Source organism: Bactrocera neohumeralis, chromosome 6 (genome assembly GCF_024586455.1).
Source record: "Bactrocera neohumeralis isolate Rockhampton chromosome 6, APGP_CSIRO_Bneo_wtdbg2-racon-allhic-juicebox.fasta_v2, whole genome shotgun sequence".
In the NCBI taxonomy this organism is placed as follows: domain Eukaryota; kingdom Metazoa; phylum Arthropoda; class Insecta; order Diptera; family Tephritidae; genus Bactrocera; species Bactrocera neohumeralis.
The window spans coordinates 58442002-58514090 of NC_065923.1; the positions used below are offsets into that span (position 1 = coordinate 58442002).

A 72089-nucleotide genomic window follows, 5' to 3' on the forward strand; every position below is an offset into this window, starting at 1 on the left:
ACACTGCTCTGTACCAACTCACGTCTGAGCTGCAAGATTCGCTGGATAACGGCGAGGTTGCGATCTGCGCCTTCCTAGCTTTAAATGTTTATTGCTTAGTAGAGAAATGTTCGATTGCTTAGTAGAGACTTAGTTTCCTGTCAGAGTACACGCATGTCAATTTGGACATGCTTTACGCTAACGAAGTTCTGAATTTTCGTGTTCTTGATAAACTGCACGGTTTTACGTGCATAAGTCACGTGAGCTAACCTCTCAATCACCGTAGAAAACTCTTGCAGGGACTTATTATTCTAAGGCACCCATTAATGTTACATAACTGCTCAACTCCCAGTTTAAAATGGTCTGTAATATCTCCGCTACATATCCTTTTAATGCAACGAACATCTACTTTATATTCAGCGATCCAATTATTTGGAGATGCTGTCTTTTCTAATTGAAGCTTAAAAACTTGGAACGGAACTTTTACTTCGACATAAGCTGTTGACATAATTGACCAACTTAATTGTAGCTCGCGGATACGATCTTTCAACTCATCCACTTCAGTTTTAATTTTACCCTGCTCTTCCGAAATAAGTAAGAACATTTCTGCTATTTGCGAAGTCACCTGCGTTATTCGTGCTTTCTGCTCTTTTAACTGTAATAACACCTATGCTGATATACGCGCATCTTGCTCTACATGCTGTGTGTTTTAGACTATCTTATTTTCGTTAACATCTGCGACATTCCATGGCCTCTCGCAACCGCGATTGTAATTCAGCTTTTATTTCATAAGTTGCTAAACCATGTTGCTCCAAATCATTTTTCAAATGTGTAATCTTCGGAAAGTTAAATTTAGCCATTTCAAAACAATTCTCACTTGTGGATCGTGAAAATAATAATAATGTACCTTTAAAGTTTCAAGTGGTAGCGTGACATAGTCTCCAAATACCAGCGTCGTCCGATTCGAAAATTAGTTTCGAGAAAAACACGTTTAACCCCGAGTTTTTATTTTTAAGATTCTTCCAATTGAATAACGGTTTTATAACTTTAACTAAACTCAGGATAGCCAATTTAATAGAATTTCAAATATATCAGGCAGGTTATGATGACAGCCATAGCATAGACAACATGTCTACATCCAATGTCTCGACTTTTATTTCCTCCCCTAATTTTAACAAAATATTTGAGAAAAAAATGGTCGAACAACTTGGTTTTATCTAAAATATTTTTTTTATTTACGGGCTGTACTTTGGTAGTCTGCTAAATAAACTAAGGTAGAAAAAACTTATACATAAGTCACTTTTTAAACATTAATAGAGTTACTTTTGTGTTGTGGTTGGGATCGCAAAGTTTTACACAATAAATGAATATGATTATTATGTATTACAAATACTTTTTGTGCTTAAATATACAAATTTATATATATATATACATATATATATATATATTTATATTAATTTAAATGTTTATGACTAATCAGTATGTGTAAGTGTGTGATCCAAACTAATAAAATAATTTTTTAATTAATCTTAATTTATTAACACTCAGAAGACGCGGTGTCTGTCGACAGTTTGTGCAAGTCAGCGTAGTTGGCTATGGCGCGATGTAGGAACTCGTATTGTGCCTAAAAATTAATTAACGTTCAATATGAAATTTCTATTTGAAAATTTGTATTATGGGGTTAGAAGGGGTAAGAATTCTCTCAGTAGATTTCAGGGAAATTTATACAACTTTTTTTAACTGTTGGTTTTACGCCAAAAATTTGGAAAAATGTCCTGTACCCTCGATTTTGTTAATTAAAAAAACCTCGATCAGGCACTAGATTATTAAGTAAATATAATTTTTATTAATTTTAGATGAGTCTCCAAGGATTAGTGACTTCGGTTGGGACTGGATCAACACAAATATTTTTTTTTTTAATTTCTGTCAAGTCTTATTTAATGATGCTATGTTTTAAGTTTATAAAATATTATTTACAAAGAAAAAAATTTTTGAAATTGACATTTTTTCATGTCTTCGCCTACAACTAACCCCTTATATAAAATTATTGATACTTACAAATGAATTTAATAGCCTTGGCCGCTGAGATCTTATTTTTCTGGCCGTTGAACAAATATCAATGCCCTTTTCGGTTCTCAACTGCTGCACTAATATGCACATAGTCACAAATATTGAGCTCCTATCGGTGCCCAGACTGTAAATTTTATATAATAACCAAATTTGATAAAAAAAGTTACTATTTCCAGATATATTTACAATTTACCTGCAATGTACAGTCAATGGCGATTTACAATCCATACTTTTATCCCTGTTGTGATGATTTAACGCTTGGTCGACGAGTTCAATAATACCACGGCATACTTCTGGTACTTCGCCATCAACGGTCGGCCAACCATTGTACTGGAATTGTGTGACTTTTATTGTGTCATCAATTTTACAATTCGTTACGTTAAATTCTCGACGCGTGTAATATGGACAACTTTCGCTTTGCATATATTTTATAAGTATATGATCGTATTGGATTTCATCATCTGCCCAGTAACGTGGACATTTTCTGGGACTATCACCAATCTAAAATCGAAAAGTTATTATGCTTTAAAATAAATATATGTACAATTTTGTTTGTATATGTACCTCGGAAATCATGACGAGCGTAGTTATACTTTGTTCTGAAATCATGCGCCAAAAATCACCAATTGTGTTTTCCAAAGGATCTTGCGTGATTATAAATGCTTCCGAATTATCGTAACCCTCAACGAATGAAGCATTTATGTAGGTAGAGTTGTCTTTCATCGGTATTGGCGTTAGTATAACCTATAAAATACGTTAAACAAAAAAAAAAATTAATAGTGGGGACCGTAAAAGTTATCAGAAAAATGGGCAAAAAATCGAGTTTAAATATTAAAATTTGATTTATATTATTTCCTCGAATAATAATCGTTCCATTTTGATTTTTATTTTTCGCTTACAAAACTTTTCTTTATTGCTCAGATAATAATAGTTATGCGGTAAGTTTTACATAAAACTTTTATTTATTGCTCAGATAATAATAGTTATGCGGTAAGTTTTACATAATTCTTACCCAATAAGTTGAAGAGTTAGCTTTTTGTTTTGCCTTTGCGATGTGAAAGTAATACCATGATAACATTACCCCTTTGTCAAAGCAAGCAGCTTCTTGCGGAGAAAAGGATGTGAACAACATTTTAGAGACATATCTCAAAAACTCAGGGACTATTTCGACTATATACAGATAGACGAAAATGACTAAATCAGTTCAGCTCGTCAGGCTGATCATTTTCCAAACATATATTTTTTATAGCCTCCGACGTTTCTTTCTAGGTGTTACAGACTTCGTGGCAAACCTTCAGGGTAAAAAATATATAATACTCACTCTATTACGATCGTAAGGTATGACCGCTTCGCTACGATTTTTCGGCATATTTTCCTTATTGCTTCCTACTTCCGAGGATTTTGCAGTTTCATCAGTTATGGCAAGAAGCTTCTGCAAAAGAAAACATAATTTTAAATGTATTTGTCAAATCATTTAATAGTTTTGCCGGAATTAACCTCGAATTCAATTTCTAATCTGCTTTTATCCTTTCCATCGTTTAACTTCTGTTTTAGACTATCAATTTGACTGGATAGCGAAATAGCCGAAAGCTCTGTATTGCCAAATTGTGCAATATCAAGTAGCGAACGGTATAGAAATATGTACTGTTTCTAAGAAAAGAAAGAAATAATACAAAAAAAGTTAATAAAAGTAAAATATTTATTTCTTTAGTCAACGACATACCAGTGATTGCACGAGGAAGTTTCTTTGATGTCGCAAATCGCAAACTGTATTAAATATCGATACTTGATCTTCCTCTTCTAGCTGTTGTATCAGCGAATCTAATGCCACGAGTGTGCCGGTACGACCGACACCTGCGCTGCAATGCACCAAAATAGGGCCTCGTTGTACGGAGTAAACAGCGTTGATTTGGCGCACAAATTTGATTATACCATGTGGATGTTCCGGTGCCATGAAATCCTTCCAAACCAAGTAGTGATACTGTGTGATTTGGCGACGTTCCTCATCTTCATCGTTACCAGCGGCGTTACGTCTGGTAACATCTAAATTTCTCACTAAGTAATCACCCATTTTTCGTTCAGCCACAAATTTTACCGTAATTTCGCCAAATTGCTTGGCATCTGATATCTTTTCAGGCCAATATTTTGCACATTTCGACTTATTGTACTCTTCTAAATTGGTCAACATGACTATAATCTCTAAATGTTGCTCCCAAATCATACGCCAAAAATCATTTACCGTACTTTCCATTGGTCCCTGCGCACAAATGAACTTTTTACGTTCCCTATAACCAATAACAAAGTTAGCATTTATATAATCTGAACCCTGTATGCCATTTAATTGTGATAATTTAACGCGCGTCTGGTCGTAGGCCTTAATATCTGGATAACGATTTTTCGATGCATTTTCTTTTATATCGGAATTTTTTGTTGTGCGATCACTAAACCGATTTGGCAACATTTCGTATTCACGCAAAAACCCATAATCGGTGTCTTTGTGACGATTTCGATAGGCTGTGCACAAGTCTGCCTTGTGTATTGGACCAATATCTGATGCTTTACCATTACCCGAACCAATAAAGTGTCTATGATTCGGTGTGCGTCCACGAAATAGCGCGCGACTGTAAAAAAATAAAATGTATATAAAATAAATATAGAAAGATTTAAATTGCTATTTTACACCGCTTACCTTAGTGAGTCTCGTAAACTGATTTCCTCGCCAGGTACCGTGTTTTTTGTATTGTGATGCAAATAGCAAGTGGCGCCAATAAGCAGCAATACTATACCGATGAGTAGGGCAAGCGCTTGTATGAAAATATTTAGCACCATAGAAAAGTTTTGATCCGATTGGAAGTTTTCGGCCACAGTACCAGGTGTCATTATTTCGAAGTAATTGCTGTATTCAGTAAGTACAATATCACCATCGCGTACTATAGAAACATCGGATAAATGCACATATTTTTTTATTGGAACTATATATAAAATAATGACTAGACTTATACAAAATTTCGTTTTTAAGTCAATTAAAATTAAAAAAGTAGAATGGAACTTATCTGACTTTCAACTAGTTACCTATAACTTCTAGAAAGCCCGTGTAGTTGCTATTCATGTCAATCTCGCCATCGATTATATCATTTGACGACAGCTGATAGCTCTGCACTGCATTTGTACGCGATTCATTTTCACCAATCATTAAATTATCAAATGAAATATCACTGTTGACGCCAGCAACAACTTTCGGGTGACGCCTACGTCTGCGACGTCGTTTTTTATCTAAAATTTTTGAAGCAGCTTCGGTGAGATTGCTGGCTTTCAATTGTTCGCGTTGTGATAGTTCCGGTGTAGTTTTCAATACAGCTGACGAAGTTATAAAAGAAAGTAATAATATAACTAATTTTTATTACCATTTCAAATAATGATTTATACTTACTATCCGTATGCTCTACAAGTGGCAATTCAGTTTTCGGTGCTGGTTCATTTGGTTGAATACGCAAAAATGGACGTCCCCTCAAACAATAGCGACAAGCTTTATCTGCTTCGGCGGCACTTACGCCCTGATGTTCAAAAAATCGTTTACCGTCACCCAAAAATATTTCGGAACGAAAATAGTCATCCGAAAACATTTCAGCCAAGTATGCACCACCTTCAGTATTATTTAGTGCATGCACCTCCTGATATGTGGATATGTTGAGCTTCTCGGGTGTGGGTAATTCATTTTTATTATTGCCCATACGTACTAGATACAAACGATAACAACAAATCGGTCCGTTGCGTTCGCTAATACGTGGCACAAACAATTTAAAAACACACTTCTCATCGTTCGTCTTCACCTTTGTCCACATAATACGACTGATCGCATCAGGCACAGCGATAGGCATAATACATTGAGCGCTGGCCGGTTCTCCAATTTTGCGATGGCGTGTAATGGCCGATACTGTGACTGTGTAATTTGTATTTGGATTTACGCCATTGTAGATTGTGCTGTGGTGCGGATCATCTACACGTCTTATCTTTGGACCCCATGTTTCGTTACGCAATTTTCCATCCAACTTATATGTAGCTAGGCCATCCAACTGTATGTGATATGAGACCACTTTGCCATTCGGCACTTTTGGCACATTCCAACGTACCCCGACCGAGTGACGTGTATTATTTCTGTGTTCGCAAGTAATATAGAGGTCTGTGGGTTCACTGGCAACACCATCCATTGTTGTACCATTTACAACTTCTGACCAGGGACCGCATTGTTTGGTGATATTACTGCAGGCACGTACCTTAAATTCATATTCAGTCGCCGTTTTGAGATTATCAAACATATATGGCAGATTTCGAGAATTCTGTGAGTATAGGGTATTTTCAACAATACGTCGCGTTTCACCAGCTTCGACAACAACCAACTCATAATATTGTATGTATGGCAATATTTCAGGTGGTGGAGGATCCCAACCGATGGTAATTGTTGACGGTGTACTACCGGTTGTGCCTACTTTTGGTATAAAAATGGGGTCTCTTTCCAATGTTCGCACGGGTAATGGATATTGATACGGTTGACCACTGCCAATGCTATTTTTAGCACTGATGCGTAAATTATAGCTGGTATTTGGTTGAAATTTTTCCAAAACATAGGAATTATTACGTCCACCGATTTGATGATTATAATATTTAAGTTCGGATGAACCTTCCTCTTTATATTGTATGAAGTAGTTTTGCACTGGATCGTTACCATCATTCACAGTCCAATTTAAGTATATCTTATCCGCACCCACAACCATCACATAGTCTATGCTCACTTGTGGTTTCTCCATAACTAATACTGCCATATCCTTTTTAGTGATAATTGCACCAAATACATCGTATACTGCACAGCTGTATGTACCATTTTCTTTCTTGTAAACTTCAGTTAAACTAAGCGTGTGATTAATATGTGTGGCATTCACAAAACTGAGATTCGAGGCTTTGTCTAAAAAGTCAACAGCTGAGTTTTCATCCTTCAGCCATTTCAATTGCTTGTAAAATGTATCGTTGTGTGGAAACACTTCTATCAGGCAATATAGTTCCACAGCATGACCGCTTTTCTGTTTGACCTTTTCGTCACTGCTTGCAACGATCAGCGGTGTTTGCCACACTTGCACGGTAAAACTAGACACGCTCTCATTTCGTATTAGTTCGCACGTATATATGCCCGCATCTGCAAACTGTGCATCAGTTACCAGTAATGTACTTTCGTAATTCCTTTTTGTTTCTTCTTCGATTTCATTGATGCTTTCAATGGCAGACGGTTTGCTATATGATGTGGTTATTCTGTAAGAGAAATATATACAATGAATGAGGTTTTATAAAAGAATGATATAAGACGTCATAAGGGAAGCAACAGTATCTGAATGGACTCTAATAGATTAATGAATTAATTAACGTTCGGTCACTTCACTTAATTATTATTAAATAAAATGTATGCTCTTTGTAGGTACATATTATGTGAAAAATAATATCAAAAATGTCTTTCTTTTTATGCTGGGATCTTTTATAAAAATATATAATTTATTATTTACAATATAGAAATTTATTAAATGAAACCTTTGTCAATTGGTTTAACAGAGAGCTGGATGAAGTAACAATCTTTACGGCCTAGATTTGACAGCAGCATACCACGACAAAGTGAGCAGGATTTTTATGATTTTATGCAACAAAACAATGATTGTGGTTTATAAACTTGTTTTTGTCATTCTTGCAGTTTATACAAATGAGGTATATGGATTAAATTTTCAAAAATACTTATAATAAAAATGTAACAAAAAAACTTAAATAGTATCGAATCGATCTTATTTTACCTTTTATTATTATTTGGAATAACTTGTTCGTTGTGCTTCCATGTTACATTGCTTACAAATTGTAGAGTTGTGTTGCAGATTATCGTAAAATTGTGACCAATCTCAACGGCTATCAGTTCTGAAAACCAAAGTTGGTATTTTATGATGTAAATAAGTCTTTAAAATAAAAAATGCTCGCGAATCAAAATATTATTTCTTAGTATGCATATAGAGAGATGGTTATAAATGTATACCTTATTTTGGGTGGAAATTTATGATCTAATCTAAACTGTATGAGGTAGCTAATTTTGGTAAAATTGCTTTTATTCTGGGTTAAAGTATAGACACAATTTGTTGCAGCTATGATATTTACAGGTGTTTCCACCTACAAGCATCACACCTTCGTCTTTACATTTTATCACAAGTTTTACTTTCCATAAATTGAGTCGGTTTGGTTATTTGGAAACAAAGATTCGTGCCTACTTCCATTACTTAGGTCGAAACACAAATTTTGCATCTGTGGTATTTACAAAGATTAAACAATTTCATCATTTAATACGTTTTATCTTTCAGAAAAAATATTTGGGTACATATGAAAGGGTTGTCGGTTATGTGTGTATGTAGTTATTTTCCGGCTATTCCCGTTTCTCATACCCCTCAAAATGACCAACTTATTGGGCGTCGTCAGTGTACACTCATACCAGAATATGCTCTTACTTTCGTCTGTCTTATCTATGCAGTTGCTGAAGAAATTGGTAATTCTTTGCACAATATTTTTTGTCATAAATTTCATTTTTGCTGAATTACTAATGCAAATATTTTGTTTTTAGTTTTCTCATATACACAACAAACAAAAATATTGCCTAGCATAACACACACAAACACAACTTATGTATACTACACCCTGTTTACTGTATTTCGGAGAATTTATATCCATTTTATTTATTTTAAATTTATAACTAAAGCTAAAGCTTGCATACCTTGAGATTGTACTCCTTTTATGTGTTCATTCATAAATAAAACAATGGAAATGAGTATTTTTAAAATTGAAAACAAAAAGAACCGCTTCCGGCATAAACTGTATGGAGAATTTTTCGAATTTATGTGATTCATTTTTCGTATCAGTTTATGTTTTCCGTGGGCAGTGGTTACACTTAATTGATAAAAACTAATTCCTATTTTAATATAAAAAACACTATAGAAAAATATTCTAAGCGCAACATCACAACTGTAAAATATTTGATATACGCCGGATCCACAAACAAAATTTTACTTCCTAATACAGCAGGCAGGGTTTTATGCTGGTATTCACAAAATTATCTATTTGTTGCTTACATATCGTTTGGTAAAAAAGACCGGTTTGGGTATGAAACACAGAGACTCACATAAGAATGAATTATCTTGTGACGAAATAACTGGCGTATCCAAGTAAATAAAGATGCAACTTTACATCATATTCTCGCTTAAATTCTAAAATTAGTACAAAAGGAATGAGATGCGTTACCGCCACTCTTATTTAGGTATTCGCCACATAAAATCTATGGGTGTGAGAAAGTTTTGACAGTAATTTGTCACTGCTGTATTTATTTAGGGACGGAAGTAAGATATTTGGTATTCGCCACATAAAATCTATGGGTGTGAGAAAGTTTTGACAGTAATTTGTCACTGCTGTATTTATTTAGGGACGGAAGTAAGATATTTGGAGATTGAAGTCATGTGTAGAAGTTCATGTAGGTAGGTAGGTAGGAGTGCAGCCCTATCGGGCTCAATTAGCACTTGATGTGCCATTTTGATAAGTTCATGTAAGTGAGGAAAGTTCTCTAAGCTCCTTTCACTTGGGAGCTCCCAGAAATAATTCTTTTACATACGACTCAACCAACTCGTCGTTTTTCTCACTTCCGTTGTTAGACCAAGTATTCTCTGGGTAGAAAAACAATATCCGATTAAACACGAGCTAAAGTGAGAAGGCGAACTATCCCTCCCTAGGGTTGTGGTCTGGCTTTGGGATCTTCTTCTTCTTCTTAATTAGCGAAGACACCGCTTACGCGATTATAGCCGAGTTAACAACAGCGCGCCAGTCGTTTCTTCTTTTCGCTACGTGGCGCCAATTGGATATTCCAAGAGTAGCCACGTCCCTCTCCACCTGGTCCTTCCAACGGAGTGGAGGTCTTCCTTTTCCTCTGCTTCCCCCGGCGGGTATAGCGTCGATTGCTTTCAGAGCTGGAGTGTTTTCGTCCATCCAGACAACATGAACTAGCCAGCGTAGCCGCGGTCTTTTAATTCGCTGAACTATGTCCGATGTCGTCGTATATCTCCTACAGCTCATCGTTCCATCGAATGCGATATTCGCCGTGGCCAATGCGCAAAGGACCATAAATCTTTCGCAGAACATTTCTCTCGAAAACTCGCAACGTCGACTCATCAGTTGTTGTCATCGTCCAAGCCTCTGCACCATATAGCAGGATGGGAATTATGAGTGACTTATAGAGTAGCACCTGTTGACAAGAGTAATCCTGCGTTGGATTTCCAGGCTGACATTGTTGGTGGTGTTAATACTGGTTCCTAAATTGACGAAATTATCTACAACTTCAAAGTTATGACTGTCAACAGTGACGTGAGTGCCAAGTCGCGAGTGCGACGACTGTTTGTTTGATGACAGGAGATATTTCGTCCATTTTATGTGCTTCCTTGTCCAGCCTGGAGAAAGCAGACTAACGGCGCGGGTGTTGAGGCCGATGATATCAATATCGTCGGCATACGCCAGCATCTGTACACTCTTATAGAAGATGGTACCTTCTCTATTTAGTTCTGCAGCTCGAACTATTTTCTCCAGAAGCAGGTTGAAGAAGTCGCCCGATAGGGAGTCGCTTTGTCTGAAACCTGTTTTGGTATCGAACGGCTCGGAGAGGTCCTTCCCGATCCTGACGGAGCTTCTCGTGTTGCTCAACGTCAGTTTACACAGCCGTATTAGTTTTGCGGCGATACCAAATTCAGACATCGCGGCATAAATGCAGCTCCTTTTCGTGCTGTCGAAACAGCTTTGAAATCGACGAAGAGGTGGTGTGTGTCGATTCTTCTTTCACGGGTCTTTTCCAAGATTTGGCGCATGGTGAATATCTGGTCGGTTGTTGATTTTCTAGGTCTAAAGCCACACTGATAAGGTCCAATCAGTTTGTTGACGGTGGGCTTTAATCTTTCACACAATACGCTCGATAGAACCTTAAATGCGATGTTGAGGAAGCTAATCCCACGGTAGTTGGCGCAGATTGTGGGGTCTCCTTTTTTATGGATTGGGCGTAGCACACTTAAATTCCAATCGTTGGGCATGCTTTCGTCCGACCATATTTTACAAAGAAGCTGATGCCTGCTCCTTATCAGTTCTTCGCCGCCGTGTTTGAATAGCTCGTCCGGCAATCCGTCGGCCCCTGCCGCTTTGTTGTTCTTCAGGCTGGCAATTGCTATTCGAACTTCTTCATGGTCGGGTGATGGAACGTCTGCTCCATCGTCATCGTTTGGGGAATCGGGTTCTCCTTCTCCTGGTGTTGTGCGTTCACTGCCATTCAGCAGGGTGGAGAAGTGTTCCCTCCATAATCTAAGTATGCTCTGGGCATCGGTGACTAGATCACCTTTGGAGGTTCTACAAGAGTATGCTCTGGTCTTGAAACCTTCTGTAAGCCGACGCATTTTTTCGTAGAATTTTCGAGCATTACCCCTGTCGGCCAGCTTCGTACTCACGCATTTCCGGCCTCGTTCTTTTTCTGGCTGGCAAAATGCGTCTCGCTTCCCTCTTCAACTCTCGATATCTATCCCATCCCGCACGTGTTGTGGTCGATCGTAACGTTGCGAGGTAGGCAGCCTGTTTTCTCTCCGCTGCAACACGGCACTCCTCGTCGTACCAGCTGTTCTTTTGCGTTTTCCGAAAACCAATGGTTTCGGTTGCAGCTGTACGTAAGGAATTTGAAATGCCGCCCCAGAGTTCCCTTATACCGAGTTGTTGACGAGTGCTCTCAGAGAGCAGGAGTGCAAGCCGAGTAGAAAATCGTTCGGCTATCTGTTGCGATTACAGCTTCTCGACGTCGAACTTTCCTTGTGTTTGTTGGCTGAATTTACCGACCGTAGTGCCAAAGATACCTTCTTTGCCCACCCTGGCGTTAAAATCGCCAGCTCTCATAAGTGCGCTCCAAGCACTCATAAAAGGCATCTTTGGTCACATCGTCCTTCTCTTCCGTCGGGGCGTGGGCGCAAATCAGTGATATGTTGGAGAACCTCGCTTTGATGCGGATTGTAGCTAGACGTTCATTCACCGGAGTGAATGACAGTACTCGGCGACGGAGTCTCTCTCCCACCACGAATACCACACCAAACTTGCGCTCCTTTATATGGCCACTGTAGTAAATGCTACAAGGACCTACTCGTCTTTGTCCTTGTCCCGTCCATCGCATTTCTTGAACGGCTGTGATGTCAGCCTTTATTTTCACGAGGACATCAACCAGCTGGGCAGCGGCACCTTCCCAATTAAGGGACCGGACATTCCATGTGCATGCCCTTAAATCGTAGTCCTTATTTCGTTTGCCATGGTCGTCATCAAAAGGGGGGTCCGCATTTGGGTTTTAACCACAACCACCACGATACTCCCCGAGGTTCCAGTCCGCATGAGCAGGTTGAAGTAAACTCCAAGTGCTCCTGCTCCCCGTGGTACCAAAATTAAGTCTCCGGTCAGATTTCGTAGCCGAAGCCCTTACCAGTTGAGCTTCCATACGGCTCTGGATTGGTGGCGAGGGGTTGGACCCCATACACATATCACATACACACACCACTTATACAAAATCTAACCCTAATTCCCAGCTAACCGCGTTCGCCGCTTAAACAACTCACGCGCCCATATCTAATGCTGACCCCATTCACACGGACAATCGGTGGACGAACCGGTGAAAATCTGCCATTAAGCAGCATTACCACCTTTTTCTCCCTGATATGTCAACCCCCACAGCTACACCCCAAGTATTCACTATCTCTAAAAGATCTCCTTCCGCCCGCTCTAAGTCAGACCGCGAGCGACCTTTAACCATAAGAAGAAGGTCGTCCGCGTACACACAACATTTACAGAGTGGCTCGAGCTGCCCAAGCAGAGTGTCCATCATAAGGTTCCAAATATATGGACCACAGATGGAACCCTGCGGTCAGCCACGAACAACTCCAATCTCCACAATCCCATTCATGCCGACCAGAGAGGCCTTTCTGTCCAAAAAATAACTCCGCCAAAGAGTAAATTTTGGACAGCCAAGCTCCTCCAGCCGTTGCACCACTCGATTCCAGCTTAGGTAATCAAACGCCCCCTTGAAGTCAACAAATATGTCCTTGGCTATGAAATTTTCCCTAACGACATTCTAAGCGAACCTATCGATCGTATGCCATTCGGTCGGCTCATTCACAATGTGGAGGCCATTAGTTACCACCCATTCGCTTAATGCCTCGCTTCGACTGTGACTTTGGTATCCAGACGAATGTCGAGATACTTTACTAAACCACATCGAGGACGAGGCATTCACATCCAGGCCTAGGTAAGGCTCTAGGAGCTCGCTACATTTACAGTATAAACTAGCGACAATCATCATACCGAACTCCCCTTCTATCGCGACACATGCACCCAGTTGTGAAGAATCCACAACTACGCAATCGTAGTTGGGTTCATTCACAATTATTGCGGCCGTGAAGACCTTAACGGCATAAGGGCCCTGACAGTTAAGCTGGATGATCACTCCCATTAGGGCCTGGCGAGGGCGCGCTCAACAATGCCACAGTAAAACGGGCACACAGCTGACATCATAAGCTGCCCAACTGGCCTACACTTAAATGCACAGTTCTGGCAATGGGGTGCATTGACGCAACCGGCAGCTTTGGGGCCTTCTTGACCGCACGCAGAAGGAAAACCACTTGATGTAGCACCTACCTGCCTCCAAGAGAGGATACATCAACTTGTCTGTACCCCCAAGGACGACATTGGTACTACCAGCAGGGGTCACCTTCCAGGGACGACTGACCATCCTTACGTCAGACCTCAGCCGGAGTAGCTCCTCCATGAATTCCTAATGGTTGATCTCCGTATGGACCCCCTGGACCACAACCCGAGGACCCAACTTCCGGTTGACAGTCACGTCCAACTCCACCTCCTCGAATTTCTTGTTATTCGCCACACTTTCCCTCTCTAAAACAGAGGGAGTGGGGAGTGCCCCACCTTCTTTAATTGGTCGGACTTCGTGGACCCTCACTCCGAGTGAGGGACCCACCTTCTTCATCACTTCCTTAGAGGAAGTTGCAGGCCGACCAGGTCTCCACAGGCTTCGGCGTCACCGCTGCGATTGCTTTAAGCACAGTTGCTGGAGGCGCAGGCATTGGGACCGTCGAGGAGTGCCTCCCACAACTTCCCTTAAGGGCGTCTATTTGATCTCGAAGATGGGCATTCTCGGTAATAACCGTCATCAGAGCGCCTCATATTTTGAAGCAAGCTTTAATAGCCCCTTCGCAGTCCCTGTCTCGAAGTTTTTCGCATCGAACACCAATGCACTCATTTGGCCCGTAATTTTTTTTGCAGCCGCAACACATGGCTCACTGCCCCACCCCGCATACCCTCTTTATTGGCACTCGCGACGCTAGTGCCCACTTCCGTAGCGCCCTCTTTCTCACGCCCGACGCCCGTTCCTTTGCCCACCTTACTAGCCGGATGAGCTTTCACAGCCACGCTCCCACTACCCCTTCCTCCCTCATTTTCGCACACATTACGCGGCGATCCCGTAAGCGCAACCGCTTTCTCAGGGGTGGCCACATTGGCACTCCCACCACAACTACCGCTTCCTCCCTCATTTTCGCACTCGTTACGCGGCGACCCCGTAGGCGCCTTACGCCGCGGTGGGGACATTAACGGAGGTCCCACCACTTCCACCTTTCCACCCGACGTGGAATCATCCACCACCGTAGGTTCTCCGCTTCCAGAGAGAGTCTTAGCCCTCTTTCTCTGTCTTGGAGGCAGACGGACTGATACGCCAAAACAGTTCGGTGTTGCAGTCTCCAAAGCTGGACAGATACTGGTACCCTTTGGGCAATCCTGTCCAGATCCTTCTGACACTGAATCAACTGAACGCCAGATGCTTAGCACATTACTACTGTCAGGCAGTCTAGTCAGAGAAACTAAAAACATAGAGAAGGTGCAAATTGAATTCTGTATGATGTTCGATTTGACGGCTAACACCATTCTCGCTGCTATTTAGCAGAAATAAGCACGTTCAATGGCAGAAATATATGTAAAACGACTGAATTCATGCTAGAATGAATATTTGTCTTTGTTCATTCTCACACAGAGAATGTAAAAAAGCATTCTCTGAGTCACATATGCGTGATTATTTTGTATTATATAAACCATTTTTTTCCGAAAAATGGTAAAAATTTTAATTTTTTTAAAAAATCGGGAAAAATTAAATAAAAAATAATTTTAAATAATTTATTTATCTATATGTTTGCGAAAGCAAATGCCAGCCACATACATATGTATGTACATAACAAGTGTCGCACGCATCTTTCGCATCTCCGTTGTCACGGTCAACCAATGGCCGAAACTGGCGTTTTGTCCAAGAGTCAATCTGTCGAAGCATTGACGCGACGACAAAACGCCACAACAATGTGTGATGATAGAAAATCCAAGCTGTGCCGAAAAAATAAACGAATGGCCGCCGATTGTCTCCGCTTCCCTTGCCGCTGTAACAGCTTCGCCAACAAACGTGCGTAAATATGTATGTTCTAAGATAAGTTATAAATAGTGTAACTAACACGACTTTTTTTTATATTGTATACATATATATGTAGATGTAGTAAATGTAATGAATAATATACATAATGTCTATGCCATCTACCGACTTTAGTAAAGCATTCAACAGAGTTAATCACAGCATCTTGCTGAACAAGTTAAATTCGATCGGCATTTATGGTAGCGCCTTGAAGACGATCAGTTCCTATTTATCAGGCAGAAAATTTCAAGTCAAGATCATTTATCTAGTTATAGATAGGTATACAGAGTGGCCCAAAAGTCAGAAGATGATTAGAAGATACTATAAATTTTGCAATTGACCTCTAATGTAAGTTCTGTTTTGATATTTGTGTAGTAAACACATGCGAAATAGACGTAAATAAACAATGGTACGCTATACTGCTTGCCACAACCGATATGCTGAAGGATGCATTTCCCGGGCGCCTAATCTACCGTTTTGGCGATTTGCACTGGCCAGCAAGATCGCCTGATTTGACCGCTCCAGACTTCTTTTTGTGGGGCTTCTTGAAGTCGCGGGTTTATGTCAACAAACCTTAGACTATTGCAGGTCTTAAAGACAATATCCGTCAAGAATGTGAGGACCTATCGGCAGAAGCTCTGGCCAAAGTGATGGAAAATGCCATAAAAAGGGCTCAAATGAGAATCAACTGTGGCGGCAGCCATTTACATATCATATTTTCGACTTGATGTAAAAAAATTTAAAAGACCAAATAAAAATAATCCACAAGCAGAATCAAAGTTTTTCATTTTTTAAAAAAGTTTTTCATTTTCCAAAAAACATCGGAAGGTAATTTTTGCGCCACCTGTTAGTTACGACGTGAAAACAGGAATACAACAAAGATCACATCTTGGACTGTTTAACATATTTATTAATGATATTGGATCCAACTTCAATTCAGATTACCTGCTCTGTGCTGATGATCTTAAAATTTTTTGAAAAATGATATAAGATCTCGGGCTGCGTTACGAGAACCTGCAGAGATTTTGCTGATCCTCGATCGCTGCTTAGTGCCTGTTACTTACTTGACCAACCTATACTAGAATATGGCTCGGTCACTTGGTCTCCATATACAGATACTCTGATAAATTTTATTGAAAAAGTACAAAAATCTCAATGCTTAAGGCAATTCAAAATAGTCTCTAGTCAATATTCTCAGATCTCGCCGTCAAATTGCTGATCTATCCTTCTTCTACAAAGTTGTGAATGGACTTAATGAGATCCACAGTGGTTTAAAGTTTATATCTACTAATTTAACGTTGAGATCCAAACGCCTGCCACCAAATCGTCCAAAAACTACGTCGTGAATGGACCGCACAATCACATTGCTAACCTAGTGAATTCACTACACAACGACCTTCACTTCTAAGGAGGTTCTTATTGTACCTTCTTGTCTGACACAAATGGCAATCTGCTCTCTTATCATTGAATTCACGACTGACTAACTAAGCTCATTACTCAAAAGCTTATTACTCAAATTTAATAAAATTTTTCTTTAATACCACTATAAGTATTATTTTTTTAAATAGATATTTATTTAAATAGATATTGCCCTTGCTATGAATTAGACGACACTTCTCTCCGACTGATAGATAATATAGTAGCCTTTTAAGTTTTACATAAAGATTGTAAATAATGACAACGGTGAGATTTGGACTCAACACCTAGCGGGTGATAAAAACTCGTTCCACCCCTCGTGACACATTACAATTGTACATACATATGTATGTACATCAGTACGCTGATCCAAACACAAGTTGATTAATAATGCTTACGCTAACATAACGTTTAACGTTAATTTAATTCACCATCTAATTCAGAAGTGCGAAGCTCTCCGTTGAAAGCGCTAAAATTTCGACAAGAGAAATGTCGGTCTTACATTTTTTTCTATTTTTATACCTGCAAGAATATGTATTGAGTTTAAGGTGAGAAAAGAAATCAATATAAGTATGTTTTTAAAAACAAATTTTCAACAGCTCTGAGAAGGAAGTACATGCTTTGGTTTTAGCCCGAGGTGGCTCCAAAGGTATACTAAATAAAAATCTAAAAGAGCTTGAAGGAATCTCATTACTAGCACGTACAATAAATGTATTGAATAGCTCAAATTTATTTCAACATATTTGGGTATCGACGGATAGCGATTCTATAGTGGAGGAAGCTACTAAATGTAAGCTAAAAATGTTTAATACTAAATATTATATAATAACTGAAAATCACTTAATAAATAGTTAACTCCTTTTTTAATAATTTACGTTTATATAATAGTTGGTGCACTGGTGCACAAGAGAGACAAAATCTATGCACAAGATAATACTTCATCCTTGGAATCTGTTAAGGAATTTTTACAAAAGCACGATAACATCAATAGATTTGGATTATTCCAATGTACTTCCATATTTCTAAAAAATCAATATATAAAGGAAGCCTTAAATCGATTTATGACAAAGGATTGCGTTTTTGCCGTTACCAGGTACGTTTATGCACATATGACCATATATGTACATACATATATGGCATGCTATCCGAACTCAGTTGATTGTATAATTTAAATTATATATAGATCACATAAATTGCGTTGGCTAATCCGAGAAGACGAAGCTGTAGTTCCTTTAAATTTCAATCCAACACACAGACCTCGCCGTCAAGATTGGTCAGGAGAATTGATTGAAACAGGGATGTTTTACTTTTCCACAAGGCACTTGGTGGAGGTAGAACAGAAATTTCAAAATGACAAGTGAGTAAAATAATAATAGCAATAAAACCCAGGGACAAAAAATAAGAGTTATGTATTGCATAATCTTTGACTATAAAATCATTATGAAGGAAGGGCCAGATATATGATGTAGTAATAGGAAATTTTTGATTTTTGTGAGTATACAACATTTTTTCAAGGACTTTGAAAATTTAATTTCTGTTTTTTTCTTCTTTTTTTTGGCTTTGCCATTTGAAATTACGATTATTTTGTAAGGAAAAAATATAAAATATCCTAGGATTCTTGTAACACTGAAATAAAATGTGAAGTCCTATCTCTCTACTAGAATTTTTGAACAATAGGGTACTGAATTTAGTTTAACATTTTTATCGCGAATCTTTAATGTAGATGAAGATGCTAAAATTGCATCTCGTCCTATGTGAAGAAGTATTACAAACGACCATTAGGATGTCTATAGTGTGAAAATCTGTGGTTTCGTTGTGATTTTTGAAAGCTCAATTTTGTTGGGTATTTAGGCTACGGTTTCCCTATCCGTTCTAAGTTCGGCTTTATAGTAACTATATGGATGAAAGTTTTGAAAAATTTCGCTACAGTAAATATCTTTAAATTTACATACACATAAATATTACTCGGCCATATTTTGGCTCAAGAGTAGAAGTTAAAAAATATATTTACAAAGCTGTGTGAATGCTATAAGTACAAGGTGTCTTCTCCAGGTTACATTGATACCGATTCAACGTAGTTAGCAAATATCTATAAAGATAAATATTTCCCTGAAGTATCTTCGTGGTTTATAAAACTCAGTATTCATCAGCTGTTTGGAAATAAAATGTCGTTAGATTTAGAGTTAAAAAGGAATATGTACCTTAGTAAAAGCCTACCTTAATAAAAACGTACTAAGGTACTTAAAATTCTTTCTTAACTAAATATTTTTTATACGCACAGGTTCCATACGTTTGTTGTCCCTTTTTATTTTTTCTAGATCTTGGACGGATTTGTTTCGTGTAATTTTCTGCTATATATACCATGCTGTTATAAACTTATTAAAATTATTTACTTTATTATTAACACATGTTACTCTAACTCATTAACAGGTGTGGTGTAGTGGAAATCGATGCTGCTGAAGCAATGGAGATCGACACTTACACTGATCTTTTAGTTGCAGAATGTCTTATTCAAAACAAAACGAGTTGCAAAATTTCTTAACTAATACAAAAATGTTTTGAGCATTTTACACAAAATATGCAATGAATAAATAAAAAGACAAATCAGCTCATTTGAGTACTATAAAATATTTAAACATATTTTTTTATTAATATTATTATTTTTAATTTTATTTATAAGCTTAAAGTAATAGTGTATAATAAATAATTTCATTTTCATGTATCGTCATATATAGTATGTATGTATGTACGTATTGTATGCATTTATGTATGTATGTTTGTTATATAACTATTGGTATGGATATTTACATATTGTATGCAACATATATGGGATCAAGTTGATCAGCCAAAAAACCATCACGTAAATGCATTCGTTGTTTTTCGCCGCGACTATTGATGGGCACAACACCTGTGAAATGAAGGAAGATTAGATATTATTTCAGTTGATTTAATTGGGTAGAGCATATAAGAAAGAATTGAACCAAAATTATTTACTTGGGTTGCACCAAAACTATAGCATTCTACACATTTGGCTTGGACAATAATCCATGGCAAATTTCGGAGACGGTTTGTATGACAGTTGTATACCATAATCGTTTGATCTGAACAGTTTGTTCAGATATTTTACCGTTGCTTTGAACAATAATCCGTGCCAAGTTTCAGAAAAATATAAAATGTTTCCCTTAAAGAACTTGTTTTTTTCTGTTTCAGTTTGTATGGCTGCATATGAAAATACGTGTGAAAATTTTCAGACTGATATCTAAAACCCTGTGGTATTAGTTTGCGTGTAAACATATAAATAGACGGACTGACAAACTCAATATACCTTGAGGCCCCATTCTGTAACCCGATTCGAAAAAGAATTTACTCGAATTCGGATTTTTTATATTCCTATTTTCGAATAAAATATTCGTTAGCTTTTGAGTTATAGAAAGCAATTAAAAAAAAAATATAATAATAGAATAAATATAATTATAAGAAATATCCTGGAGACCCTGTTCAGGGTATTATGCAAATAGTTATAAAAAATTACCTGGATCGACCACTACGACAACGCCAACAATCAATTGGTGCTCTTCTAAGACCGTATTAGTAACTAACGGTACCAAGTCCAATGCCTCAGATTCATTGCCATCTAGCTCAACAACAACAACCAATAAATTGGTCCAGGTGAAAACAGCACTTTAAAAATTAGGTTTTTTAATAATGACATAAATACATACAAATCTAAAGTAATATATACAAACATACCACTCTGCGATTTTCTTATGACACCTCAACACTGAATTCTCTATATCAATGGGATGATAGTTCATGCCACGCAATGTAATGACCTCATCCAAAGCGCCCACCACGTAAACAGCATCGTGTAGCTCCTGATCATTCAGATTAGTTACTGAGCTGGGATCACCGCTGATGCTGGGTGCTTGTGGTCCCGTCGACATTGAAGAAAAATTCAAGTGTAACTGACTCATCGAATTGATCGATTCATTGTCGCTGTCGCGGCTGGCCACACTGGGTGTGGTTTCGTCTAAAATTGAAACGGCTTGCGAGCATTCGGTGCGTCGCAAGAAGCCCAAATAGCCAGTACGTGCGTAGACTTCGGTTGTTGCGCCGGTCACTAATTTAGCGTTGAAATGATCATTGTAGTCGGTTTCATCGCCATAAATTGTGAAGTAACCATTAGCGTTGTGTGGTGATTGTACCTGGAAATTATTCCAAAATAGGTATTTATATTGAAAATTAAAACACTATTTCTTGTTTTTAATGCACTCACCCAAATCTCACCCAAGTGGGAGTCTCCACAGTGACCCTTCGTCTCCGGATTGGCTATGATCACTTTCACGCCAGGCAATAGTTTACCCGATTCGATGAGACACAACGAGTTTGGTGCACCGCGCTCCACTAGCGCTACACGATTATTGCGTAGCGCACGCAAATCCACATAGACCTGAGCGCTCTCCGCCGAGCTCGCGCCTTGTACACAAATTGCTGGATTGACACGACAACCGAAAGAGGTGGATACACAGCGCGTATTCAAACCGAGCGCTTGGAAGAGTTTACAAAATTGTTGTGTCAATTGTACCCGTGGACGCTCCTCAGCCACCACAACGCATGTGCGCACACAACGCAAGTCGACGTTACGTTGCTTGAGCATTGGTATGGAATTGCTAAGCGCTTTTGTGCATAACTCGATGACGCCATACGAACAGAAGGTGTCACGCACACGATAATGCGATAGTGTGGATAGCCAAAGACTGGGATTCGTTTCAACTTCGTAGGGTGCAATGAGTATCGAATGATGACCGCTATACACACCAATTAAGGTCCACATAGCGAAGCCTAGACCACAATATGGATCCAGGCAGAGGGCCACGTGACGAGAAGGATATAGTTCGCAGGCTAATTTCAAGCTTGCGCAAAGACTAGAAAGGGAACTAAAAGGAAAAGTAAATAACATTACTGTTTGTTTTTCACAAAAAAATAGATTTTATTTCAATGTAAATTCTGATTACCGATGCGTGATGTTAACACCACTTAAGCGTCCACAAGTGGATACACTAAAATCCAAGTATGCCGTCGAGTCTAACGGTGCGTTAGCAATTGACATTAATTTCCGTTTTGGATTGTCGTCAATATCCAATATGGGTGGCCAGGTCTTCGGATCGATGGAGGCAGCTGCTTCGCGCGACTTCAGTAATTTTATTATCGGTTGTATAGACAGCACAATAACACTCTTCGACACATCAACAATCATGCGTACAGTTGGTAGGGTGGTTATAAGATTTTGTGGATGTGGTGGTCGAATAGTGATTGGAATAGCAGCCAAATAGAGACACCCATAGAAGGCGCACAATAAATCCAAGCCGGGTGGAAATATTAAAGCTTAATTTGGAGAAAGAATAAATGTGAGGTTAATTTGCTCTATAAATTTAACTATGTAAATATATCAAAATAAATATAAATATGGGGATATTTATTTCTAATAATAATACCTACTGATTTGAAACTACGGTGGGATCCTTTTGAAGTTGAGACACAAAAAGGAGTTTCAATAGAGGAATTTTTATTTATGTTGCGAACTTCAATGTGGTTAATGAAAAAAACTAACTATATACATACATATGTGTTTAGAATGGAAAGAATTATGGATATTCTTACTCGGTAAGATAGGTTATTAAAATGCATTGCAACTTCTTGAACACATTTGAGAAATCTTCAAGATTTTAAAATTGATTGGCCACTAATTAAAAAAGTTCAGTCTTACAAATAGTTGAATAAATGATAGCGGAGTATTTATATATAAAATTAGAAACAATTTTTTTGGAAAAGATTTCCAGAAATTAAAAAAAAAAATATTACAATTATCTTAGTTTAAACATTAGAAAACCAATCAATATCAATTCAAAACAAGTATGAAAGGGCTAAGTTCGGGTGCAACCGAAAGTTTATACTCTTGCAACTTGCAAGAATTAAAAATTATAAGGGGTAAAACCAATCATATAGAGTAAAGTCAGCCGGATGTTCGAAAATCCTGATTTACTTATATAATATTATATAATTTATCTATTTTAGGCACAAAGATACACTGATATGAGTAAAACACGCTAGCTCATTTCATAGAAGGGAATATGGATAAATTTGCATACCTTAATATACTGAGAAATACAATGGAACCATATTCCTATGATATTATGCCTGTAAACTGGATCTTTATGCACGACAACGATCCCAAGCATACAGCAAATGTAGTAAAAAACTGGCTTGCGCAAGAAAAATTTCCACTTCTCGATTGGCCAGCGCAAAGTCCTGATCTAAACCCGATCGAGAACTTGTGGAATGATGTCAAAGAAAAAGTTGGGCAAAGAAAATTTAAAAATTGCGACGAGCTTTGGGCAGGAGTACACGAAGCGTGGAACTCTATTCCTTTGGACAGATGCCAAAGGTTATTAGAGAGCTTGCCACGCAGATGTGAAGCGGTGATAACGAATAACGGTTATTCCACTAAGTATTAATCAAGTTAGATATATCAGAGAAATTTCACGCCACGCGTTAATATTTATTTTTCCTTACTAATCTTTTAAAGTGCGCTAAATACTTGTCCAAGCCAATTTTCACTTAATAATGTAAACTGAACAAAACGTATTTTTATTATAGAAAACTAAGAAATTTTGGACTACTTTAGTTTTTAGTGAGGTAATAAATAGTTTTTTTACATTATAACGATTCTACTTTCTTTAAATATAACATTATTAAGTATCATATTTCACATTAAGAAAGTTCGCAAATCTCTGTCCATAGCTGTATACATTACTCATTATACTTATTAGAGAGCTTGACCACGCACACTTTTTGAAATTTTTTTGCCCACACGTGCCCCTGGCCACTGCGATCCTCTGTAAATCCAAATTACAGCTTTATATCTTAATTTAAGGCTTGGTTATGGCACTTTATAGGTATTCGGTTAATGGCGATTTGTGGGTGTGGCAGTGGACCGATTACGCCCATCTGTGAACTCGATTTTTTTTGTACTAGGGAATTTGTGTACCAAGTTTCATCGAGATTTCTCAATCTTTACTCAAGTTACAGCTTGAACGGACGGACGGACAGGCAGACAGTCAATCCGATTTCAACTTTTCTCGTCACCCTGATCATTTATATATTATATACTATATATAACCCTATATCTATCTCGATTAGTTTTACTTGATACGTACAACTGTTAGATGAACAAAACTATAATACTCAGTAGCAACTAGTTGCAAGAGTATAAAAAAATTGTTGAAATTATGTTAGCATGGTCCACACAAAAGGATGCAATATATTATGCTCTGTATTTTGATATTTTAGAAACAAATTAATGAACAAAATATAGTTAATAATTCTACTTCAAAACTTACCAACATGATCACCAGGTTCAATACGTCCTCGTTCTTGCAAAAGAGCTGCTATTTTCTCAGCTCTTTTATGCAATTCGGAGCATGTCAAAGTTTTCGCAATAGCACCTTTAAAAGAAATAAATACCTTTTTATACATATTACTATATCAAATCAAAATGGGTACCATGTAAATATGTAGCTAAATACTTTAAAATTTATTTAATATTTTATAATTTAAATCATCGAGAATATTTATACACCAAAAAACACTTGAATACACTTGAAGTGTAAATATTTGTATTAAGGCGTTTTAGTAAACTTCCTAACCTATTAATTCAAAGGAATTTCAGAAGAATTTTATATACAATTGTGTTTGCAATAGAGCTCTTGGTGTTCGACTAATTCACTAACCGGATTAACTGGAAAGTTGCCAATTGTTAGGCATTAAGGTTTTCAAAAACATGTTTTGAATAAAAAAAGCATTATTATAAACATATATTATCTAAGTTAGGGTTACCTTTCGAATTCAATAACGTAAAAATGATATGATCCGGTGAGGTATTTGCACGCCAACGCAACACGCCAGTTATTAATTGATGCTGAAAGTAAAGTGTTTTAGTAAGCGAGCTTTTAATAAAACGATTTTTTTATTTCAACCTTTTGAAGAGATTTACCTTACGTTCATTCTCCTCAGATAAGCCGATGTCCCGTCCTTGCGCGATGGCTAAACGGTTGCCCTGCACTAAATTTCCAACCATCACTGAGGCTGGCCCAACAGACGTGTCTGTAATACCACATCCAGATGAGCTTATTTTTGCAGTTGCAGTTTGTACACCTTTTTGATGTTAGTACATTTTTTTAATTGGATTTAAATTGTAACAATTTCATTCATTTCAACCAATTCGTTATATACATATATGCATGATAAATAAGTTACATAGTACCATTGCAGTATATCAGTATATTATTGAATCATTTTTTTTTACATAAACATATATTTTTTCATGTTAATCATAGCAATAGCAGTAGTGGTAGTGGTAATGGTAGTAGTAGTAGAAGTGTAGTTTGGTGGTTGGTTATGTTTTCAAGTGTGTACAATGTTGATTATGGTTGCATCAAAGTAATGGTTTCGAAAAGAGGCAGCATAATGAAGAAAAGAAAAATAATTACATTTTTTATAATAATAATAAAAGCGTTGTTAAGACGATTATGTTTTTCAACTTTTCTTTCTTTAACATACACAGTAAAATTATTGAAATCATTGAACTGATAAGAATATATAGTAACATAGTAGGTGAACCCTTCGATTAATTGCGGCAACCAAGTCATAAAATAAATGACGCAAACAATTTAGAAGACACAAATATATAGAAAACTTTAGTGTAAGTATAACATACACATGTGCATTTATACACTCGTGGCCACGCAAAACTTACCACTCAAAATTGTCAAGTGTTGTACATATTTAACATTTTTTATTTAGAAATAAGTTAATGACATTTATCAAACCTATTAAAAATTAAAAACAAAACACATTTAGCTATAGAAAAATTATTTGAAAGTTAGTGAGCTTTACAAAATGAGCTCGAAATGTAAGAGACTGACATGCGATGAAAAAATAATATTTGTTCTTTTTTTAATTTAATTTCATTTACACTGTAATTTTACTTAATGTTTTATTTTCTTTTTTTATAATTGAAGTTTAGCCGCGGTAACAACACCCCGAGCAATAATAAAAAAATAAAATCGGGAGCTTTTGTATAAGCACAGAAAAGCTAGTTTGTGTTTTACTCATTAAACGTATAAATTAAATACTATAATTATAATTAGATAATATAATTTAGTTTATTTCTGCTTACTAAAAACTTAACAAAAAACTAAATTGAAAAAAATCCCGAACGAACCAAAAAGACCTAAAAAAATTTAAGAAAGTATACTGGTATGTTTTGAGTAGCCACGAGTGTACATAATCAATGTATTGCTTGGTTATTTTGTAAGCCTATATTTAACATGTAAAGTTTGCAACAAAATTTAAATTTTCATAACGCACGAAAATTAGTTAAAATTTATTGAATTATAAAAGCAAGGTTTTGCAAAAAATATATTTAAGTTTCCCTTCAACGCAAAATAAATCCGAAATAAATAAATACAAACAAAAAAGTTCAAAACAAAAATCGAATTCTAACAAGTAAGGAAGGGCTAAGTTCGGGTTCAACCGAACATTTCATATTCTTGCAACTTGCAAGAATTAAAGCCATGGAATTACCTTAAGATGTAAAACGTTAACCAGAGGATTGGAATCTAAGAAGTTTCATATGTATATACATATACTCTATATAACTCATACACTGGCCGACAAATTCGGCAGATTGTTAGAAAAACTAAATTAGTCAAAAGGTGCCCTACTTTAAGGGAATTATTACTGCACAATTGTATTCCGTTATATTAATACTTCTTGATTTGTGTTCTGGAAAGTAAAAGGATCAAATGTAATTTTAAATTTCGTTATATGAGCGTTTCACACTGTAATATAGGAATGTTAGAAAAATGATACGTATTAAATTTAGTCGAAATCGGTTGGTCGGGTCCCGAGATATGGGATTTCATCAAAAAGTGGGCGTGGTGTAGCTTTAGTGGTTTAGGAGATCTGTACATTGAACATATTAGAGGGCGTGCACGCACACTTTTTCAAAATATTTAACTCAGGTACCCATTGCTACTGCGACCCTCGGTACCAAATTACAGCTTTGTATTTTAATTTAGTGTTTAGTTATGGCACTTTATATGTTTTCGGTTGATGGCGATTTGTGGGCGTGGCAGTGATCCGATTACGCCCATCTACGAACTCGAATTTTTTTTTGAACAAAGGAACCTGCACACCAAGTTTCATCAAGATATCTCAAGTTTTACTCCAATTACAGTTTGCACGGACGGACGGACAGACAGACCCGTATTTCAACTTTTCTCGTCATCCTGATCATTTATATATAGTATGTACATATATTAATCTCCATGAGTTTTAGGTGATACGTACAACCGTTAGCTGAACAAAATTATAATACTCTGTAGTAACTGGTTGCAAGAGTATAAAAATATAAAGTATAGGACTTTCGGAAATTATAAAAAATATTATGTATGTAAATTTAAATATTCTATATTTAAATACGGTTTCAAAAGTATTTTCTACTGCTGAAATTTTCAAAATGATCTAAATTCATTTCAAGGAATGTAACACCCTTAGTTTTTGTCGTTGAAAACAATTTTCCAAGAAGGCTTTCGTTTGCTTAATTTTTTATTTAAAAAAGTAGGCATAAGGTCTCAAATTAACATATAAATAATGAAAATATCTTTTTATTACTACATCGACATACAAAAAAATTATATATATATATTATATACACATACAGAAGTCGAAAATAATGTATTACGTGTAACTTTCACCACAGTTGATATGTTTGTATATATTTGTGTATGTTTGTGACTTTGTTTAGTTGCATATTACTTGTGCCAAAATAAAAAAAATTACTTGATTTTCATCGTCCAGTTTATATTATATAGTAGTCCGATATCGGCGGTTCCGACAAATGGGGAGGACAGTCAGACGGACATGGCTAAATCTAAATCGACTCAGCTGTCACGCTGAACATTTAGTATACATATAATACTGTGATCAAAATAAATGTTTAATTTATAACTTCGCGGGTTTTTCGAATCGGTAAATTTTTTTTCTGTAAGTTAGTAGTACTCTTAGTGGCATCAATGCTAAATTTCACGTCAAAATATTCATTAGTATTTGAGATACGAGTCGTTTGGTGAGGATCTAAAAGTGAATTCTTCGATTCTTACTATATCTGAATTTATTGAACAAAGTAGTGCGATAATGCACCTGTTGTTATTCGTGATCATTTCGCCATATTTCCATATTTTCAACTAATATCGTGCCGCAAGCACCGCATTCGCCTGATTTACCTTCGTGTAACTTTTGGCTATTCAGCAAATTCACATGACCACTCTGAGGACACCGTTTTGACTCAATTGAGGATATAAAAGTTGAATCGAAGAAGGCTCTGATGGCCACCACGACGGAGAATTTTTCCAAGTGCTATGATGACTGGAAAATTCGTTGGCATAAGTGCATTGCAGCGGGAAGGGATTACTTTGAAGGAAATGAAATGGACAAAATTCATTCTGAGTATTACAAGCTTTGTGACAAACTTAATATACCCTGATCAAAGTATATTATAATAATTAACAGTTTCTTAGAAATTCCAAAACATAAAAGTACTTCGCAGTTTTTGCTACTTTTCTGGCAGATCAACAACTATAAAGACTTATCAAAGACCAATATGAACAAATTACTATAATGTTTTGTGCACAAATCAGTTTTTGGCAAATGATTTAGTATGTGAAACATTTTGTTTGTGTAAGTGTAAGTTTGCAATTTACTTTTTGAATTGTACTGATTTCCTATAAAAAAGAGGTTTTGTGCTCGCACCAGCAAAAACTCACCTTGATGTATTTCACGCGGTTTTGGTAGATTAGTAACACATGTGTGTGGACACATTAGCACATTAGCTGGATGCAATGAACCCTCTAGGAAGCGACGACGCGCCTCGCATAAATGAATGCCGCCCAATGGAGTTTTCGGCAAATGATTTGGTGGCACGAGCGCTAAACAATATATGCCCACTTGATGTATGGAATCGACAGCTTGTAAAACACGTGACATCCACTGGAAACTTTCCTCTTCGGAACAATCTGGACGCTGTTCGGCGATAACACAAACACGTTCATCTCTCAACACTTTAATACTGAAAACGGCAATGCGACCGCGATATATGAAACGCATAGGTTCCACAGCTAATACTGTAGCGATAATATCGTCTGCATTATGCTTTCGTCCCGTTACAGTCATTAAACCGTCGCGTGAACCGCACACGAACACCAAACCGCCCGGTCCGAGGAAACCTAGTAGACCCGAACGCACATAATACTCATCTGTGATCGGTTTAAATGCTGATTCATCTTTTGTTGTATCCGGGTCATCGAGTAATGGCTGCACTTTGAATGTTGTGTTGGTTAGACCATCTAAACCGAAATAGGCGATACCCGTGGAACCACTGGTAACACAAATTTCACCAACTTGATCGGTTTTACATAACACTGGTAGTCCTTCCGAACGCACGACCACCATTTGTGCAGCGGGCATAACTTGGCCGCAATCTTGCAGTGTCAGCGACGTTAGTGAGTCTTCACTATCCACACGCACCACACCGTGCGATAAAGCTGCCATTGATAATACACCACGTCCAGTTGCTGATTGACTAAAACCGGTCGAAGAGCGTCCAGGACGACGCAGAGATACTGTGAATACTTCTGAACTACTGGCACATGGACAAATCGCATCCGAACGCAAACCTTTCGACTGGAACACATTTAAGAATTGATCACATGACGAAAGCGACCATGGATTAGCGCCATCAGCAACAAGCAGCATACGCAGCGATGACAAAGATATGTCTTTATGGTCTTTTGTAGCTAATAGACCCCAATGCAAGTCACGACTCTTCACCAAACAACAGGAAGCGCGATGTTTCGTGATAAGTTGCATCCATGATGAGGGGCGCAATTTCATCAAAGCATAAGGTATGAATAGAACATGCATCCCATTCAACACTGAGGTGAGTACAGCGTGCCATAAACCAACTTCGCGCTTAAAATCCAACACACAAACTATGGTTTCACCTTCGGTGTAATGGCAAGCCATGGTGAGCGCGCGACAATGGTTCATCATAGCCAAGCGTGTAACTGTGACACCTTAAAGTAAAATAAATATTTTACCGCATTATATTTCACGTTTGCATTCGGTGGACGCGATATATACACTATAATAACAATTTATCTCTCAACTATTTGTATTTATACATACCCATTACACTGCCCTCTTTATCGGTTGTATACTCAATGTATGCTGTGGCCGAGTCCTCAATACGTATGTTTCCAACATTGAAGTCTTTTGGTGGCTTTGGCAGATGTTCAGTTACAAACCACTGTAGGCGTGGCCAGCCCTTCAACTTCGCTATCTCACCGGTGGCGGATTTTGGCAAACCTTTCAGGCACGCCTCAGAAGTTAACGCCACCGTAATGCCACATGAACTAAGCAGAAAACCGACCTGTTGTGGCGGTGTATCAGAACTGGAGAGCGGCAACTCGATTGGCAATGGTACAAGACCGCGAAACATGCAGCCATACCAAGCAGTAATGAAACTGTAAATTTGAAAATATTACAACAAAATTTCCTAAAATTATAATAGTTTGTTAACCTCAATGGGTCGTTGTTTGGGTAAACCAAAGCTACGCGATCGCCGGGCTTAAGGGTAATCTGTTCTGGCCCCTTACTGAAGATTTTCGTTGATAATGCATATGCAATTTTTTGTGCGCGTGACAATAATTTTCCATATGTTAAAGTAGTGGTGATTTTTCCATTCGGATCTAGTACCGTCGCCATTGGCGATTTAAATGAGTTTGCGCCATAACGCTGTAGTGCCGCCTCTAACGAACGTGGCAGCCCCGCGGCGACGGCCAATTGTTCACCTTGTACAGCGGTCATAATGCTACCTTCGGGTTTCGGTGCATTTGGATCTTTGGGATTGGCGGCGATTTCGAGTTCGATATCGTTGTCTTCGTAAAATTCGGGTAATGGTCGTCGCTTAGGACGTTTTAGTGTATTGAGCAGTTGCTGAATTTTGGCTGATACTTTCCAACGGCCATTCGTATCCGATTCGCCAAGATCGGTTTGTGAGACATTCACATAGCGCGTCACACGATCTGCGGCATGGCGAGTATTATTGAATTGTGTAATATCTGGTGCAGCATCTGTAATAACAAAAGTTAATTGTTTGAGCCAAAAATAAAATTATCATATTTATAGTAAAATATTTAAAATTACATGGCTTGTGCTTATCTTTGCTATCACTGAAATCAGTATTTTCCTTCATATAAGCTTTTGGTGGCGACTCCGTGCTGGTTGTATCTAAAGTTGGCTGTGTAAATGATAACAAAATTATTTTAGGTTTTCAAAATATTAATTCATTTACCAATGGTGGCAAATTCTGTGGTGGTCGCCGTTCGGGGTATTTCTGCTTATTTTGTGCGCCAGCCATTGATGAGTCTCGAATGGGTGGTTTTATAATTGGCTCCATAATATTGCTAACGTGATCACGCGGATAATTGTACTCCTTGTCGGGAGAAATTGTTTCCTCAGGAATGGATTCTTCATCAGTTGACGAATCTAAATATCATGCATTAAATTAAATGTAAGTTTTGTAAATTTTTATAGTTATATTGTCCCGAGAAAAATGCACCCGCTCACCAATGTCATCATTATTGCGGTCCGGACTTCGATTGAGCACAGAACTTCTCTTCGATGGCATTGGCAGACTAGGCTTTGGTCGTGTTTTCAGTGCTGCAAGAGCTTGTTGCACAGCCTCGTGTCGCACTTCTAAAAGTACGTTTTCGACAAGTATAACAGCTTTGTTTTTGCCTCAATAAAATAGATTAATGTTAACTTACCGGAATGATAACGTTTCTCATTGTGTGTAATCTTTCGCTGTGTACGTCGTTGCCTACTATGTAGATGGCTTGACTCGGATCTCTCTATGTGGCCACTACCAATGCCTCCACCTCCACTACTGCCCATCGAATGATGGCTGCCTTCTGACTTTTTAGACGCATTGGAATGTCTTTGATGAGATGATGGTAGAGAGGGAACTTCAGTTACATAACTGTATCCCTCACTTGATACTAAGGCTCCATCTTTCACAGTCTTTTGATTTTGCGATTGCGGCGTTTTAATATTATAGTAAGGAGGCATGGGTTTGTCACACTTATCCACATCTTTCAAGACCTCATTTCCTGTTTTATGAAACAAACGAAAAGCAAAAAGTAGCAAAAGATTTTTTAGTGTGTTAATAATTTGTTTTATAATAAATATATTTTTTAATGTGTTTATATAAACAATTTAATATTTACATATTTAATTCTGACTAGCATATTGCTTTTGTTGATGTTCTCTTTTTTGAAATTATACGTACATACATATGTGTACATAGGTATACATAAAAGAGTTTATAAATCATTAGCTTTTTTGTGGGGTTTTGAATCAAATAATGACAAACTTATTATATTTATTTATTCGCATTATATATTTAGAGTAAAAATAATAACAATAAAATGCGATAATATTGTTTCCTCGAAAAGATATATTTTTAAATTACATTTATTTCTTAATAGCCGTTCTAAGCAATTTATATATATTAAAATACGACGACATTTATCGGTCAATTTTTATGGTAGCTATGTGCTATAGCTGTCTTAAGGTCTTGGATGATAATTTGAGCCAAAATAAAGGATTTTTCTATATCTATCTAGGCATGATTTTGATCGTTCTTTTTCATGATAGCTATACGCTAAAGCGGTTCGGACAAATGATAAGCATTTTGGGAGAGAAAACGAGGTGTGCAAAGTTTCAGATCTCATCATATACTCATATCTCATATGGAAATATTATATAGGGTATAGTCTTCTGTGTGTTGCAAACATAATGCCAATTTTAATATATCTTAAATAAATATTTATGTATATAAATATTATGTATATATTATGTATGACATAGCTACTATATGTATTTATTTATGGCCACAATATATTAAACACAAAAACAACAAAAATCAGCTGATTGTGCGGAAATTTTGTTTCCTATCAAAACAAAATCTTTCAATTATGTTTTTTTTTTTCCTGATTTTCTCTTTAATCATTAGTAAAAAAAATAGTCATAGTCAGTGAGTTCTCAATATGCTATGTAAAAGTGACTCATGAAACAAGAAAAAAAAGAACAAAGAAAAAAAAAACAAATATCTTCCATTCAGATAATTTAATATTTTAAGCTATCATTATTAATTTGTGAGAAAAAGAGTCACCTTCATTTGTTGGTATTAAAAACGGTTGCAGCAACTTTGCTCGCTTCTTTTCATATCCCTTTTGTGTTATGTCGCCTGAAAAAGAGTAAGCATTTATAAATCAACGCAAATAAAAAGTTACAAATTATATGCACGTACAGGCATATGTGCCTTTATTTACATATGTAGTTAAAACGAATGTTAAGACGCCGGTTCTAATGACGAAGCATAAAAAAAATTAATAAATTGGCTTATTTAATCTCGTATATGCATATACATATATATACATGAACAAGTACTAGATTACAAAAACATATAGGTATGTATTAAAACCGATATGTATACATAATAGGAGACTTGATTAACATGGTACGCCTATTACATCCAGTAGACAAAAGTTCACTCGAATGCAACTTCTGTTAGGGCATATACGTGCAGGATTATAAGTAATATAGAATTTTATACGAAGGAAATAATATAATCAACAAACCTTCAGATAATTCCAAATCTAACTCAGCCAACTTTTCTCGTACATCAGCAGGAAGCGCTGCAAAATTTTCTAACAAGTTCGCAGACATTTCTGCAATATTTATTACTCCTTTTTTGTGCCGTTTTTTCTTAGATTTGTCGTATCTCACCCTTAAGAATACAGGACGTAGTCCCGTATACTAAATGTTCCTATCGTATATTAATCACTTGATAGCGATTCCACTGAGAAAACCACTTCGGACATAATCACAATGAATTGTACGTTAACTGACCTGAAAACTATTGATCACAAATATTATTTAATTTTTTTCACTGCCAAACAGATACAATACACAAGCTCTGTAAAACTCTTGTCAGTTTTAAATCCTAGGTACATAAAATATCATTCATATCCACACAAATACTCGTAGACGGAGCAATTGGACATTAGTTGGTTTGCCCAACCCCGATGATTCAACTTGGACACAGAAAACACATTCAGTAATTATTCAAAACCATTTACTGTTAGTCTCTTATTCACATAACTCTTTATGGATAAATGTTCCACTTTCATTTATTACTTTGTAACAACGAACCAAATTCAATTTTATATGAAAGAAATTAATCGAAGTAGTACGAACTTCGACTTTTTGACACAAAACAAATGACATTGTTGCCAATAAACTGATATTTAAAACCCCGAAACATATACAGGGTTGTTAAAACAATTTTTATCGTAAAAATATGAATCAATCAATAGTGACATATTAAAATAAGAAAATCTTAATTGTCATTTGTAACTGCAGAGCAATATCGTAGTGTAATCGGTTTTTCGATAAATCGTAACTTGCAACTCATTCTTGAGTTCGATCACTGGATTGTTAACCAAAAGTCCTAGTTTAATGGCTATACACTTATTTTCTCAAACAACTTAACACTTATTACTCGTTATTAAGTACAGTGAAATTCCCTATTACGGACGGTAGCCGTCCGGCTTCCACTAGTGGACAAATTTCATGAGCACAACGTTTTCATTATTATTTCACACAAAAGTAATTCATCCAAGGATAACCGGACATAAGTAAGTACGTTCCATTAACCGGACACGGACACTATTTTGGTAATATTTCCTTACCAAAATTATCCCTAATAAATTTACAAGATTTCAAAAATGTATAACGAAAACAGGCATTTGTTTTGACAGTTGTTATTATGTAAATAAATAGAAATGAACAAAAAGTTATATATTATTTTTGCAGTATATAGTATCATGTGAATTAAATTTATAAAAACGAATTATTGAATTTATTTTATTTAAATACTTAAAGTTTGCCGCGGATGCATTAGAAAGACGAAAGACGCCGCGCCAACATACATTCCGATTATTCACCGATTCTGTGCCCTACGTTCATTCCAGTCGTCAGCGCTACGTCAAGTCATCGATCCACCAGCAACCACCCGGCTACATTCTTACCTGGCTGAATCCGAACACCGTCTCTTCGATTCGTCTCGGTCATTTATTTATATTAAACTTTATATATTTTATGAATCAATTAAATAAATTACATTTGTATTTTTTTGTTAATAAAATGGTTGTGAGTAAATTATTGAAAAAATCAACTAGTGTGTAAACACTTAAATATGGTCCTTCGAGCCTAAAAGAAAGGCACTATTGGATTTTAAATAAATCTAAAATCTAAGAAAGAAAAAAAAAGAAAAAAAGTGTGGTGGCAAAAACCGTGGTAATACAAAAAACATGCATACTCACATACGTACAGTTGTGTTCATGAAAATAGTAGTGTAAGAGCATCTTATATTTTGTTCAAATATCATTGAACATGCTTACTTATCAGCAAAGCCGAAATTCTACTAAATATACATACATAAATATCTGTTTATATATTAATATACATATGTATATACACACACATATATTTAGTTATTTAAGATAGTTTTAAAATTTGTATATAAGCAATGAAAACATCAAAATAAAATTAGAATGAATATATGTATTTTCCCTCGATATAAGACTTCTCATTTCCCCCCACCAGTGGTAAGGAATGACAAATTCTTTTTTGAGGTCAATGTTTGATGATAGACACAAATCAAACATATTTAAAGATCTTTCCTAACATTATCTAACTTGCCAAGCCAACAAGAGTGATTATTTTGGTAGTATAGACATTTTAAATTATAGTAGGAATGTAAAAATTCTGTAACATTTGCTTCCACTGCCTTTTCGATGACGCATTTTTTTTTTTTTTTTTTTTTTTTTAAATTTTCAAAAAAAGCAAGTTGTTCATTAAAATAGTAGTGCTTGTCGTTAGGGGACAATAAATTAAAAAATTATTATATAATTGTGGTAAACAAATCTATTTAACTGACTTACAAATTTTCTGATGAAATTTTTATGAAAAGCCATTTATCTTTCATTTTTAGTAGGTAGAGGAAGAAATTGTTCTATTGAAAAATGAGAATTCATAATAAAGTTAAGAAACAAGGCAGAACCAAAAATTATAAAAAAAAAATTAAATGGTCGTTTACTACCCTTAGAAGACGTTGGAGACTTTTTGAAAGCAATTTGAAAATGAAAAGTTTCCCGAAAGTAACTCTTTTAACGAAGAAACATATGGCTGCAAGAATAATGTTCACAAAAGAACATTTTGATTGGCCATCTACAAAATGGCGGAATCTGATGTGAACCAATAAAAACAAAATTGCTTAGTATCGGTGGAGCCGGGTCCAGAAAGTATGTCCGTCCCCAAACCCCCCTAACTAAAAGAGTCAGATATAGGGTTATATATACCAAAGTGATCAGGGTGACGAGTAGAGTTGAAATCCGGATGTCTGTCTGTCCGTCCGTCCGTCCGTGCAAGCTGTAACTTGAGTAAATATTGAGATATCATGATGAAACACGTATGGTACACGTATTTCTTGGCTCCATAAGAAGGTTAAGTTCGAAGACGGGCAAAATCGGCCCACTGCCACGCCCACAAAATGGCGAAAACCGAAAACCTATAAAGTGTCATTAAATAAAGATATTAAAGGGGCACAAAGTTGGACGTATTTTTTTTTTTTGGAAAAGTGGGCGTGGCCCCGCCCCCTACTAAGTTTTTGTACATATCTCGGAAACTACTATAGCTATGTCAACCAAACTCTATAGAGTCGTTTCCTTCAGGCATTTCCATATACAGTTCAAAAATGGAAGAAATCGGATAATAAAGAAAATCACTAAAAGTGCGTTAGCCGACTAACAAAAAACGTCAGAAACACTAAATTTTACGGAAGAAATGGCAGAAGGAAGCTGCACCCAGGCTTTTTTTAAAAATTGAATATGGGCGTGGCGTCGCCCACTTATGGACCAAAAACCATATCTCAGGAACTACTAATCTAATTAATTTTACAGCAAAATAAAAAAAAATATGTAAATGACGGATAATGAAATCTCGATTATCACTTTATGATGCGAGAGTATAAAATGTTCGGTGACACCCGAACTTAGCCCTTCCTTACTTGTTACTATTAATTTTGTTTATAATATAATAATAATGTATTAAATTAAAATGTAAAAATAGGAACTTCATTGTTGTTTCATTAAAAAAGGATTATTACTTAGTATTTAAGTTAACTTTTTTTGTTGCTTTAATTTTAATACGATTTTTTGCGTACTGGAAATATGACTTAGAGGCAAACACAAAGTCCTCTTCCTTGCCTCCATTTTCAGCGTTTTGTTTAAATTTATGAAACACTTGCATTTGCAAGCAAATTGTTAACGACGTTCGCAAAAACCTTATTTAAGAAAGCTTGCTGCAATCTTAATTTACAAAACGCTTGCCATTATGTTGATTGGGTTATGGTATGGACTTGATTTTCGTACTATGGTGTTAGTGCTGAATGTTTGATACATATATAGCATCATAAGCTAAACTTGTAAAAGAGTTGAGGGAGGTTATCATTTGTCAGCTAGGAAGTGTCTATAAAAAAAGATGTTTGAACAGAATAATGATCCAAAACATACGACCCGGCCAGAGCAAACACTGGATCTGAATTCAAACCAAAATTTTTTGGAAAATCTTAAACGAGTTGTAGTAACAAAAAATCCATCCAATTGAACACAACTGTGGCTAACATCAAGAAGGCATATGGACAAATCCCAATAAGACGAGGTCAGGATCTAATATTTCTTATGCAACGTCGGTGTATGGATGTAATAAAATATAAAGGCTTTAGAATCAAATATTAGTAGATCGAAAAGATTTACTATATAAAATTAAAATTTTTATCTGCATTTTTTTCTATTTTTCTTTTAACAAAATGAGCACTACTATTTTCATGAGCAGGCACATTTCTAAATTTTCTTTTTGAATAATGCTTGTTAGCCAAATATACAAATATATTAAAAAAATAAAACTGTGTATATACATAGAAATAGACAGAAATTATTTTTAGAGATGTAAAATTCATAGTTTGTATTTTTAACTTGAATTTTGTGTTTTATAGTTTGAACCCTCCGGCACTACTATTTCCATGAACACAGCTGTATATATTACTAAGGGAGCGGTAATAAAAAGTAAATCGTTCCTGACACACTAAATATATATTAATACATCTACATATTTACATATAGACGTATACAAAACCAAAAAAGTGCTGAGAACAAGAATATATTAAAATAGTGCAGTGACACACATGAAAATCATATTGATAAGTGAACGTATTATGGTTAAATTATTAATTATCCAAAAAAAATCGATTATTTTACGAGAAAACTCGATTCTCGAGTAGAATCCGAATCGAGTTTACCATCCCTACTGGCAGCCATCGCGTGCACATATAATAACCTCCGCACAATACCACAATACCACCACAACAAATTTTTTTTTTTTCCATGTAATTTATATCAATATAATATATAACAATACCACCACAACAAATTTTTTTTTTTTCCATGTAATTTATATGGAAAATAGAAAATTTGAAACAGGCACCTCTTAATAATTAATATTAAGAGCTTATCTTTTGAGTGACTTTTTTTCACATTTTCGAAAGTTTTTAGCCTGGTTTTCAGTTGAAAAAAAAGGTTGCCTCAGATTCATTCGGACATATATTAGATTTAGATTAGATTGATAAATGAGGAATGCACCACGACCTTAGGTCTATTGTGCCCTCCCCTAAATCACAAGGACTCACTTAGCCCGAGCATATTGATAAAGTCCAATATTCTGCCGGGTGCTAGTAGAGGCAACGTGATCCCTATCCGGAAACATGGATGCGAGGGCCTTAAACCTGCGTTTTCAGACTGCTGTGCAGTCGATTAGCAGGTGTTCCGGTGTTTCAGGCTCCCTGTCGCAGAACCGGCAGTTAGCGCAAGCGGATAGGCCTATGTTATATAAATGCCTATTCAGTTTGCAGCGGCCGGTATAAAATGCGACCAGTAGCCTGAGTTTATTCCTAGGGAGCTTAATTACAAATTTAAACCTACTCTGGTGGAGGCTGCGGAGCGGGCGAGCTCATCCAGTTCGTTATCGGCTATACCTCTGTGTCCAGGCACCCAGATTAGGTGCACCTGGTTCCGTTCCATTAGGCTGTTCAGCCGTTCTCTACACTCCTGCACTAGTAGCGATTTCATCTCGTAGGAGGAGATCGCTCTTAGTGCCGCTTGACTATCGCTAAGTATGGTTATTCGCTCATTGCGATAGTTGCGATGGAGGTTTATCTTTATGTACCAACTTATGGCAAAAAATTCTGCCTGGAAAATGCTCGGAAAACTTCCCATAGGTATGGAGAGCTTGGTGCGTGGACCCGCGATCCCTGGACCGATTTCCTCCGACGTTTTCGAGCCGTCGGTGTACCACCTCAACGTACTATTCCTCAACATCAGCTCGAGAGTGGAGTCGTTCCACTCATCCTTGCTGCCGAGGTTAACTTTAAACTTCTTCGTTAAGTTAACTGTTTTGGTAATGCTGTCCTTCGGGAGGAGGGCTAATGGTATATTGCCACTTATCCCTTCCATCCTAGGGGACGAGATTACCTTGCTTTTGCCACACCCCTCTGCCGTTATTTGCAGAAGTGTGTGCTTGGCTACTTGACCGATCACTAAATGAAGCGGTGTGAGTACAAGCAGGACCTCCAGTGCTGCCGTTGGATAAGTGCGCATTGCGCCCGTCATGCAGACACAGGCTAGCCGTTGCAGCTTTGATAGTTGGATCCCTACCGAAATCTGCGACGCTATTGAGGCCCAGACCACCGCCCCGTACGTGATTATCGGTCGCAAAATCATGGTGTACAGCCACCTAAAGATCCTTGGCTTACAGCCTCAGGATTTTCCCGCCAGCTGATTGCACACCATTATTGCTTTTGTCGCTTTGACCAAGGTCAGGTTTACATGCTGCTTCCACCGCAAAGTAGAATCCAGCGTGAGACCAAGATATTTGACCTTGTTGGCATCTCTATCTCTCTACCCCCAAGTGTGAGATTCCTGAGAGCGGGTAGGAACCTGCGTCTCGTGAGCGTGACTACGGCCGTCTTGGAGGGGTTGATATTCAATTCAATCCCACTACACCACCCCTTTGCCAGGTTTAAACCTCTTTGTATTAGGTCGCAGAGAGTGTCCTCAAATTTACCTTTGGCTATAATAACAATGTCGTCCGCATACCCCTGGCAGCGGATCCCACTGACTGTTAGCTGTGCTAACAGGTCGTCCACGACAAGACTCCATAGAAGGGGTGATAGCACACCCCCCTGTGGGCAGCCTCTTGTTGTGCCAAGACTAATCCTTGTATCTCCTACTGCAGTCTCAGCAATTCTGATGCGCAGTACGGCCTTTATCCATTTACGAACCGGTGCTGCCACATTCCTTTTCTCCAGTGCCCTCGCTACACACCTATGAGACGTGTTGTCAAAGGCGCCTTCGATGTCCAAGAATGCGCAAAGCATCACCTCCCCTCTCTCCAGTGAACTCTCTATCATACCGGTTAACTGGTACAGAGCCGTATTAGTGGATCAGCCCGCTCTGTATGCATGCTGAGCAGCATGCAGGGGTGCACTCTTCAGCGCCTTCGAACTTATTTCATGGTCTACGATCTCTTCCATAGTTTTCAGTAGGAGAGAAGTTAGACTAATTGGCCTGAAGGATTTAGCCAGAGAATAGTCCTTCCTTCCTACTTTGGGTATGAAGATCACCTTAGCCGTCCTCCATTGTTCAGGGATGTACGCCATTGCGAGGTTCTCCCTCAGCAGCCGAACCAGGTATGGCAGCAGAATCTGCGCCCTCTGTTGTAAGAGCGCTGGAAAGGTGCCATCCACTCCCGGAGACTTGAATTTCTCAAACGAGTCCATTGCCCACTAGATCGAATCCGCGGCGTATAATTGCTTAGCGATTATCCAATCCGAGCGGGATGGCTGGTGTTCGATCACGGGTAGACACTGGTCTTCCCGAATTGTCTCCGGGAAGTGCGCCCGCAGAATTTCCGTAGCTCTGCCTTCTGCGCTGGTCGTAAATGTTCCGTCACTTCGTTTGATTGCTAGAACTGTGTCAGTCTTGCCTCTAGCCAGTGCCTAATGCAGCCGAGCCGTTTCTGGTGTGGAAGTGACATTTTCACAGAATCTCCTGAAGCTTGCCTGCTTTGCAAACCTAATCTCCTTATTGTATAAGGTGAGGTTGCCCCTATATTCTTCCCAGACCCCCATAGGTTTCGTTTTATTAAATAGACTCCGTACTTTTTTCCTGATATCTGCAAGTTTCCTTGACCACCAGGGACAGTTGCGTCTGTCTGTGGGCACTTTTAGGGGGCAACTGCCATGATACGCGTTAATGATAGACCCGTTAGCGCAGATAACCTGCTCTCCATTCCTGGGCCTGTAACGCTATCGTCAGTCTGCCCCTCCCTGCTGAATTCCTCACTTAGCATCTCCCTGAAGGTATTCCAGTTTGCCCTCAGAGGGTTGAGTCTAGGGGGGAGTTGTCTGACCTTTACCTTTAGCGCGAACCTTACAATTCTGTGGTCTGACAGGGAGGGCTCCGTTGAAATCCTCCATTGTGAGACCAATCCGTTCGCAGGCTCGTTGCTCAAGGTGATATCAAGCACCTCTCTCCTACTTATTGTTATGAAGGTGGGTTCACACCCCACATCCTCTATAGCTAAGTTACTGCCTAGTACATACTCTAAAAGAGACTCACCTCTTGCGTTGCAGTTCGTACTGCCCCGTTCCACGTGGAGGGCGTTCGCGTCACAGCCGATGATTAGGGGCAGGATGTACCTCTTGCAGTACACCACCAAATAGGCTGATGCCAAGACGAAGTCTTTGCCTTCAAAGTCCCTGGCTTGCACCGCCACCAGATCCTGCGTCAGGAACTCTGAGAACAGAAGAATTCAATATTTTTCCTGACCACTATACAGGTTCTAGGCCTCTCGCTAGAGATATCCCAGATTACCTTGTTGAACTCTGTCTTGAGGCCTTTAACCTCTCCTCTGTAGCAGGATGCCCAGTTTATCCGATGTAAAAATGCTCGTTCTGGCAGCCGAAGCTGCCGCCACGTGATACAGGTTCACCTGGGCGACTTCCGTGTCGGCGGCCACTATAGTAGTGGTTCGTTGAGGGGCAAATCCTCATCCCCGCCGTCATTCGCGCTGCCATCCATCTGGTCTCCTGGCCCATCGAGGAGTTCCTGGGTGGAGGGTAGCTCTGCTCCCTGCCCACAGGAACTTTCATTGGGGAGGTCACAGCAGGCGTAGCCTGCTCAGCCCTGCTCACGTTGGGTTGATTTGCAACCTCATCCACCTGCATACTCTCCATCTCCGAGGCCGCCACAGTTGTAGCCTGTTTCGTGTTACTCGCGCTTGGTTGAGTAGCAGCCTCATCTGGCTCCTTGCTCCCGGTGGCTACGGGCTTGCGTGGCCTTATGACCACCGTGCTGAACCTGTAGTACAGGCGGAAGATCGCTGCTCGGACGTACGTGTACAACCCGCCATCTATGTACAAGTACAGTCTCCATCCTTTCATGTCTCCTTTTTCCTCAACCTTACTGTTGAAGACGCGTCAGGCCGAGATACTAAGGCCCAGGTTCTGGTTCTTGACCAGACCTAGAGCAAACTCATAAGGCTTGTCTCCGCACCGGGGGAGGAACATCGTCATGCTGTGCATGACCGGTAGGTCTTCCGCCCTTCTTGCACAGAGGACGGGACCCTTCCAGCCCTCCAGCTTTGGGGCAAACTTCCGTAGCCAGTTGGCGGACGTCTCGTCCTTGCAGTCTACCTGCAACATGCCTCCTTTGAACTCCACCCCAAGGAAGGACGCCGCGTATTCATTCCCTCTGAATACCTCTTCCATGAGGAGGTCCTGAAGCACGGTAAGCTCCTCCGATTTCAGCGACTCCGCCGGGTAATTTTGAGGCAGTACAGCAATGCATATCTGCGCCGCCCCTCCTCCACCCGGAAGGAACCGGTGCGGATGGTTGGCCTCCGGCTGTGCTCGTGCTACCGCCCCTCATTCTTTTGGAGCTGGGGGGTTCCTGCGGCGTGGTTTGCCCGCTCTTACGCTTCGCGGTCTGAGCATAGGTGACCAAAGGCGCTGGCCTTCCGTCACCTCGCACTGCGGTCAGGGTTGCACTGTTCGTTGGCCATAGCTTACGCCACCTCGGGAGTCTTCCCATCCCGGAGGTGCCGCAGGTACCACTTAAGGCTGGCACTGCTCATGCCCTTCCTGCGAGGGTCATCGCAACCGCCGGGTTTGCCAGCTGCCGGGAGAGGGCGTAGCCCACCCCTTTTGCGCTTCCTCCTCCTCTTGCGAGCACCATCGGTCTCTGCCTGATGTAACTCCCCTGAGTCTGAGCGGCTAAGCTTACTGAAGGGGGTTTAGGTGGTGCTCGCAGCTTCATCAGCGGTCACAGTCGCTTTCGTCCGCCGAGCGCCGCTACATGAGGGCATGTCGTCGTCATCCTCCTTGGAATGCTCCTCGAACAGCGCACGCTCCTCTGGCGAGAGAGCGTCAAGGAAGCAAAACTTCCGCTCAGCTCCTTGAACTCCCCTGCCTGCAGCTGCGCCAATTCCTTTCTCCTTATCGTTGTATGTGGCCGTTATCCTTGGTTGTTGCCTTGTTGGGTTGCTCGGCGTTGTTGTTGTTGTTAGTTTTTGTTCTGTTTTGTCCATCTTTTTCCTACGACCCTTGGCTCATCGAGGTGAGCTTTAGGGGAACTAAGGGTCCGCCACGCCAGAGCTTCTTGACGCGAGCTCCTTGACTTCGGCCCGGTGTTGGGAAGGCACCTGCAAATCATCCAGGTGGTAGCTCTTGGTTGCCGCACGCATACGGCCTCCGACATCCTGCTTGGGCAGTGCTAATGAACACCACCCACACCGGTTGGGGGGTGCCAAGTATGCCTTGCGACTACAGTGCGCCTCTTAGGAATTAAATAAAGAAATACAATCGGGTAAGTAATTAAAACATAAAGCAAAAAAAAAAAAAAGTAAAAAGCGTCATTAATAAAACTAATATTTTAGAAAAATAATCCGAAGCTATATTGCTCGACTTATGAAAACTGCATAGACCAGTACGAAGAAACAAAAGCTAATAAAAGCAATTACACCTACTCCACATCCAAGAGTAGAGCTGCCACAACTAGACAATCAAAAGGCAAGTTCAGGTATCCACCTCGAGGTGCCCGCATGTGACACAGAAACATTTTATGGAGGTTCTGAAGAATGGCCGTCCTTCCGGAACATTTTTACAGCCATTTATATCACCATCCAAAACTATCAAAAGCACAAAATTGTATTACAAAGCAAAAGGTTAACCAGCCGTTATACTAAAACAGTTCGCTCTTAATGACGACAGTTTCAAATTGGCTTGGGAAGCTCTAAAAGTAAGATACGAGAACGAAAGAATACTGGTTGATAAGCAAGTAATGGCACTAATGAACTTTCCACTGTTTCGGTTTTATGTATTGGGACCTTATTCTGGTAAACATAAGTACGGCAGCATTACCAGAAAAATCGTTACTTTTGTGGGAGCGATCGCTCTCTTCAAGAAGAAAATGCCCAACGTGGCAACATATGAAAGACTTTCTAACTACTCAATATGAAATAGCGGAAAGGGTAGTTGTTATAATCTCAAATAATTATCTGTTAGTTCTTACCGCTGGTGGGGAAAAAATAAAGACTTATTTGAGCTGAAAAATCTTTCATTCTAATTTTTATTTTGTAGTTTCATTACTTATATACTATTTTAGAAAACTATCTTAAATATATACACATATGCTGCTTGATATGGGGTTGTTTTCAAGTGTACAATTTAATACATGCGTGTGTGTTTAATGTTATCTTATCTGTAAATTTATGACTTGTATACCCTTGCATTTTTATTGGATGCGCATTGCATGTAAATTCATGTGGATATTTATGTACATACATATGTATGTATGAAAACAGATATTTTTTTAATAGTATTTCGGCTTTGCTGATAAGTAAACATGTTCAATGATATTTGAACAGTAGAGGAAGAAATAGTCAGAACTAAAAGCATTAAACACGACCAAAATAGAAGCTTCAAAAGACCCCAAATTATTAGCAAAAACAATTGAAACAAAAGCTTTCACAAAACGCTTATGCAAAGGTGGGCACAAGCTCAAATCTTGCAAGAAATTAAAAAAAAAAAAACACGAAAAAACGTTATAGTAATCCGATCTGAACAATTTTTTCGGAGATTTTATTATTACCTTAAGCAGTAATCCATGTCAAATTTCGTGAAGATACCACGTCCAATGCGAAAGATTGTACGGTTTTTGTTTGCTTGTATGGCAGCTATATTCTATAGTTAGCCGATCTGAATTCTTCCGATATTCCATTATTTCTATGAACAATAACTCATACCAAATTTCGTGAAGATATATGGTCAAATGAGAAAGTTTCTCATGCAAGTATTTGATTCCGACCATTCAGTTTGTATAGCAGCTATATGCTGTAGTAAGCTGATCTAAACAATTACTTAGTACATTATATTACATTATTATCTTAGAAAATAACCTGTGCCAACTTTTGTGAAGATACATTGTCAAATGTGAAAGTTTTCCATACAAGAACTTGATTCCGATCGTTCATTTTGTATGGCAGCTATATGCTATAGTGGTCCGATATCGGCAGTTCCGACAAATGAGCAGCTTCTTGAAGAGAAAATGACGTTTGCAAAATTTCAAAACGATATCTTAAAAACTGAGGGACTAGTTCGTATATAAGTATACAGACGGAATACCAAAATACCGAAAAATGCCACGAGACAGAATTCTGCTCAAAGTTACAAAAATTTCAAATGCTACACAGCGAAACTCAAAAGAAACTATTTACAGAACCAGGTACCACCATGACAACTCAAGTTGAGGAAACCTCAAACAAATACCTTTATTCACAATTAAGCAAATTTCGAGGGATAGGGAAACTTCCTTCTATATTAAATACAAATTTAGAAGAACAGTATTGTGAGAACTCTCTAAAGCCAACGCTACTCGAACAAATAATGGCCGGTACGTCGTACGACTTCCACTCAAGTCACCATTTTCCAACATTCCATGAATTGACAGCAAAAACAAAGTCAGATTTCTTCCCCGCAGGATGGCTTTCGCCAATAATGACAAAAAAAAAAAACAAATTCCGAAAAAATTCCTAGGCGGTGATCCGCTACTACTTGCCGAGTTAGTGCATACGCACTTCAATTTTTTAAATTTGTTTTTAAATTTCCAAAAAGTCCAAAAATCGACACCATCATACAATATTGCCTGTGGCGCACCTAGACTTACAAAAAGCAAAGGTCGCTCTTATCGCATCTTCATAAGCGCTCCTTAAACTGGTGATTATGGTAATCAGTAAAAGGCTTTAAATTAATTATAAGTATTAACAAGAATCGAAGCCGGTCATTCACTGTACGCTCGCCAGCTCCCTCTCATTTAACAGCCCTAACTTCAGGGCATGTTTTCAAAAGAGCACCCATTCTGGCCATACCTGAGCCAGGCGAGGAGTCGCTGTCCTTAATAAGCCGATCATAAAAAACATAGTAACTATTTGCAGTCACAAAGTAGGGGGATTCTCTTGCTCTTGCAAAACCCTTGCACAGTGCACGAATTGCAGGATTTTCCCCTTGATGCAACGGCACAACAACAAACACAAGCAGAAAATTATTTGCAATGGCAATGGCATTATCGTGCAATGACACGTAAAAATATAATTGCAACCCTGTTTTGGCTGTCATTTTACATAAAGAAATATTTCGCCGTTAAATTGTTGAGGAAGGTAAGTTTTAAATATGTAGATTTTATAATTTCTACTTAAATTATAAAAATTTGTTACAGTTTTTTGTTAAAAATTAATGCAGAAGATGCGCTAATTCACTAAGTCATTCTCAATAAATTGACCGAATCAGCCGTTCATATATCACTAGATTCTGGAATGGGTTGTCCTTGCATATTTCAGTATAGGCTTTTTACATCGTGCAATCTTGCAAGAGCAAGAGTCCTCCTAATGTTCTGCGCTTCGGCTACTTCACCAACAGTACGCCTAAATATATGTCCTAGCATATATATACTATAAGTACGTGTAATATAGGCATTACACTTTTACGTTATAAAAAAAGATTTAAATAGTTTCGCGGTATATTAGATCCCATATATAAAATAATTTTTAATTGTAATAAATGTTGGGTATTTTAATTTAAAAGTCCAAAAATCATTATTTTGCTCGATCTGGTTACAATGGAAAATGATATAAAAAACGCTTATTTTGAGGCGCTCTTACACTGGAATAAGTTGGGATGTCCAAGATTTATAAAGTTTTTAAAAAAATATTTGTAAGAGGATAGCAAAGATTACAACGTTACATTACATCTATAACTGCTTGAATTTTATTATTAGGCCCATCAGACAGGTAGCATATAGCAAGAGTCACTTAATTTATATGTATCTTCTTTTTCTTAATTGGCGTAGACACCGCTTACGCGATTATAGCCGAGTTAACAACAGCGCGCCAGTCGTTTCTTCTTTTCGCTACGTGGCGCCAGTTGGATATTCCAAGCAAAGCCAGGTCCTTCTCCACTTGGTTCTTCCAACGGAGTGGAGGTCTTCCTCTTCCTCTGCTTCCCCCGGCGGGTACTGCGTCGAATACTTTCAGAGCTGAAGTGTTTTCGTCCATCCGAACAACATGAACTAGCCAGCGTAGCCGCTGTCTATTAATTCGCTGAACTATGTCGATGTGGTCGTATATCTCGTACAGCTCATCGTTCCATCGAATGCGATATTCGCCGTGGCCAATGCAATGCAAAGGACCATAAATCTTTCGCAGAATTTTTCTCTCGAAAACTCGTAACGTCGACTCATCGGTTGCTGTCATCGCCCAAGCCTCTGCACCATATAGCTTTACGGGAATTATGAGCGACTTATAGAGTTTAGCTTTTGTTCGTCGAGAGAGGACTTTACTTTTCAATTGCCTACTCAGTCCGAAGTAGCACCTGTTGGCAAGAGCAATCCTGCGTTGGATTTCCAGGCTGACATTGTTGGTGGTGTTAATACTGGTTCCTATATAGACGAAATTATCTACAACTTCAAAGTTATGACTGTCAAGAGTGACGTGAGAGCCAAGTCGCGAGTGCGACGACTGTTTGTTTGATGACAGGAGATATTTTGTTTTGCCCTCGTTCACTGCCAGACCCATTTTCTGTGCTTCCTTGTCCAGCCTGGAGAAAGCAGAACTAACGGCGCGGGTGTTGAGGCCGATGATATCAATATCGTCGGCATACGCCAGCAGCTGTACACTCTTATAGAAGATGGTACCTTCTCTGTTTAGTTCTGCAGCTCGAACTATTTTCTCCAGAAGCAGGTTGAAGAAGTCGCACGATAGGGAGTCGCCTTGTCTGAAACCTCGTTTGGTATCGAACAGCTCGGAGAGGTCCTTCCCGATCCTGATGGAGCTTTTGGTGTTGCTCAACGTCAGTTTACAAAGCCGTATTAGTTTTGCAGGGATACCAAATTCAGACATCGCGGCATAAAGGCAGCTCCTTTTCGTGCTGTCGAAAGCAGCTTTGAAATCGACGAAGATGTGGTGTGTGTCGATTCTCCTTTCACGGGTCTTTTCCAAGATTTGGCGCATGGTGAATATCTGGTCGGTTGTTGATATTCCAGGTCTGAAGCCACACTGATAAGGTCCAATCAGTTTGTTGACGGTGGGCTTTAATCTTTCACACAATACGCTCGATAGAACCTTATATGCGATGTTGAGGAGGCTGATCCCACGGTAGTTGGCGCAGATTGTGGGGTCTCCTTTTTTATGGATTGGGCATAGCACACTTAAATTCCAATCGTTGGGCATTCTTTCGTCGGACCATATTTTACAAAGAAGCTGATGCATGCTCCCTATTAGTTCTTCGCCGCCGTGTTTGAATAGCTCAGCCGGCAGTCCGTCGGCCCCTGCCGCTTTGTTGTTCTTGAGGCGGGCAATTGCTATTCGAACTTCTTCATGGTCGGGTAATGGAGCGTCTGCTCCATCGTCATCGATTGGGTAATCGGGTTCTCCTTCTCCTGGTGTTGTGCGTTCACTGCCATTCAGCAGCCTGGAGAAGTGTTCCCTCCATAATTTAAGTATGCTCTGGGCATCAGTGACTAGATCACCTTTGGGGGTTCTACAAGAGTATGCTCCGGTCTTGAAACCTTCTGTAAGCCGCCGCATTTTTTCGTAGAATTTTCGAGCATTACCCCTGTCGTCCAGCTTAATTTATATGTATATATGTACATATATCTAGGATCGCGCTAGGATTGTCATTCAACTGTTAACATAATTCCCAGAAGAGTTTCATGTTATCCACGTTAATAAGTGTTGCCATATACATATGTATATATATTTTGCAAAATAATCGAAATGATTAAAAAAGTTGATTACTTTTTTAAAGCTCAGCCGAAGGCCGGCAATACCGAAACAAGTGGTACGCGAAAGCGTTTAGGATATCCCGAGATATAATTTGGTTATAATCTCTCCTTTTTATTTATTTGGCATAAAACAGCACCTCAAATACCTCACGGGTATGGAACTTAACATTGCGTCATAACTGCTTAACAAAAGAAATATCAGGGGAAAAATACTGCACAAGTAGGAAAGTGATTCCCTTAGTGCATTGTAGGGTTCAAAAAAGCTCATGTGTTTGATAAACCTGTTTTATTGGAGGTACAAAAATTCACTCTAAATGGAAATCAACAAATGAATGGGTGGTATTGAGAATGTTTCAGTTTTAGCTATTTCCACGCTATTGGACCCACGTTTTAAAAAAATCCATTTCCACGATCCGTTAGCTTGCGCAAATGCCATCCAAAAAATTAAGAATCTTATAAATACCAGTCTTAGCGAAAACCATATCGCGTCCAATTCAGATAAATCGGACGGGACTTTAGAAGATTTCAGTCTTTGGAGTGAATACCACAAATTAGTGCACACAAATTGTAAATCCAAGGAAAAGCTATCAGTCTACTTAAAAGCATTAGTTGGTCGGTTAAATGAAAATCCTTTGGAGATTTTGGCAGACTTTAAACAGCAATTTCCGAACCGGTTCCGCCTAAGCATTTAACGATTGTCACGACTTCAGTAGCTTCTGACTTTTTTTGAAGGCTTCTCAAGTGTTAAATCAACAGCGAAATAGACTGCAGGCAAAACATGCAAACAAAATTTTATTTCTATAAAGCTTGGATAAAAAAGGCTGGGATTTATGAATTCTTCTTCTTCTTATTTGTCGTAGACACCGCTTACGCGATTATAGTCGAGTTAACAAACGCGCGCCAGTCGTTTCTTCTTTTCGCTACGTGGCGCCAATTGGATATTCCAAGCGAAGCCAGGTCCTTCTCCACTTGGTTCTTCCAACGGAGTGGAGGTCTTCCTCTTCCTCTGCTTCCCCCGGCGGGTACTGCGTCGAATACTTTCAGAGCTGAAGTGTTTTCGTCCATCCGAACAACATGAACTAGCCAGCGTAGCCGCTGTCTATTAATTCGCTGAACTGTGTCGATGTGGTCGTATATCTCGTACAGCTCATCGTTCCATCGAATGCGATATTCGCCGTGGCCAACGCGCAAAGGACCATAAATCTTTCGCAGAACTTTTCTCTCGAAAACTCGCAACGTCGACTCATCCGTTGTTGACATCGTCCAAGCCTCTGCACCCTATAGCAATTGCCTACTCAGTCCGAAGTAGCAACTGTTGGCAGGAGTTATTCTGCGTTGGATTTCTAGGCTGACATTGTTGGTGGTATTTACGCTGGTTCCAAGATAGACGAAATTATTTACAACTTCAAAGTTATGACTATCAACAGTGACGTGAGTGCCAAATCGCGAGTGCGACATCGGCATACGCCAGGAGTTGTACACTCTTATAGAAGATGGTACCTTCTCTATTTAGTTCTGCAGCTCGAACTATTTTCTCCAGAAGCAGGTTGAAAAAGTCGCACGATAGGGAATCGCCTTGTCTGAAACCTCGTTTGGTATCGAACGGCTCGGAGAGGTCCTTCCCGATTCTCGAAATATTTCGATGCATAGGAAAAAACATCGATTCACATTTTTGATTAGCATCCCTATGGCAGAATGATGTTCTGTGACTATAAAAAGATAGTTTCCTACTACCTAGAAGTTCCGAAGTTCTCAAGTAAATTTATTAGATAATTATTATTAGACAATTATACCGAGTGTTTTGCAGCTAAAGGACCGAGGTCGAGGAGTCGTCAATTAGTGAACGCCCTTTGAGCGAATTGCCATAGACGTAGCTGATCCATTTCCTATTAGTAAATTAAAAAACAAATATAGTTTGGTAGTCATGGACTATTTCAGCAAATAGCCAGGGGTATACGCAACTCCTAACCAAGAGGTGGAGGTATTCATCAGCAATTGGTGTTCCAATAGAATAACATTTTGACCAAGGAAGGAATTTGATTTAGATCTAATTGAGGAGATGTGCCTGAAACTTGGTATCCGGAAAACCCATACAACAAAACTACATCCGTAGTCCGATGGCATGGTATAACGATGAACGGAACTTTGGAAGAACGTTTGAGGAAAGTTATAGAAAAGAACGGGACAGACTACAGCAAGAGTAATTTTTGTAATGATTACACTATGGAACATTTTTGGGATTATTGTCTGGGGGGTGAGAAATCCAAGTCACGGTGATGGTACTAGGTCAGTATGGTAAAACCCTCAAAGGGTTTGGCGTTCGTATGTGTCAGTTTTTTTTATGACCTTTTAAATTTTTTCCTTATCTTGATGTTTTTTAGCTTATTTTTTGTTTTTTTTTTGCCAAAATGTTACAACTAAGCGAACTAGACAGCGAAATTCGTAGTTGGCAGAGTGTACGAATGGCGATGTTTTGGTAAAACTCCTCATAACCGGACATCCACCGTGTTTTTACATAAAACTTTTGATCAACATCTTTTACCACATAATCGAACTCTTACTCAAGGTAATAATTTTTCGCACAGTTTTCTACCATCTTGCTTGTTATATTTTAGTAATTTATCGTTAACACCGGGCGTAAATGGTAGTGTATGGGACATCTCAAGACCCTTTGGTATTATTTTGTTTTTTAGAAATTACTTAAGATGACATCCTAGCAATATAATAAATTTAAATTTTTTTATCTTTAGATATTTAATTATGTTTAATTTTTAATATTATAAGTACATATATACAATTTTATATATGTACATATGTATGTATATAATATTATTCTCCAATATTGAGTTAATAGTTTTTTTTGATCATTCCTTTCAAGAAAAAAGCAGAAAACACTTACCACGTTAGGTGAGAGGCATTTTGCTGTGAACCAACGGTTTTACATATGTACATACATACATATGTAAACAAACAAGACAAAATAAAGTCTTGGTTGCCCATTTCTTTGAAAGTGAGGATTTTGCAAATCTATTGAATTTGCTGCATATAAGTATGTATGTATATAATTTTATTTAATTTTAGGATTTCAAAATGTGAAAGAACAACACAGGAGTGGCTGCAGCATTACAGCATATTATTTAAACATAAATATTTTTTCATTCGCACATGTATGAAATACATATATATTTACAAATAAAGTTTTGTCCGAATTATAATATGTATATATATTTTTATTCAAACTAATTTGTTTACATGGTTTGCACACATCTAAATTTTTATTTATAATTTTCATAACGTAAAACGTAAAAACTAAAATCCAATTATTAAAAATGGTCTACGTATTTATAAATAACTACACGTTACGGACGGTAGAAGCGGTGTTGAGTTTTCACTTACATTGAAACAGCAATATTGCTCAAATGAGAAACACAATTACGTTGTCACAACGGAAGGGCGGCACGTGAAAAACTAAATCAAGCATAACTCAAAAGTACTATTTAATTACAACTCTGCGTGCCAAAAGGGGTTTCTATCTACAAATATACTTCTGAGCCGTTGCTACTACCTTCTTCTTCTAAAATTTATGTGCTGAACACATAGAAAGCGACATCTGTAAAATATTAAAATATCACGTTCTTATGGACACAGTAATGTAGTCGGGCAGCTGTCTGAATAACTGTATCGTCCATAAGAACGTGTGTATTTTAATACATTATATGACAGATGTCGCTTGAAGTCTGTCGCACTCTGTGTGTTGAGCACATGATACTTAATACAATGTACTAATTAATTTTACTAATATTTTAATAAAAACTGCTACAACTTTCTAAAATTGATACTTTATTAATAAATTATGTATACTTTGCTAATGTTAATTAATTTTAGCAGTTTTTTAAAGCTCGGTTCAATTACTACTTGCGTTTTAATATAAATTGAGAAAATAATATAATTGAATAATCATAAAGTTTGATATTTTAAATATTGAAATATGATTAATTATACATTTAATAAATTGATGTCTACATCGTCAATTATTTTAGGATTGCTTGAAACTTTCTTTTCCGTGGAAAATGCAGAGGTAGTGTAGTATTCGATGAGGGTTGCATTTTATGTCTTTATTTTCACTGGAAAACCGTTGGAAAAGTAGGAAAATTTTTAGTACGAAGCCGTTAACCCTGAATGCACACTGCTACTAGTAGATACAGTGCATTTATACTGGTTTACTTCGAGTGATCAGAGTGGTTTAGCGAAGTTGTTTCTCTTTTCTCTTTCAGTTTTGTTTGTGATTTCGTCGGGTAAGGTGTGTGTAGTCGTGCCGATTTTGCATTTTGTGGCTTTAATAAGTGAAGTAGTACATAAGGATTTTTAGCTGTCTCTATATGTATACATTTACTTGTTTATTCCATTGTGTGTACACTTAGTGGTGTAGCGTTAGCAGTGGAAAGTCATTCCTTATCTCAGATAAAAATTGGGAGTTTCAAGTTCTTGTAGTGAATCTAAAGTTTTTGTAAAAATTTTTAAATAATATAAATCCACAAAATCAAAACTTAGTAAAAACTAAAATCACCAAACAATCAAATAAAATCGAAAAACACAAATATATATATACATATACATATATAAAAATGGCATCCGAGGTAAGTCAGACACCAGTCACTGAAAATAAGGTTGCTGAAGAGGCGGCGGCGACGGCAGCGACCAAGCCAGAAATAACAGCTACAGAGGCAGTAGCAGCCAAGGAGAATAACGCTGAAAGCAATGGTGCTGATACAGCGAACGCACAAGAGAAAGGTGACGACACAAAGGCGTCGGCCGGTGAAGACACAAAGAAAGATGGAGACAATGCTACTGCTGCAGCAGCAGCCAACAGCAAAACCGAACCAGCACCAAAGTTCAATGTGCATAAAACAAACTTTGAGAAGGATGTAATATATCTGTATCAGTTCTCCCGCACTCCTTTGCTGCCATCGCTATCACCATATTGTCTAAAAGTTGAAACATGGCTGCGTCTGGCCGGCCTCAAATACGAGGTAAGAAATTTTGATCTACACACATACATACATACATAGATATATTTGCACAGAAAAGATTTTAATTATGTACATGCTAAATCCAGCTAAAATAATGGGACAAAATCTACATATGGCTAGTTAGGGTAATACAGGATTCAATATTCAGGCATACATAGATGCAAAATGTGTATATGTATTTATGTAGCTCGGTAGATATGTAAATCTGTGTACGCATATGTACGCTATCCATTATAACAACACCACCGCCACCGCATACACTTTGTCATTTCATATCCCCACACAAAAATTCAAAACTCGCCATATTGAATTTTATGTCTCACACATTCACATACAGCGTTTCCGCTGGAAAAAGGGCAGTTGCCTTGCCTTGACTTGCCCTGTTCCTTGTTGTGTATCACTCCTTGTTCGCGCTGAGCATAAGCTGGTTGGTTGCTATGAGTTGAGTTGTTGTTGAGACTGGAAAGGCGCTTCCAGTGTCGCTACACTACCCGGCCTGTACCGCGCAATATGTATACATGCATGCATATGCTTACTTGCGCTCACACGAGCAAAGGCATCACTCATTCTGTTGTTACTCTTTTATTTATGTTGCGTCGCGAGAGCGAGATGGAACCGAACCATAGTTATGTACGCGTTATATTGCAATAAAACTGCATACTACATGTACATATTAACTTGAAATAGGAATACGTGTGTGTTTTCATATTTATGTATGCTTGCATTCTTTTTGAAATGATGTGCAGGTGTTGCAGCTCTGAAAGTTTGCAATAATAAATATGTAAATAGCATGCTGGTTTGAAATCAGGTGCCCAAAGTTGTTTCAAATTGAAATGCAACTATACCAAAGCACTTGTATAAAATTTTGTAATACATACATATACGTATATACATACATATATTCATACATATATGTACATACATACATATGTGTGGTACATACATACAATTCTATGCTTAATTCATATCAGAGCGTTGCAGGATCGATTGCAGCGCACCAGGGGGCACGAAGTCGTTAAATGAGATACAAAACAGAAATAGAGCAACTCTTGCTTATACGTACAAATATACACACGCTTAAATGCAAGTATGTATGTATGGACATGTATGCCTGCTTATGTACATATACATACATACATACATATGTACATACTTATGCGCAAATAGTTGGTTTATTTGCGCGATCGTCATAGAAAAAAGTTTTTGCACACCAATTTGCTGTGTATTTTCGTATTACCTTAAAATTAATTTTTTTTATTAAGCGTTTTAGTTTTTAACTGCAAACAAGTTTGGCGTTTACTATGATTATTTTTTTGTTTTGTTATTAGAGTAAAATATTACATTTTTCTGCAACGGGTGCATTTAACCTGCATACCACATGTTTGTATGTGTGCTCTGAGGCTTTTGCCCGTAGTAATTTATAACAAAGAAAAAATTTATTCATATTTGCTTACATACATATGCATATAACTTTTTTGATACCTAACACAAGCAGATCTTTTAACTTCTTTAATACTTTCCTTGCTTTACTTCAACATGAAATATATTCACATACATACATATGTAATTCAAATGTTAATTTTAATAACTCAAGAATAGTAAAATAACTGCAATTTTCATTTATGCGTTTAGATGAAAAAAGGCAGAAGTGTTATAATATTCCTTGACTGGGATTCTAAGGTTAGACATTTATAGTAAATTCGTAAAATATCAAAATACTCTTTAAAAATGTTAATCAAGAGACTACTTTTTAATCTACATACATATATATCGAGTACATTAAATTTTTTATAACTTTTAATATAACATTCAAATTAATTTAAGTATGCTGTCTTTTTAATTCAATAAATAAAAGTATATATTTTTTTTTTTAATTTCAAGAATGCTCATAAGCCTTTTCCTTTTTCCCTAAAATAAAATATTTGCCATGAAAGAAATGCTATGTTTTATATATATACATATAGGTTCATAATTTGATTTTTTATATGACAAAAATAAATTATTTTCTAATGAATTTATATATATTTGAATTCCATTTCTCAAAAGAAAATATTTTGTAAAGAATGAATAATAACTTTTGTACATAAATTTATAAAAAATTGATTTTATTGCTATTTTGCCAAAATAAACTAGTTTTTTTTATATACATACATATGTATGTATGTACATGTTCACAAGAAATAATAAATAGAAACTAACGTGAAAAGCTGAACAAATTTGTAATCGTAACCTTACGTGTTTGAAACTATAATTAATAAAATAATTTTAACTAAAATGTACATAATTCATTTTGTTACTATGTAGGAATGAAGACACAATATTACTAATATCTGTTTTTCTATCTTGTCATTTCATTAATATTTTAGCTGTTTTTAGTATCTCAACTTTCTATATCTTAAATTCATAATTCTGCTTCTTAAAAAAAAAAATAAAAAGAACATCCTTGAAAAATTTACGAACGAAATCGACACAATACAGTATATAATTTTTTGTGACGCTTAATATATAAATTACTTTAATGATACATTTTTTCAACTTTAATTCTTTCACACATACTTTCGTATATGCATGTCTTTTGTTTATTAATTATTGTTAATGCCATTTGTTTCCTATAATTCAATAAAATCTATACATACATACATATTTAACTTTATGTGTGTTCGTGTCGCTTGCCTCAAAATGCGTGAACATGGAGGCAGAAGCACTGTAAACGCACTTCAGACTCCACAACAAATCTATAAAATTTATTTTCTCACATACTTGCCTCATGCGTCATGCATGGATTTTAACTTTACTCAACTTAATTAAAATTGATGAACAATTTTTAAATGTGCTTAAACTTGACAAGTTCAGATTTCCCACCATTTCACTAAATACTCGTATCGTACACACACTACCAACCAACCAATCAACTATCGCCCTCATAACGAGATATTCAAATTCAATACATTACAACCAACAACCCCTAAACAAATGACCAAAGTCGACACTCCTATTGTTAGTTACTTTATCAATCCACTGGAACTGTGGATATCGGCCCTAAACTAAAATGAAAAAAAGGCATATGCGAACTTCAGCAGATTAGTTTACCCGTACATTAGCTTGATGTACAGTCGTTAAATACCAGAAAATGGTGTAAAATATAATATAAAATACTACAGTTTCTGCTTTCAAGTAAAAGGCATGAATGCACGCAAGACTAAACACTCATAAAAAATACTTACATATATGTATATGGAACATTGTATTTGTATTTGAGCATTTATGATTCAACTGTAGTTGTTGTTTGCTTAATTTTTGTACATGCGACAATGGTGTTGTTGTGTTTGCCTATTTGGCGCTCAGATCAACGCTGATTACAGTGTCTAAGCGTGCTCTGTTAATCCTTTTAGGTGTTTCTTTGACATTTGATTACAGCCAAGTGTAGGGTGTAGGGTCCACCTGATATGATTCGCATCGTTGCTGCTTCTTATTTACTTGCGCATTTGACCTATCTTAATGCAAATTTGTAATGCACAAGAATTTCGTGCATTTAGCTGAATTTTCCAAATTTGAGTAGGCAACACTGCTCAAAAATGGCCGATTTTTGCTATTTTTTGACAGATGTCGCTTGAAGTCTGCCGCCTCCTTTGCGTTTACAGCATCAGAGGTAAGCAGTTTTATAGCCCTGACAGACGAGCAAAATTAATGCGCTTTAAGCAACGCTAATGCGCATTGAAATTTTATGGTGACAGACGGCAGACTTGTGCATTTGGACAGCTGATAGTGAAATTTGTTTATTTATTAAAACAAAAAGTGAAATGAAAGTGTGTGAAAAAGTGAAGAATATTGGAAAAATGGATAGCAAACTGTGCGTTGTTTATTTTCTGTCATCTAAAAATATTAAAAGTTGTTTTTGTTAATATACTTGCACATAATTTAATTAGCAATATAAAAACTGTTTACCTCTGGAGCTGTAAACACAAACAAGGCGGCAGATTTCAAGCGACATCTGTCAAACAATAGCAAAAATCTGTCATTTTTAACCAATGTTGCCTACTAAATTCAGCCAAATGCACGAAATTTTTGTGCATTACAAACTTGCATTCACATGGGTCAAATGCGCAAATAAATGTAAATTAAGCCCGCTAATGCATATTAGCGCTGTCATCTGTCAGGGCTATTATATTGCCAATTAAATTATGTGCAAGTATATTAACAAAAACAAACTTTAATATTTTTAGCTTTTTCTCACACAATCAATTATTGCTTTTAATTTCACTCTATTATCTTTTAACGTAGTTAATAATAAACGAATTTTTTCGTTAAATTTATATTGATTTTCCAAAAATACCAAAATTTCTATTAATAATTTATTTTATTCATTTTTATTTCACTTTTTTTTTTATAAATAAACAAATTTCACTATCAGCTGTCTAAATGCACAAGTCTGCCGTCTGTCACCATAAAATTTCAATGCGCATTAGCGTTGCTTAAGGCGCATTACTTTTGCTCGCCTGTTAGGGCTATTAGCCAAGCTTTACTGGCAGACTTAAATAAAAGCGTTAAGGGGCCGTTACCGCGTTAACGCCGACCCGGCATCCCTATACAAAGCATCAACTTTATGTCAATTTCTCACATAAATTTTGAAATGATTACAAATAAATAAAAATCAAAACGAATTAATTTATTACTAATATTTTCATTCATTTGTATATGCTTTAAACATGGCGTGTCAAGAAATTAAAAAAAAAAAAATATTAATACTTAACGCACTCGCAAAATCGAATTTTTAACCCTCAGCGTTTATTTAGGTATATGCTACATAAAATCTATAGAATTTTCGATAGAAATTTGTAATTTTTATTTAAGGACAGCAGTTACTGCTGTAGCGAATGTTATTGTTAAGCTTTGGCCAGCATAGGGTGGGGCATCTATATAGAATATAAAAACATATCCTTACACACATGCATATAACCACTTATAGGCTTACACACATACATATAGTATAACCATGCATAGTTGCATTGAGTTACTATGTAGTTCGTATATAGGCGCGCTTCTCCGTACAGTAAGCGCTTGTGACAGTCGACGGTTTGGAAATGGAAAGTAAACAATTCGGCTTCGACTGCAATGACGGTGTGGCGGTTGATTATGTGAAGTGACGACTCGGCTTTGACGGCATTGGCCTCCTCCTCTGTGTTGCTGCTGTCACCGCACGTTAATTATGATTCGCTTCTTTGTGTATAGCCTTGGTTTAAGAGATAAGGCGCTCATGCACAAAACAACAATAGCTATAACTTACGCGTCCAGCAACCGCGTTAACCAGGAAGAAAAGCAATACTTGTATAACAACGCGAACATTTCACTGCCTTATATTGTTATTAAGTATTATATACATATGTATGTATATGATAGATGAACGTCAGTATGCCATCTACTAATTGAGCGTGACTGTTTTTTTATACTAAGCGAGTCAGTGTTATCAGCGCAAAGCCATCAGTCAGATACGGTTATTAATGTAAACTGAGAAAAGTTTACTAATAAAACATCCGTTCGTGTCATTGTATCGTAATTGTGTCTCATTAAAGACGACAGCATAGGAATAAAAAAAATATAACAGCAACAGTAAAATGCACAGACAAACGCCAATATCAAGCATCCCTATGTGTTTCGATCGCGACAATCTTGAAGTTACTCGCCTCTCATATATACATATGTGTATGTACATACATATATACATATGTATATGTGTGTACATATACATACAATAATGGTCATTTGAATGGATGTTTGCATCTGCATGCACAAATTTGATATAAAATTCCAAACAATGTATGTGAAGAAAATCCACATATACCCTGATAAATGCCGTTTAGGCAAAAATTCTCTGATTCATTGTTATATGAAACTATGTTATTTATTTATTTAATGTATTTTTTATTATGTGAATATTCCTTTCTTCTAACTTAACTTCGCTTATATACCGTCAACGACCGGAAAGGGCACAAGAGCTAATTAAATGATCATCAATTAAAAAGCTCTAAGCGCCATAAACGCGCCTGATTAATTCGTTAACATAATAACATACATACATACATATGTTACATCCTTTGAAAAAAAATTTGAGTATTTTTATGTGCAGAAAAAAATGATTAGACCCAATAAAAATGAAATAAATTCCATAATTTGTTCAACAAACGCCGCACATTGACTTTTATCAATTATTGATGTACACATATACTTATAAAATTATTTAATCAAGTAAATACGATTAATTTATTTATACGAATCTGTATCTGTATGTACTGTCGCACTGTTAGTCTGTCTGTCTAATGTCGAAACAATGTGTGCCTCTCTGAGTCACTAACAACAACTAATATTGAAGACATAAAGGGAAACTTATGGTAATAAGACGACACCTATGTAGAGTTACCAGACTTTTGCTTGTAATCTGTTTTTACAAATTCTTTAGATACCGAAGTATAAGGCGAACTTTTTGGACTTGCTTATTTTATATAACATATATGCATATGTATATATATACAGCTGTTGACAGCTAATTAGAAACGCTTCCTTTTTTGTAGATGGCTGATCAGTATAATGATAAAAATTTTTGATATACCGTTATTTATATTCCTAAAAGTTTTTCATTGTTCGTGTTACTGTATTTACTACTAAATTCTCTCTGTTTTGCAGTTGTGAAGTTAAAGTTCTTTTAATTTTTTCCCAAATGGTAAATGCGTTACGATAGAGAAGGTGTTAAGTGCGACAGCTAATTAGAAACAGTTGTTTAAAGAATTAAAATTTCTCAAGGTGTTAATTTTTATTATTACTATTACTGATTTATAGTAAGTGTATGTTTCAAAGTTGTGGTTTAAAATATATTAAAATGTATATTCAAGTTTTTTAATGAGGAAACGCTGCAGCTGTACACCTACCCTTTGACCTTTGTCGGTTTGGAAAGATGTGCAAAGAAATTTTGAATGCCCAAACAATTTTTTTTGAATGTCCTTAAGCATATACAGAATTTTAAAACTATTTTAAATATTGCACGCAAAGAAAAAACCTGAAAAACTTCCACAGAAATATATCGTAGAATTAACACTATCTTCCAAAGAGACCCAAAAATAAAGTTCCACTGCGCGTAGGCTTTGCCAACTCTTATTATTACTCTCAACGGCGGTATGTCATTTGGAACGATGTAACAAAAATTAATCGCTTAAGTCCTGATAGTCGAAGGTATGTTCGCCGTCAAATAATTTAAGAATTTGGTCCTCGCCATGTTTCACGCGTAGTTGAGTATGCTGGAAGATCAAACATGGTGTGGGGATGTTTTATGTGGAATGGTGTTGGTCCACTCCATAAGATTGATGGAATCAGGAGAAATAATGTCATGTTGTCATGGGCTGAAGAAAATTTTCCTGTTATAAGGAAGATAAAACTTCAAATAATACGTCTAAGTTGACACAAAAGTTTTTTTAATAAAAATATTATCAATGTTTTGGAGTCAAAATTCCGCCCAGACTTAAACCCTATAGAACATCTCTGGGTGATGTTAAAAGAGCCATATGCACCAAAAATATCCCAAATATGGATGTTCTTTGTGATGAAATTAGAACGGCATACATTGCAAGCTACACAATTGGTGCGCTGTCAGAGTCTTATAACGTAAATTCGGAATCGGTGTGAAGCAATATTAAAGTAAAAGGGATAACCAACTGACTCAAAGTAAGCAAGTTTTTGTTATATCATTATTTTTTGTTGATAAAATATTTTCGTTTCTAATTAGATGTCGCACCCAAATCGTGGATTCCACATGTTATTGTTAAAATCTTCAAAATAAAAATGAATTTTAAACAAAATTTTTATTATCAAAGTTTAAGTTTAACATAGGATTCAATAAAATAAGTGAAAATACAATAAATATATGAAAGTGATTTATTGGAAAATAACATAATTTACTTCAAAATAGGTTTCGTTTCTAATTATCTGTCAACAGCTGTGTATTATTTTTTGTGTGAATACGTATAAAATAATTTAACTTTATATAAGCCGCCGATTTTATAAACTCATATTTTTTTGAAAATGTTTAGGATTACAGTTACTCACCTGCGGAATTTGCATTGATAAGTACTAAGTGAAGATTTTATTTATAGACAGGAATCTTTTCTGATGGCCACATTATTTAAGTTAGAATAATTTTTTTATTATTATTATTTATACTTTCTCAACCAGTTGCTGCAGAGTATTATAGCTTTGTTCACCTAACGGTTGTACGTATCACTTAAAACTAAGCGAGATCGATATAGGGTTATGTACATATACTTGTATATAAAAGATCAGGATGACGAGAAAATTTGAAATCCGGTTGACTGTCAATCTGTCCGTGCAAGCTGTAACTTGCTGTAACATTAACCGAAAACGTATAAAGTGCCATAACTTACCACTAAATTAAGATATAAAGCTGTAGTTTGGTACAGAGGATCGCATTAGCAAGGGGCACCTGCGGGCAGAATTTTTTTAAAAAGTGGTGGTGGCCCCGCTCTCTAACAACTTTGATGTACATATCTCCCAAGCCGCTTAAGCTACAACAACCAAATTTGCTGAGTATAACTCTTATAACAGCTTTTAGCGACAGTGTAAAAATGGATGAAAGCAGGGGATAACCCGTTTGTCACGAAGTTCAGAACCCCAGAGTTTAGCCAAGTCGGCTGTTTGTCCACCTGTATTTACCTGAAATTTATCCATTTTTTTTTGCACATGTTTGTTTATTCCCAAAAAGCTGCTCATTTGTCGGAACCGCCTATATCGGGTCATTATATTATATTATATACATATGTATGTAGCTGACATACAGACTGATCGATAAAAATAAAGTCCTTGTATAGAAAACTTTTTATTTAACAATATATCTGCACGAAGACTGGCATATGTATGTAGATCATTAGTGAAGACATTAAATTTTTTTTAACTTACATGGAACTGTACTATGAGTTCTCACTGTTAAGTTTTGAAAATTAAAAATCGAATCAAATTTTTTATTGAAAATGCATTTACATATGTACATATATATCATTTTCGTTGAATATAAAGTCATATGCCAACCATATGCATATCGAACTCGTATTATCTGGAAATGACCATCTATTTTTTTATATATGTATGTATGTACATACATACATATGTATTTTATCGATAAATTAAATGTCTCTCTAGACCTCTATTAAAGCTTGATGGCTTAATATTAGTTAGAGGATGTAAAGGATCAGTGAAGCTTCATAAAGCATTAAAACCAAAGAACTACACAATGTTCAACAAGAAATGTTAACAAGTCTCGCCAAGAGCTCGCCCTTTATACTTGCTCTCTGCTTAAGTTTCATTAAAAAGTGTATGCTATAAATAGAGTTTAGCGTATCTCTGAAAAATCAACAGTTGAATTAATCAATTAAAGACAGTGCAATTCATAATGAACCCTCCAACTATATTCATTACACACTGACATGTGTAGAGAAATGCGTGGATATATATGTGTGTGCTTTGGAGTGCTTTTGTATGTACATATGTATGGGTATATAAAAAGTTCAAATTATCCCAAAAAGTCCAACACTTGCTGCATATATTTTGTGCGCATTTACATAAGTATATATGTATGTCACTTAAATGATTTCATATATGAATACAGTTGGCTACGACACGATATGTATGTATGTACAGATATACAAACATACATATGTGCGCACGAGTGTGTCGCCTTCGCTTTCGCCGGCCGGAAAACAGACAGCGGAGACAATTGTTAACAGAAAAGTCGCTTATTGGACCGAGTGCTCGCTTCGCTTTTTGGGCGCAAATTACACGCTTACATGGATATATATGTATATTTGTAAATATATGAGTTTTGTATGTACAACGCACCCCAAATGGCAGGCGCTTGCGAACTGACCAATTTGTTTGTATGCATTTATATACAAATTAAGTATAGTTGTCTATTTTTAGGGTGTGGGAGTTGAATTGCCAATAGCAATATGCTAAATTGACAATTTTCTCTCTTCACTCACCTTACGCCATTTCCAGGATTTCTCAGCGTTTGCCCTATGTAGGATGCCTGCAGAGTGGGACGCTCAAACTCGAGCCGAGCGCAAAGCGTGGCTTGGCTTTGAGTGTTCACTTTGCAAGCACCCGTAAGTGTTTTCGTGGTGGCGTTAATGTGATGCAGGATGCAAGCGACGATATAAATACAAATGTATGTATATATACAATTATGATTATATTTACAACAAGTAAGGAAGACTAAGTTCGGGTGTCACCGAACATTTTATACTCTCGCATGATAAAGTGATAATCGAGATTTCATTATCCGTCATTTAAATATTTGTTTTATTTTGCTGTAAAATTAATTAGATTAGTAGTTCCTGAGATATGGTTTTTGGTCCATAAGTGGGCGACGCCACGCCCATATTCAATTTTTAAAAAAAGCCTGGGTGCACCCATCCTTCTGCCATTTCTTACGTAAAATTTAGTGTTTCTGACGTTTTTTGTTAGTCGGCTAACGCACCTTTAGTGATTTTCAACATAACCTTTGTATGGGAGGTGGGGGTGGTTATTATCCAATTTCTTCCATTTTTGAACTGTATATGGAAATGCCTGAAGGAAACGACTCTATAGAGTTTGGTTGACATAGCTATAGTAGTTTCCGAGATATGTACAAAAACTTAGTAGGGGGCAGGGCCACGCCCACTTTTCCAAAAAAAATAGGTTTTCGGTTTTCGCCATTTTGTGGGCGTGGCAGTGGGCCGATTTTGCCCATCTTCGAACTTAACCTTCTTATGGGGCCAAGAAATATGTACGTGTACCAAGTTTCATCATGATATCTCAATTTTTACTCAAGTTACAGCTTGCACAGACGGGCGGCCGACAGACGGACGGACGGACAGACAGACATCCGGATTTCAACTCTACCCGTCACCCTGATCACTTTGGTATATATAACCCTATATCTGACTCTTTTAGTTTTAGGACTTACAAACAACCGTTATGTGAACAAAACTATAATACTCTCCTTAGCAACTTTGTTGCGAGAGTATAAAAACATTTATAATTATATATTGTATATGTATATACAAATTTATATTTATATATTAACAGACATATTTATATACATACATATGTACATATAGTGCTTAAAAGGGGCATAAATGTGAGTCATAAACTCTCTTCAACGCGTTGCCAGTGCAATCAAATGTGTAGGGCGTGCTATAACTAGATAGGTATATACATAAATGTGTGTATGGAGATGTATGCTCAACAGCATTGCGCTTGTGCAGTTTGCCTGAAACTGCGATTGAGTAGTTACGGCGTGCTTCTTGGAAGTACAGACAATAAATTGGATTGGATTTGACTGGAATGAAATAAATAAAGGCACATATACATACATATATACACACCAACATAAGTATACATAAGTATGTATGTAAAAGAGCTGAGCGTGCAAGTGTTCCGAAGGAAACACTTTGCGTCGAGCGAACTATGGGCTTTTTCTCCTAGCAGCAGCACTCCAGCAACAATCTAACTTCTCTCTCAATATCATAGCTTTACTTGTTTTTGTGATACGATATCAAGTATGCTTCGCCCTTTAATGCGCATATTTACAGTTCTTAAGCCTTCTCAACCGGATTTACTAATCGAGTGCCGCTTGCTGAACACACAAGTCAGCAACTATACTATTTTTTGCTGAAAAAAATGAAATTGTTAAAAAAAGGCAAACAAATTGTAAAAATGCAGTGGGAATGCAAATGCTTAATTGGCGCAATGAATTAATAAAGAAAATTTCTTGTCTGCTATGTATATATGTATATGCTGCACCTTGCAACCCAACCAAGTACTTCCAGTTGTAAATGTGTGTATGTATGTACATATATATATAAATATACATATATACAGGCGATTACATGTACTCTGAATGTACATACATACATATGTATTGTACAGATGGTAGTGTATACAACAGACTCGGATACTTTGAATTGTGTATCATTGGAAATTTATGGCCCCACCCTGTTGGAGTCGCAATGTATTCTGGAAAATGATAAACACGCCAACCACACCCATACACTATGACAGAGGGTATGTAATCGACTTAAAGCATTCACATACATAAGGCGGCAACTGCACTCCATTCCCTTTGCTTTCTCGCGCTCTAACCGAGTGGGGAAACTTTTCGCAGGACTTATGTACATACATACATACTTATATATTCATAGATTTACATATATGGATAGAATAATCAGGTTCGCGAGGTGGTACAAAATGAGCGTGGAAATGTGATGGAAAATGAACTGGAGAGAATTGCTGTTAATTTGTATGAAATTAGTGAGCGGCAAATCAGTTGAAATTATCGAATATAACATTTGGCATCATTCGTTGAGATATTAAAATGGTTTTCTTTATATACACATGTAAATATGTTTGTATATTTACATAATGCATATATACTAGTCTCATGTTCAATCACAACAACGGCAACATGTTGAGCACAATAGTTGTACATAAATGCTTGTATGTACATATTTATGTAGTGCAGTAAAATCTGTATAAAAGAGGTGTGAGTAGTTGGCTAATTTAACTGCATAAACAAGTCAAAATCCACATCTTGAAACATGCCAATAATTTTTGCACCACTTTCTTATGACATGGTACTGTTGAAATATTTCAAAAAAAACGTTTGGGAAGGAGTTGTAAAGTTTTTTCATTGACATATTTTATTATTTTTAGATGAAGTATCAAACGTTCCGACCAAAAATTTGAAGTGATTAAATTACATTTGATCTGGACTGTGATTAAAACAGCTTACATTTGATCTGAATAGACTGTCTTATAAAAGTCGCCTTGTTTTAAATATTTTTTCATTTAATGGAAATGGAATTTTTTTTTATTTAGTAAGTCAATTGCCAGGTGAATTCAGATGCATTGCTTATAATTAATTTGTTTGTTTACAATTTTTGTCGATCGGAATATAGTATAATATGTTATATTTTTTACTCGTGACAAAATTAATACACTTAAAAAGTATAATTAATTTCTTTCTTTTAATACAATTTATTATGTTAATAACTTTCAATTATTTCTTTATTATGTTAACAATTATTTCTAGAGAAATTTCAAATTATTGTTTTTTAACAAGAATATTTTTCTAATAATTTAAAGTAAGAAAAACAGAAAAATCTGATATCAGTTCTTATTTTCAATTCCAAACTATTATTTAAACTTATATTCGTTAAACCCATTTAAGACGCCAAATTTCTAGCTGTGAGATTGAGACCAACTTAAAGATGCAAAACAAATATACATACATACATACATATATAAAAATGCATCAAAATGCAATTATTAAAAGACTTACATAGAGTGTTGAGTTACTGAATGACACTTTGAGCACATGCGTAGGTGCATTTACACGTAGTGTATATATGTATATGAAAGAATATTTATTAACGAAAAAATCTGCGGTTGTAGTTCTATTAATAATATGAATTATTTAATTTGCTTATTTCTAAATAATTCGTGTGATTATATAATTTTAATTTAAAACAAATTAATTGTTATACTATTGCAACCTGTTGCTACAGAGTATAATAGTTTTGTTCACCTAACGGTTGAACGTAGCATGTAAAACTAAACTAGATAGATTGTAGAAACTAACGAGATAGGTAGGGTTGTATATGTACATATGTATATATAAATAGTCAGGATAACGTGAAAAGTTGAAATTCGGGTGACTGTCTGTCTGTACGTCCGTCCGTGCAAGTAAAAATTGAGACCACTTGGTATGCAGGTTCCTTAGCACAAAAAAAATTACGAGTTCGTAGAAGGACGTATTGGACCACAACTACGCCTACAAAACGCCATTAACCATAAACGTATAAACTGCCATAACTAAGCACTAAATTAAGATATAAAACTGTAATTAGACACATGGGATCACAGTAGCAAGGGCCATCTGTGGGTAAAATTTTTTTAAAAAGTGGGCTTGGTCCCGCCCTCTAATATGTTTAATGTACGTATCTCCTAAACCAGTAAAGCTACAACTACCAAGTTTTCTAAGCTCAAATATTATAAGAACTCGTACCGACAGTATGAAAATGGATGAAACTGAAGCTAACCCAGCTCCTTCCCCATATAACGGTCTTTTAAAAACTACTAAAAACACAATAAATCAATAACTAATTACGTCAAAAAAATTAAATTTTACCTCCGGCATGATATGAGAGGGCTTTATGAAACCCGGTGTGTAAATTGGACAATGGTTTTGGCCCACTGTTTGGAGATATCCCATATATCGGTCTGTCGGTATTTCGACTAAATTTGGTACGTGGCATTATTTTAATATTCCTATAACACAGTGTGGAAATTGGCGAAATCGGACTACAACCACGGCAATTTCCCATATAACATAATTTAAAATTCCATTTGATTCTTATACTTTCCAGCACACAAATGAAGAAGTAAATAATATAACAGAATAAAATTTTGCAATAAAAATTATCTTAAATTATGCCACCTTTTGACCAAAAATTGTACAACTCCAACCAAAACGATTCAGGACCTTAGGTACCGAATATGTGAACCCCAGTATCTATAGTTGATTTTTGACCGAAAATATAGGTAAATATATGAGATATACAATTGCAATTCAGGCAGAATCCTTTCCTTACAATAGCAATTCTGTGTATTAAAAATCGCTTGAATTTAGTCAATACTACCCTGAGCCCCCATATACCTAATATAAGGATTTTCGAACTTCCATGTGCCTTTATGCTGGATATAACGGCCAATATTTGAGTTATCTCAATAAAAATTACAGAACATATTTTATTCATGACAGTATACCATTATGCCTAAAATAGATACAATTGGCTTTGATTCCAGTAAGTTGCAAGAGTGTAAAATGTTCGATTGCATATTTATTTTTACTCTTACATAATATTGTTGTATACTCTTTATAAATAATAATTTCGACCTCATAAGGCATAACCACAAACCAGTTGCGGTCAGAACGTAACAGTTTCGTGCAAGGGCATGCTTTTTTTTATTTACTAAACCAAGTAAAATAGTCTTTAGTTTTATATTGCGACAAGAAAAGATTTTATTGCATTTGTAAGAACATGAACAGATCTCGTCATCTCAAGTGACAGCGCATTGTACAACAGGTAGACAACGCAAAATATTTAATTTTATTTTTTTAAAGCAAACGAACGAGTGCTAGCGCTTACTCGCTATGAGGTTATTGCATTACTTTAAAACTTACTCGTACATATCAATTTGCCGGACATTGCATATAAGGAATTTAGAAGTAAAATAACTTATTTCTATCGTTTGACTGTTTTGAGCTCACATTGACCTGAGTTTCATTTGCCAAATATATACAAATTTATATATATATATGAGCTATTTGTTTGTATGGCCAAATCTCGCATTGACATCTTTTATAGCTTTGACAGACTGCAGCGTTAGTCCGCATTAAGATTAAAATTAACTATTTTTAACAATGTTGCCAACGAAAATGCAGATTAAATGGGAGTTAGCATCGGAGTTATCTTCACTAACTGCGTTGATGCGGATTAATGCAGGCGTTAGTGAAGGTAACTGCATTCCAGTATTGTTTTCCACAGCGTAATAACGATTATTTTTGCTCCTCTGAAGCTACCAAGAAATTCTTGCATCATTTTGACCACTCCTTCAGCGGTATCGCTGCTTTATTTCGCCCTAGAGACCATGGGTTGTCGGATTCTCTTAGGTTAAACTTTCAACCATATTACGTCCTCATAAAATAATGATACCTCTTTATCCTCGATTAAATACCAAAGATGTTAGCTTGATTTCTGTAAAATAATTTCAAAGACATAAATCCTGATAAAAGATAAGGCTTCGCAAGGCCAAAATAAGTACATACATTGGAGCCAGGGCTTAACGAAGGATGCCACGATAATCAAATAAATATCAAAGAGTGTCGCCTTATCCTGTTTGTTATTTTCAGTTTAGGGCTTAGAGGTGCTATTTTCAGTGCATAATCAGTCCCGCTGTTCATCTGACCTGGTACATGGTACTTAGTGGTCGACCTTTAAATTTTCGATTTTTATCTCCACCTAAAAATATCACTAAGAGCTCAATTAGTTCCCAATATTTGTCCAAACCGCCTTTTCCTATTTTTTTCGTGATGAGTTTTCTAATCTCAGCACATATATCAATTGTTTATTAATTCCACATTAAATAACTAACGAAAGGCGTTCTTATTTTTATTTGTGATCATCTAAAGTAGGCAACAAGACAAAGTGAATAATTACAAACACTGGCATCTCATTTTGAAAATGAATTTTAATGGATTCCGCACACTCTTTGCATTTTTTTATACTAATTTTTTATGTTGTATCCAAGTGCCCCAATTGTATTTAAATTAAAACACCCATCATTTATTACGATTAAACTTACTTTCTTTTATAGGTTTATAATTTAATATATGGAGAAACTATTTAAAAATTTTTGTATTATTTCACGATTATTAACTGACTATTTTGACCTTCCGTAACTTAAGTGATTTAAACTTGTTAACTCTCAATAAATAATTATATTCTCGCAACAATGTTGCTAAGGAGAGTATTATAGTTTTGTGCACATAACGGTTGTTTGTAAGTCCTAAAACTAAAAGAGTCAGATATAGGGTTATATATACCAAAGTGATCAGAGTGACGAGTAGAGTCCAAATCCGGATGGCTGTCTGTCCGTCCGTCCGGCTGTCCGTCCGTGCAAGCTGCAACTTGAGAAAAAATTGAGATATCATGATGAAACTTGGTACACGTATTCCTTGGCTCCATAAAAAGGTTAAGTTCGAAGATGGGCAAAATCGGCTCACTGCCACGCCCACAAAATGGCGGAAACCGAAAACCTATAAAGTGTCATAACTAAGCCATAAATAAAGATATTAAAGTGAAATTTGGCACAAAGGATCGCATTAGGGGGGGGCATATTTGGACGTAATTTTTTTGGAAAAGTGGAAAAAAAAACTTTACAAAAATACGGTATTTGAAAAATATGTAAATGACGTATAATGAAATCTCGATTATCACTTTATCATGCGAGAGTATAAAATGTTCGGTGACACCCGAACTTAGCCCTTCCTTACTTGTTTTTTTTTTTATAAAAGTTAATACTACGTAGCATCACATCACAAACAATTTCATCAAATATATGTACTTATATGTCGCGTTTTCTTTAATTTTATCCCTCTGTCCACATACATATACATATATATTTTTATACTCTCGCAACAAAGTTGCT

The 72089-nt window shown here is 36.9% G+C and overlaps 4 protein-coding genes and 1 long non-coding RNA gene across 10 annotated transcripts in view; 3 read left to right on the plus strand and 2 right to left on the minus strand.

Annotated features, from left to right (window-relative positions):
- Nucleotides 1-1186: 1186 nt before the first annotated feature.
- LOC126761230 (tyrosine-protein phosphatase 69D) lies at nt 1187-9156 on the minus strand. Its single transcript, XM_050477220.1, has 12 exons — nt 8837-9156; nt 7878-7995; nt 5480-7350; nt 5122-5406; nt 4739-4979; nt 3773-4670; nt 3547-3699; nt 3371-3481; nt 2614-2793; nt 2243-2550; nt 2038-2173; nt 1187-1603 (listed from the first exon to the last, which is right to left on the minus strand). Exons 1-12 carry the CDS (start codon nt 8967-8969, stop codon nt 1517-1519), a joined length of 4521 nt encoding a protein of 1506 aa, XP_050333177.1. The 5' UTR covers nt 8970-9156; the 3' UTR covers nt 1187-1516.
- On the plus strand, nt 8540-8893 carry LOC126761231 (uncharacterized). Its single transcript, XR_007667344.1, has 2 exons — nt 8540-8611; nt 8687-8893. It is a non-coding gene; the product is annotated as an uncharacterized LOC126761231 (long non-coding RNA).
- Nucleotides 9157-17405: 8249 nt separating the features above from the next.
- On the plus strand, nt 17406-19680 carry LOC126763517 (N-acylneuraminate cytidylyltransferase). Its single transcript, XM_050481083.1, has 5 exons — nt 17406-17598; nt 17650-17840; nt 17939-18143; nt 18234-18407; nt 19481-19680. The coding sequence occupies exons 1-5, from the start codon at nt 17540-17542 to the stop codon at nt 19590-19592; spliced, it is 741 nt and encodes a 246-aa protein (XP_050337040.1). The 5' UTR covers nt 17406-17539; the 3' UTR covers nt 19593-19680.
- On the minus strand, nt 19660-34499 carry LOC126763516 (disco-interacting protein 2). Of its 5 annotated transcripts, none has more exons than XM_050481080.1 (18): nt 34378-34499; nt 33877-34154; nt 33408-33482; nt 32002-32343; nt 31802-31930; nt 31527-31720; nt 31379-31472; nt 30753-31305; nt 30359-30696; nt 28939-30246; nt 25104-25264; nt 24947-25028; nt 24451-24555; nt 22066-22435; nt 21327-21987; nt 20801-21255; nt 20583-20731; nt 19660-19958 (listed from the first exon to the last, which is right to left on the minus strand). In XM_050481080.1, the coding sequence occupies exons 2-18, from the start codon at nt 33962-33964 to the stop codon at nt 19855-19857; spliced, it is 5208 nt and encodes a 1735-aa protein (XP_050337037.1). In that variant the 5' UTR covers nt 33965-34154; nt 34378-34499; the 3' UTR covers nt 19660-19854. The 5 variants fall into 5 exon arrangements, with proteins under 5 accessions (XP_050337037.1, XP_050337036.1, XP_050337035.1 ...); XM_050481079.1 differs by having other exon boundaries at nt 33877-34147; nt 34208-34499; XM_050481078.1 differs by having other exon boundaries at nt 34208-34499.
- A 19464-nt stretch (nt 34500-53963) lies between these two features.
- LOC126760947 (failed axon connections) overlaps nt 53964-72089 on the plus strand; it is a 31437-nt gene continuing 13311 nt past the window's right edge. Inside the window, exons 1-2 of one of the 2 annotated variants that reach the window (XM_050476766.1) lie at nt 53964-54049; nt 54171-54779. In XM_050476766.1, coding sequence (XP_050332723.1) covers nt 54375-54779 — 405 coding nt within the window. In that variant the 5' untranslated portion in view covers nt 53964-54049; nt 54171-54374. Of the gene's footprint in view, nt 54780-72089 lie in introns of both variants that reach the window. The other variant, XM_050476767.1, reaches the window with a different exon arrangement.

Excerpts from the sequence above, each read along its gene's own strand:
- LOC126763516 (XM_050481080.1), bottom strand. The coding sequence starts at position 33,964 with ATGTCTGCGAACTTGTTAGAAAATTTTGCAGCGCTTCCTGCTGATGTA. Across the intron at positions 31,473-31,526 it reads CACAGAATTTGCCACCATTG|CCAACTTTAGATACAACCAG; the intron begins GTAAATGAATTA and ends TCATTTACACAG. Across the intron at positions 22,436-24,450 it reads TGAACCTGGTGATCATGTTG|CTTTAATATTTCCACCCGGC; the intron begins GTAAGTTTTGAA and ends CTCCAAATTAAG.
- LOC126763517 (XM_050481083.1), top strand. The coding sequence starts at position 17,540 with ATGTCGGTCTTACATTTTTTTCTATTTTTATACCTGCAAGAATATGTA. Across the intron at positions 18,144-18,233 it reads TGCGTTTTTGCCGTTACCAG|ATCACATAAATTGCGTTGGC; the intron begins GTACGTTTATGC and ends AATTATATATAG. Across the intron at positions 18,408-19,480 it reads CAGAAATTTCAAAATGACAA|GTGTGGTGTAGTGGAAATCG; the intron begins GTGAGTAAAATA and ends ACTCATTAACAG.
- LOC126761230 (XM_050477220.1), bottom strand. The coding sequence starts at position 8,969 with ATGAATCACATAAATTCGAAAAATTCTCCATACAGTTTATGCCGGAAG. Across the intron at positions 5,407-5,479 it reads ACTTGTAGAGCATACGGATA|CTGTATTGAAAACTACACCG; the intron begins GTAAGTATAAAT and ends TAACTTCGTCAG. Across the intron at positions 2,551-2,613 it reads CGCTCGTCATGATTTCCGAG|ATTGGTGATAGTCCCAGAAA; the intron begins GTACATATACAA and ends TTTCGATTTTAG.